Source organism: Gossypium arboreum, chromosome 13, assembly GCF_025698485.1.
Source record: "Gossypium arboreum isolate Shixiya-1 chromosome 13, ASM2569848v2, whole genome shotgun sequence".
NCBI classification, from domain to species: domain Eukaryota; kingdom Viridiplantae; phylum Streptophyta; class Magnoliopsida; order Malvales; family Malvaceae; genus Gossypium; species Gossypium arboreum.
In genome coordinates, this window is record NC_069082.1 from 100,713,567 (window position 1) to 100,785,655 (window position 72,089).

The following is a 72,089-nucleotide window of genomic DNA, read 5'->3' on the forward strand; positions in this document are numbered from 1 at the left end:
ATTTCCAACTTTATTTACAAAAATGGGCCAATTTTTTCATTATTTTCAAGAAAGGGCCGAAAAGTACAAAACGCGTCCACATAGGAGCATTTTTGGGAGAAATTTCAACAAATCGCGTCCCTGATAGAGCGCTTTTGCCATGTCAGCATAAAACATGCTAACATGGACGCGCTTTACCCTGTCAACAACAACACACTGATGTGGGCACGCTTTTGCCCGTTCTCGAATTAAATTTTCAAAAAAAATTATTTTTTAAAAAAATTATAAAAATAGACCAATTTTTTTAAAATTTTACAAGAATAAGCCTTTATAAAGACTCAAAGTGACAACACCATTTTTTTTTATTTTAAGGTTTCACCAATTAATATAAAAATAAAACTTACAAATCAGATCTTTATATAGACCCAAAGTCCCATTTCCTTTGTTTTCTTAAACAATATGGGATATGAGACATGTATATATATAGACTCATGAATAGGTTTGCAGGTTGTTCCTAAACAATATGGGATTTTTCATCTTTTAACTAACAACATAAGATTAAAGGCTACAATATATTTTATAATTTTTTACAAAATAATTTCTTTTTTTATATTTTGTTAAAATTTTCTCATATTATAAAATTATCTTTTGAGATCTTTAATCTTGTTGCATTTTAGAATTGTTAACATATACAAAAGGACTATTAAAAAAAGGAATAAATTGCACATATGAAATTTAAACATGCAATAATCTTATATTCAATTTTAAATGTTTGAAGTTAATATCCATGCAATTCCAATTTGAAAATAATTTTCCATTATTTAAATTTAGAAGTTATACTTTTAATTTTTTTATTATTTATTTTATTTTATATTATGAATGTTTGATTAATAAATAAATGGTGAGTATTTGGTACTCAAATAGTATATTTTTTGTAATTTTAATATTTTACTATACTCATTAATTTTTAATCCTAATTTTAATTTAATTTTCATCACCTAATGAATGTTGATAAATTTATTTCAGATGTATTTTGATTAGATAGATAATCTATTTAAGCACAGTATATAATTATCTTAAATAAGTTTTTTTATAGAAATATATAATACACATAAAATATAATAATTATTTTCATATTTTTATATCTAGATTAAATTATATTAGTAGTCACTTAACTATGATTTTTGGCTATCGAACTATAAAAACTTACAAAATGATCATTCAACTATTAGTAATTTTTGAATATTTATTTTTAATATTTTACCATACTCATTTTATATTTTATAATTTTTTACTTATAAAGTTTAAAAGTTTTATTTATAATGTAACAAATGTTAACTTTTGTAAAAAAATTTAAACTCTATAAGTAAAAAATATAAAATATAGTGTAGCCTTTAATCTCATGTTGTTAGTTAAAAGATGAATGAATCCCACATTGTTTAGGAGCAAGCTGCAAACCTATTCATAAATCTATATATACACATGTCTTATATCCCACATTGCTTAAGAAAATAAAGAAAATGATATTTTGGGTCTATATAAAGATTTGCTTTGTAAGTTTTATTTTCATATTAATTGGTGGCAACTTAAAATAAAAAAAATGGTGTTGCCACTTTGGGTCTTTATAAAGGCTTATTCTTGTAAATTTTCAAAAAAAAAGTCTATTTTTGTATTTTTTTTAAAAATGACATTTTTTGAAAATTTAACTTGAGAACGGACAAAAGCGTACTCACGTTAGCGTGTTTTTGTTGATAGGGTAAAGCGTGTCCACGTCAACGCGTTTTGTGCTGACATGGCCAAATCACTCCCTCAGGAACGTGATTTGCTGAAATTTCCCCCAAAAACGCTCCTACATGAACTCGTTTTATAGTTTTCGGCCTTTCCGATAAATAATAAAAAAATTTGCCTATTTCCGTAAATAAAGTTGGAAATGGGCCTCTATAGGTAAAATAGTCTTGTATTGTGATTTTAGTGTAAACATATTCTTATTTGTTTATTCCAAAAGAAAATTTTTTATTATTTTATATTTATTTGTACTACTATTTAAATTCTTGATTGAGTTGGTATAATAAGTCAATCGATATCAATTCGATTAGAAAAATTATTTTGAGGTCTTTTCATATTTAAAATCAGTTATATAATTTGAAGATATTTTAGTTTTTTATTTTAAAAAATAAAATATTCATATAATGCATTTTGAACCCATGTCAATTGCATTAGTAATACATTAAATTTATCACCAACTAAAGCTTTATTTTAATATTTTATAATTTTAATTTTAATTTTAGTCTTTTTATTTTGATTTTTTCACTTGAATATCGTACATATTTTATGAATTATTATTAATTAATTTCAAACCAAACATTTCATTATTTATTGTATGTTGTTTTTAAGCACACCTCTATATTTTAAATACGTGATTTTCACATATATATGTATATAATAGAATTTTCTAGTATTGATAATATATTGATCGAGTTAATGTCACAAGTTAACTTGAAATCAATTTAAGATTGATGACAATACCATAATAAATAATTGTAGTGCATTTAATATTTTTAATATGACGTATCTATGTGTTTAAATTTTGTTTTACTCACAATTTAATCTAATTTTTCATTTTAATATCATACCTTTTGCATGTGTTATTATTAATTAATTTCAAACCATACGTTTCATTATTTATTGGATTTTTTAAACATATCATTATGTTCTAAATGTGCAGTTTTTACGCATATGTATGTGATAAAATTTTAGTACCATTAATTAAAAAAAATAGTTAATATAAATTTTTGGGTACCGAAACTAGCACAATATAATAGTAACACGTTATCATGTAAACCAAAATTGAAAAAGTTGTCAAGTTCCAAAATTAATATGAGAATAATTACTAAATTCCAAGTTTAATGTGAAGAAAAAATTGAAGTACTAAGTTGAAAAAATTATCAAGTTGAAGAAGGATATATGATCGTTTAAGGGTTTTTTTCATTTATTATTGTTTTATCTTTCTTTTTTTCGCATTTAAGACATTTTCTATTCAATTCCTCAAAGAAGAACCCCCCAAATGAAAAAAAAATTCATTAGACCCTTAAACTTTTGATAAATTATACTATATGTTACCCAACTATGAATTCATTTTTATTTTTGGTTACCTAATTATGAATTTTAATTAATCTCTTTAATATTTTTGTTAATCCTTGTCAATGGAAAAGAACAAGAAAAAATTCAATTAGTTGGTTGATCAAATTTCTTTTTTAAATCATGGTTGGGTGATGAAAAAAGAGAGTATATAATTAGGTGACTTGTAGTATAATTTACCCTTTTTTTAAATTAGCTATCCCAAATTTGAAAATTCTTATTAAACTTTCCAAAATTTGTAATTAACCCTTTAACTTTTTGTTAATTCTCATCTAACTTTTAATTTTTTGAACATTTTAATTAGACCTATAATTTTTTTTTTAAAAATCTCATTAAATCTCTAAATTTTATTTGAAAATTTTATTTAACCCCAAATCTTAACCGCAAGTTTTGGCATTGCAATCCTCAACCTTGGGCAAAACCTCCTTCAAGTAAAAAAAGACTTGAAATCAATTTTATCACCATTTCTCTCACAGGGCTCGTCTTCATAAATCACTTGATGATTGTTGTTTTTTTCTCAAGCATACACCTCCTCTTATATTCATGGTTTCCTTGACGATGACTAAGCTTTCAAAGTACACTTTATCATAATTGTAGTTCTTTGTGTCACGATCGCGAATTAAAACTCGTGACAAATACACAAAAAAATATCTTATAGAAATCAATTAATTAAATTAGATTCATTTAATCTACTTAAATTAGTTCTATTCGTGAAATATCGTTACTTACTATGTATAAATAAATTTAATTTTCTTTTTCTGATTCAAAATTAAAAAAACTATTATTATTTATCTAACATTCATAAATATGTATATTTAATCATAAAAAAGCAGAATTAACTATTTAAGGTAAATATGGTTTAGTTTTACAATTTGTGAAGGAAAAAATTATGTGAGATATAACGATAAAGGAATAACTTTCATTAGGATGATCCTAAAACTAAGATTTTTAGGCACTAATAAACTTTTGCCACATCATCAAATTTTAAAGAAATTAAATTATTATTCTACACTCATCTAAAGATAAATTATTTTATGGATCCTTCCTACCATATTATTCATTGTCTCTTTTAACAATTTTTCATGTCATTGACATATAATTTTAATAATTTTTTACTTTGATCCCTGAATTTAAAATATTAAACCTTAAACCTCAAACTCCAAATTTATAATTCCAAATCTTTAAACCCTAAACACAAACCCCAAACCCTTGAACCTTGAACTTAAACCTTCAACCTTGAATCCTTAAACCCTCAACTTGAACCTTGTACCTTGAACCTCGAACCCAAAATCCAAACTCGAACCCTAAACCTCAGGGTTCGGAGTTCAAGGTTCAAGGCAAAATAATTACCAAAATTATGTGCCTAAGACATGAGAAAAATTGCACAAAGATTACTAATTTTTTTAAAAATTGGTTGCACCAAAAAAAATAACTTATGAAAAAATGATTACAATTTGTAAAAAAAGAAAAATGTTTGTTTATAATTTAAAATTAATTATTTTAAGTAATTTAATTTAATTTAATTTAAGTTGGAGAAGATATTCGATATACATGAGTGTATAATGGTACTTTATTATCTTTAAAATTTAATGACGTGACACTATTTTATTGATACCTAAAACTATACTTTTAAGATTATCTTAACATAATTTATTCCAAAAACAAAAATAATGGTTGAGATAATAAAATGTTATAAAATAACCGAAAGAGTGAGTTAAAGGAAGAATTTTAAGCAAAATCATCATTTGAGTAATTGTCAAATTAATATACATAACTTGATTTAATTCTAAGCAACAGAATATATTAATATCGAAATTATCATAATTGTTCTCAAGAGGTTGATTTCGCAACTGCTTAACCAATGTTGATTGCCACAATTAAGTGCAGATGACCTTCCCCTTCACACCCCCATTCTTCATATTTTTTTGGCGTTAGGGGAAATAATAAATTTGATCCTTTTAAAAAAAGTATATAAAATGTAATATAATAAAATCAAATAAAATCAAATAATAGTAATTTCATTAAAATAATATGTTTTATGATATTAAGCGAATAATATTTTTTTTAAGTGAGTATCCTTTTATCTTAAAATATCATCTTAGTGAACTTATTAGAAAATTTTGACAGAGTTAACAATTAAACCCAAATTTAAAACATAAAATATAAAAGGATTAAATTTCAAATATTGAAAAGTATAAGGATCTAAAAGCATATTTTAAGCTATTATATATATAGTATCTATGTTAGTTACACCTAGGTCACCGTTGTATAAATCTCAGAGATTAGATTTTTTTTTAGATTTTATATGAAAAACCAATTATAAGTGGATATAGCGTGATGATTATCACAATAAATCACAATTTTCGATTTTAATCCATCGAAAAATATAAATTATGTATTCAAGTAAGAAAAAGAAAATCTATTCTTACTATTATTATTTAAGAATTTTACTTAACTATATGATGAATTAATCCAACCTCAATATAATTGTGAATTTATTAAAAATATAATTATTTTATATATTATTATTGGAGTAAAAAATTCTCTCTAGATTGATGTCATTTGTTTTAGAGTATAATAAAATAATAATTAAAAGAATACTTGACATTAGTTTAGATATGTTTGGTGAGTTTTTACTCCATTAATATTGGACAGAATAATTGTCCTATTAAAATTTATTATTTATACCAAACAACAAATAATATTTAAGAATCTTTTAATCTGAAATAAATATTATTTTAAAGATATTTTTATCTTTTGAACCCCTTTTATCATTAATAAAATAAACATTTTTGGACCATTTTATTTTTGGGCCCTAGGCGGCTACACTTCAAAATAGCCCTCAGGGTTGGCCCTGGCCCTTCAAAACCTAAGATCATTCTTCTATACACTTCAAACAATGTCCTATGAGGATGAATATGAGACTTGTTAAATACCCATGAGGTAGTGTTTGGAAATTCAACTAATAAAGTGCTTGTAATTACATATGGGTGTCATGTTTGTATAACCATTGTAATTGGTGGGTCTCATTGAATTAGATGTAATTGGGGCACCTCAATTACACTAACTAATTATTAGGAAGAAGGTGAGATTTGAAGTAATTACACAGGTAATTACGCCCAAATCCAATTTTTAAAAAATATTTTTATAAAAATTATAATATAAGCATTAATACCTATTAACTATTTGGATGGTTATGTAAAAGATTTTTATATTCTAAACCCTAAAAAATATATTATATAAATCCTAAAAAATTTCAAATTTATGGCCAAAAAATTATTATAAAAAATTTATATGTTATAACAGTGTTATAATATATTTATTTATAAAAAGTAATGCTCAAGAAGTATGAACATTACTTGTTTACATGTCAATGTTATATATTGTAAAAATAATATACTTATTCATAAAAAAAATATTATAGATTTATAATCATAACTTATTTATTAAAATAACTTTCTAAAGTTATAACAAAATTTATATTATTTATAAGAAGTGTTGTTAAAGTTTTGGACAATTTATAAAACCTTTTAAATTTTATATTATTTTTACTTATTTTACATATTATAAAAATGATATAATTTTAGTATAAAATTTTCGCTAAATTAAGTTTATATAAGTTTTATAATTAAAGTTACATACTATTTGGATTGTGAATCCAAATATTATAAGTTCGATGCTAGACTTGATGGCCCTGCCCAAAAAATGAAATGACAAAAAAAATAATGCCTATTTTCTAAACAAGTTAATGTCTCATTTAAGCTTTTTTGGCCCGACCCAGCCTAAATTTGCAAAAAAAGAAAAATTGATGCTGTTTTGCCATTTCTTTTTCATTGTTTGGCTATCATTTTGTTATTATATTGCTACTATTTTGTTGTTATTGTTTAGGTATTATATAACTCTTGTTTTATTATTAATTTTACTACTATTGTAGAGGTATTTATTTGTTAAGTTGCATTTATCTCAGTATTATTTAAGTATATTTTCTTTTAATTTTTTATTCGTTGGGAAACATTTATTTTAATGTTTTAAGTGTACTTGATGTATTATATTTTTAAAAATTTATTTTTGTATAAAAAATTTAATATGGGCGTGCTGGGTCGGGCTCAGGTTTGGGCAAAATTTTAGGCTCTTTTTTTAGGCCGAGCTCGACCCAATTTTTTTACTTGACCTGGCCTGACCCATGGACAACTCTGGTCAATGCTAATTATACAAATAGAAAAGGTTTTCTTGCACCATATCGTGGGATATGATACCATTTAAAAGAATGGTGTCATATAAACACCATAGGCAGCTCTTGAACTCTTTAATTTGAGACATTCAATGCTTCGAAATGTGGTTGAGAAAATAATTGTTGTTCTAAAAAATATTTCTCATATTAACAACATTACCTTAGTTGTAATGTCCTAAAATTTTGAGAATTTAATTGTGAGAACCTGCAGTAATTAATTTCTGTATCTATGGCTCTGTGTTCTGCTATTGTGTTTAAGGTATGGAATTCGAATTGTATCATTAAAAGTTTATTTATTTTTAAAACAACCCCTATCCATGCGTTACATAGTTAAGTGTCATTCTGTGTAAATCTGTGTCAAGAATGAGCTTGCTAGTTCACTGATTAAACATTTGTATTTTTTCTGGTCCCGAGTTCAAGTCTCAGTGTATGCGTTAGGAAATATTTTGCTTGTTGTTAAAAATATGCTGATGGTTATGAAAAAGTATTTTTAAATTTTCTTTTTGTTTTCTTCCTCTTCTTCTTTCCTTTTTCTTTCTTTTTTTTTTCTTGTTTTCCCCTTTCGTTTTTGGTTTTTTTACATCGTTTGAGCGTACCTTTATCGATTGTTGAACTTCTCATTTTGATCTGCATCATGGGTTGGGTAAGTACGTCTTCTGTGCTGTTAATTGTGTTAATTTCTTAAAGTTCTATGAACAAACGGTGTGGTATTGCTGATAGTTGTGCTAATGGATGAATTCTCGTTATTAAGCGATGTTGGTTCCTTCTTTTAAGAATAGGAGTTGGAAGTAACGAGTCTTGGTAGGACAATTCGAGTAATTTCAATTGATCTTTTGGTAAGTGTTGATTCTGTTGAAGGTTTTATGTCGAAGTTTTCCACATAAATTTGGTTGATTGAATAATTGTATGGTTGTTTTAGGCTTCAGAGACTCTCCACACTCTTATCGCTTCAAAATCTCTACTATTGCGTATCGAAAACATTATTTTATGTGAATTTTGGTAGTAAAAAAACATTGCTATTGATGCCACACGGCTGTATGTGTGGCCGTGTAACTCACTGTTCATTGAATTGAAGCCACACGGGCAAGGCACAAGGCCGTGTATAGCCATTTTAATGTAGGGTTCACACGGGCAATATACACGGGCATGTGTCTAGGTCGTGTAACTCACTGTTTATGTTTTAGGACTACATAGCCAGGGACATGGGCATGCACCTAGGCTGTGTGAGCCACACAGGCATGGACATGAGCGTGTGTCCAGGCCGTGTAACTCAATGTTTACATTTTAAAATCACACGGGCAGAGGACATGGGCATGTATCCAGGCTGTGTGCCATATTGATAGGGTTTGAATCTTGTTTTTATGGCCATTACTGTTACTTCACACTAATATTGACCTCCCCAATGTATGAATGATCTACATTTGATTGCACAAGGACTCTCTGATGCTCTGTGACTGATAAATGAATAACATAATTGTGTGTACTATGATAGCTATTTATGACACTAAACCGTATTATCTAATTGTGAAATAAATTAGAATGACTAAACATATGTTGTTGGATATTTGTACTTTGCATTTTCATGAGTTGGAATATTATGAAGAAGGAAGTAATCTACTCTGAATTAGTGGCTAAGCCACGGTGCGCATAAATTTGAATCTGGCGCTTTATCGTATTCCGACTTAGCAGCTAAGCTGCTTCTCTGTAAATGTTTTAGACTGACACTCTATGATGTGTAGGGTTGGTTGAACATTAAACGCCCTTAACGGTGTGTAGGGATGGCCGAAGACAGTGTGTAGTGGATGGGGTAGGAATATTTGCATATGAATATGATATGTTCTGTATGTGAAATTGAAATTGCTTCTGCATATGTAACTGATCTGTTCTGTATTTGAACTAATATTACTTCTGTTACCTAACCGAATATTAGGATTTGGGAATTATCTTATAAATGAGTTCTAATTGAACAAATGTCTTTTACGCACTAAGTATTTTGTTATTGATTGGATTTCAGATGATTCTCAGACTTGAATGGATTGGCGCTGCAGAAGCTCAGTCAAGCTTTTATCCTTCCTTTAAATACTACTATTAGGAATTTTGGTGTTCTATGACATTATGATGTTTGGGAAGATTATGTACTTAGTTAATTTCTATGATTGCTATTATATGTTGAATGGTTCATTTTGACTGCGTTATAAATGTGATATTCTTAATATTGATGATGTAACTTTCTAAACTTGGTCTATATATCTAGGCCAAGTGATAAACCATAATTTATACATGTTTTTATCCCATACTTAGCACATTTATGGATTCTTTAATTTCATGTTTTATACTTAGGTGAGCATAGGAGAGTAAAAAGAGCAAGAAACGGGCCGAAAACGGAGAAAATAGACCCACATGGGAAATCAACACGGCCTGGACTTCCTCACACGGGCGTGCCACATGGCAGTGTCCCTTTGGCAGGATGGAAGCACGACTTACACGGGTAAACTACACGCCCGTGCCTATTCAATGGCTTTGACCACGGGCTGGAGTAATCGTACATGGGCGTGTCACACGGGCGTGTCCCTGCCGAGCCCAAGTATAACCCTATTAGGAAAAGGCCAATTTTGAGGGCTCTTAAGCATTCTAAAGCCTATTTAAATACCTGAGGAGGAATTTAGGAAGGAGACACAGAGTAGGAGGCAAGAAATTACTCAAGGGAAGCCGATTGGTCCATCTCAGAAGCCGGATTCATCATCAAGACTGAAGATCTCCCTTCAATTTCCATTCAAGAGTTTTGGATTTTCTTTATGTTTTGTATTCATTATTCTTCTGAGATTTTTTCTTCTATAATTATGTCTATAATTATGAACTAAGCCCCCTAAATACCTAAGGGGAATGAAACCTAAGACGGATCTTGTTATTATTATCTGAATTGTATGATAAATGTTTGACTTGTTTTTAATTATGTGCTCTTAATTCTTGTTTTAATATTCCAGGATATTGATTCGAGTTAATGCTATTTTTTAGAAGAGGAATAAACCCTGTCTAAGAGTAAATTTGTCATAATTAAGTGGAGTTGATTGCACGCCTAGAGATAGGGTGATAAGATTTTGCTGGATTAGGGTGATAGGATTTTGCCGGATTAGGGTGAAACCTAATAAGGGGATCTATAGATAGAGTTAATGCAACACTAGGTGTTAATTAGAAAGAGATTTCAATTAATCAACCTAGGGTTAGACGTTATTAGTCTCGAGAATGATAATAATATAACTTAGGGATTTCTACGGATCAAGTTAAATGAATAAATCGTTTGATTCAGAGTCAAATAACAAGTGAAGTCTAGGTGGATTTTTCCTTGGTTATTGTCTTAATCAATCGAATTTTCCCAAAAGCTTTTCCCCAATTTCTCTCTGTGCACTCTTAGTTTAGTTAATTAATTTAGATAAAAAAATCCCTTAATTTTTAGGCTAGATAATAAAAAGAAAGTAATTACTAGTACTCTTAGTCTCTTTGGGTTCGACAATCCGGTCTTGCTAAAGCTATACCACTGTTCGATAGGTACACTTGCCTTCATCGTGATAATAGTTAGTTTCAAGAATGATTAATTATAAATATTTAAAACCTGTCACGAATATCACGTACGAAGTTTTTGGCGCCATTGCCGGGGAACTAGGATATAAGGAACACTCGATTTTTATTACTTTAGCCATTTTACTTTTATTGCAATTTAAATTTTTATTTTCTTTTCTAATTCTTCATTTATTCTCTTCCGACAGGATTTTCTAGTTTATGACCAGAAGAAACCTGTCAGGACCATTACTGTTTGATAGTGAGATCAATCGCACAGTTCGCAGAAACTAAAGAGAAATAAGGCGAAGCTTAAGATACACAGAGGAAGAGCAAGAGGATGATATTTCAACCACAACCAAGAAGATGGCTGAAAACCAAGAAAATACGTTACCTCCTGTGATTGCTGCTAATCAGAATCCTGCTCCACGTACTATACATGATTATGCTAAACCTTCTTTAATAGGAACTGAATCGAGCATAGTTAGGCCTGCTGTTGCTGCCAATAATTTTGAACTGAAACCTAACACCATTCAAATGATCCAACAGTTTGTTCAGTTTAATGGTTTACAGGACGAGGATCCCAACGCTCACTTGGCAAATTTCTTAGAATTTTGCGACACTTTTAAAATCAATGGTGTTTCTGATGACGCCATTCGCTTTCTGTTGTTTCCCTTTTTGTTGAGGAATAAGGCTAAACAATGGTTGAACTCGTTACCACGAGGGTCAATCACTACTTGGGAACAAATGACCAAAAAGTTTTTATTAAAATATTTTCCGCCGGCTAAAACAGCCAAATTACGTAATGATATTTCGTCTTTTGTGCAGATGGATTTAGAAACACTCTACGATGCATTGGAGAGATATAAGGACCTTTTGAGAAGGTGCCTTCACCATGGGTTACCACTTTGGCTACAGGTTAAAATGTTTCATAATGGCCTGAATCGTTCGATTCGACAGATGATCGACGCAGCCGCTGGCAGAACCATCAATAATAAGACACTTGAAGATGCTTATAAATTTATAGAAGAGATGTCACTGAATAATTATCAGTGGCAAGTCATGAGGACAAAGCCAACAAAAGCAGTTGGCATTTTTAACATCGATTCGGTCACCATGCTCTCTAATCAGGTAGAACTTTTGAACAGAAAAATTAACGGTTTTCTTGGTTCTTCACAAGTTCACCCAATAATACAATGCGAAGCAAGTGGAGGTGGATCAAGCACTTCAAAATACCCACCTTATGGCTACAATATGGAGAACGAGCAGTTAAATTACACGGGTAATAATCCTCGATCTCAAAATAATTCGTATAGCAATAGTTATAATGCAGGTTGAAGGAATCACCCAAATTTTTCATGGGGTGGCCAAAGGAATCAGAGACCATCACCATCTCTAGGCTTTCAACAACCACCTTACCAGCAAGAGAAAAATTCGAACCTTGAGAAGAAACTAACAAAATTCATCTCAGTGTCAAAAACTCATTTTTAGAATACCGATACAGCACTTAAAAATCAACAAACGTCAATCCAAGGGCTCAAAACTCAGATAGGTCAGCTCGCTAAATTGATATCTGAATAACCATAAGGTAGCCTCGCGAGTAACACTGAATCTAACCCAAGGGAGCAAATCAATGCAATTACCATTCAAGATGAGGAAGGGTTAGTTGCACCTGAACCAGAACCGAGGCAATAAGTAAAGGTAAGGGTGAGGTGGACCACAATGACCAGAAACCGGTAAGTAAAGAATACAAACATCGTGTGCCATACCTAAACACGACAAGGAAAGATCGCACAAAAGAATAATTCGGTAAATTCCTTAAATTATTAAAGAAGTTACATATTAACTTACCGTTTATTGAAGCTCTTTCGCAGATGCCAAACGCAGTCAAATTCCGAAAGGAGCTTTTAACAAATAAGTGGAAGTTGGATGAGGCATCGCATGTGGAACTAAATGCAGTTTGCTCAGCCATACTACAGAATAAGCTGGCCAAAAAATTAAAAGATCTAGGGAGTTTTACAATTCCCTGTTTAATTGGTAGCCTAGATGCTAATAATACTTTGGCTGATTTGAGGGCTAGTATCAATGTCATACCTTACAAAATATTTAAACAACTAGGTCTTGGGAAACCCAAACAAACTAGGATGAGTATTCAATTAGCCGATAAAAAAATCAGATTTCCTAGTGGGATTATTGAAGATGTACTCGTTAAAATTGACAATTTTATATTCCCAGTTGATTTCGTTGTTCTAGACATAGAAGAGGATAGTAACGTTCCTTTAATTTTAGGGAGGCCCTTTTTAGCAACCGCTAGAACAATAATTGATGTTGGCACAGGTGAACTCACACTTCGTGTGGGAGACGAAACAATCACCCTTCAAGCTCATAATTCGAATAACACTTCGAAAATTGAATGTGGTTTTATACATCATACTATTAAAATTGACCATGTGGTGCAACCTACTTTTCAGGAAATAAGTTCGAAGAACCTACACGAGCCATGTTCAAGCAACAACAAAGGACCTATCTATGAAGAACGAAGGCTACAAATCGAGGAACTAGATGAATGGCAGATACAAAAATTGAGAACACTCGATAAACCGAAACCAAGCCAGAACGAGCTCAATACATCACAAAATCAACTTAAGGTTGGAGACAAAGTACTACTAGATGCAGCAGATCCTCGCATTACCACTTCTGATCCTAATGAAGAAATTCTTCTCACGGTACTTAGTATTTTCCCATATGGTACAGTCGAGGTAATTCACCCCAAATTTGAAACTTTTAAGGTAAATAATACTCGTCTTAAACCTTATATTGATAAAGTTAATAGCAGGGATGAGGAGTGTAAACTCTTCGAGCCACCATGATCACACACCAAAGAGGTAAGTCAAGCTTAGACTATAAATAAGCGCTTCTCGGGAGGTAACCCGAGCACTAATAGTAATGATTTATTTAAATTCTACCTTTTCACATCTAACCTACTAACTGAGCCTTGAAACACAAGGTTTTTCCCATCCACACGGCCAGGCACACGGGTGTGCTTTAGGCCATGCATACACTATAGGAGGAGACATGGTCGTACGATATGACCGTGTGAAAACAAGGCAAAATTTTTCCCCAACACGGGATGCGATAAGTCGCCACGGCGTGGGCTAAGGCCATGGGCAAAACTGCCAAAACAACACGGGCGTGTGACATGCTCGTGCCCAGCCCCCATTGTCGACACTGTCAAACTAACACGGGCATGGGCTATCATAAACGGGTGTGGGAGAAGCGAACAAAGAAAGCCACAATCGTGTGCACCTACACGCCCAATGAACACGAGCGTCGGCCGAACATTAGACGCACCCAAAATTTAAAAATTGCAAAATACATGGGCAAAAATTACGGCCGTAGGGCCCCAAAATCTATATAAACCCTTCACTATTCATCATCTCCCTCCCCAAAAATCCCTAACCCTAGCCACTGCAACTCCACACGCCCTACCTGCCACGCCCGTGCGCCGCCTACAACACTGTTTCCGACGATCCAAGCTTCTCCTTTTTGTGTTTGTTTACTCTTTTCTCTCTATTTTCTTTAAATATTTTGCCTATTTCATGATTTCTCTGATCCATTTGACTATCTTAAGTGAATATTCATAGTAGATAATAATACTCATGCTTGTCATTAAAGAATATTGCCATTTTTTATACTACATTCATCCATTTTTCTCGTTTCCATGGCACATGCATTCATACATTAGATATTCCTGTCGTATTATTCTCATAGTCCTATTTTAATAACTTGATATATTTGCTTTAGTTGTTTTAGTTTTGTTCTCTTCATCTAATACGCGAGTCTCATGAAATATTCCTATTTAGTTTTGTATTTCCATGCTATTTTTGGGACGTATTAGTTGAACTTCGACTTTTCAATGTAGGTATATAATATCATCCTCACGTGGTAAGAAAATCAATGTCTCCGCTTCGAAGAAAAGGAAAGGAGCAGTGTCATCCTCGGGTCCTATCACGGAGATTAGGCACCCTTTTCTCGAGTTCCCATTGAGACCTCAGGAGGAGCTATTTCAGATATTATGGGCCCAACCTCTAGGTGTGGGCCGCTGCATTGACTGGGCTGCACTTGAACAAATTCAAATGGCTGACGTGGTTTGAGCCCTTCTGACGATTGAACCGTGAGGGCTCTTTTTTGAGATCATCGAGCCGACATACCTCGAGCTCACGATGCAACTATGCTCGACCTTCCATCTCCAAGTCGTCATGACCAACTTCGACGATCCTGGAATGGTCCAGTTCCTCCTTAGTGGTATAGTGCGCCAGTTGAGTGTACCCGAGTTCAGGATTGCACTAGGGTTGTAAACGGAGGAGTTCATGAACGACAATGAACTCGACACCCTCCACCACCACATCCACTACTCTCCTTCAATGTGTTGGAAGGACCTCATCCCTGCCTCGGCCTCCTATGATCCTAGCCGCTCTAAGGCATCGTCCCTCACCCCATCCCTGTGATACCTACACGCCATCTTAGCCCACACTCTGACGGGACGACGAGAGATCACCGACGTCGTCAACACTCACGACACCTATTTCCTATGGAGTATAGAGAACGGGCACGTCTTCGACCTTGCTTACTTCATCGCCCTCGCCATCCGCCATCAGACGGAGCGACATAGGAGAGGGGTCATCTCTATCTGGCCCTATGTGACTCGATTGGCAAGACACTTTGGACTCCTCAACACAGCAGCACAATCATCCTCCCTCACTCTCATCGGTCAAATGTCCCCACAGAGCATCTCGAGCATGCTAAACATGAGGATGATCAAGAAACAACGTGGAACCTACCCTCCTCAGTACCGCCTCGTCCAGTCCACTGAGGAGGAGGACCTAGAGGACATTACTGATGATGTCCCTCCACGTCATGAGGACCCACCGTCTCAGCCACCATCCATCCATCGTCCAGTTCATGCGGCGGCTTCTTACTCTGACATCTCTGAGTGCCTTACACGATTTGAGCAACAATACTTTCAGCGCTTTGATCACATTGATGTGACTCTACATCAGATTTGTTAGCAGTTCCATATCTCATCGCCACCACCACATCGCGAACCATTCGGCGATGACGATGTTTAAAAACTTTTTATTTATTATTTTTATTTTCACTTTTATCTTTATTTATCTTATTTAAGTACTTTTTATTTCATTTTCCTTAATTATTATTTTAATTTTAATTTTCATATTTTTATTGAATAAATTATAGCTTCGGCTATTTCATTACGAGTAATTATGCTTCATTATATTTCCTAAAAAGTTTCTGATTCTATCATAGTTATAAAGAGCTCCAAAGCTCATCATTGCATAGGAACTAAAAACTCCACTGGTAAATGTTCTCCACACCTGCCATGTCCTGCTCGACCACGACCATAGCTACCACCAGATATAATATTCTTTTTGCGCAGGACTTATGGACTAATGAACCTCTACCACCACCGGAGTATCCTCCTCCACTCTCATTATTGCCTTGGCCGATTATTCTCTATAACTCCAAATCAATGAGTTCATTCATCATTCAGGAAGTTTCACTTCTCTCCCTATCTTATGATTATTTATCTATATTTTTCAATATATCTATCTTTGTACATTGAGGGAATTGTACATCTTAAGTGTGGGGGGTCTTTCATATCATCATTAGAAATCCCTGAATTTTGTCTTATTCTCACGTGAATCACTCATATCACTATTAGAATGAATTTTAATTAATTTATGATTTTTATTGATATGTCTTGAATTAAAACATAGGCATTTATTCATTGATTGTTTAAACTTTAAGACATTAGGGAATCAAGCATGATAAGTTGATTTTTGAAGAATTATAAACTTTTAGGTTGTTTCCTTAAGTTTAGGTATTATCGTGAGTTGAAATTCACAAGTTTAAACATAAAAAAGCCATAGTTTTTGTGAGATCTTGAGCCTTTAGAGCATATTTTATTTCTTTCATGCTCACTTTTATTATGAGTGTGTCAGTATTGATTTGTTATTCTAGAACTTGCTTGATTATGCATGTTAAGACCACACCATTTGATTTGATATATTAAGATGATAAAGGCACTTAGGTTTAACGCACTCACTCCACAAATGCCTACCTTCACAATTGACCATTAGTGTACCCATTTGAGCCTAACAAGCCATTAACTGATTTACTCTCAATATTAACCCATAACCCATTATTGTTGAAATCCCCTAATTTGATCCCTATTTTTGTCGAGATTTAATTTGAACTAATTGCTTAGCTATGTTTTTATCTTCTATGTATTTGACTTATTTATATACTTCAACACATATTAATAGTAATTCGTCATTTTTGAGCTTGAGTGTTAATTCCATATTCTGAGAAGAAGCTCACTTGTATTCAACTGATGACTGGTTATTTTCTAGCTAGGTAATTTTTTAATTCAATCTCGATTCTAACCTTTTCTTTCAGCTTGTGACCATGCCCCCTAACCAAAGCCACATTACAACCCTCTAGAAGACCTTTTTTATTGATGTATCAGCTTAATTTATAGTGGTGGAGATTTGATTTTCAAGCAAGCCTATGGCAATAGCTTTTCATATTGACTAATGAGTGCTTTAATTGATGTTCTTAAACACCTTAAGTGATTTGAGTGAATCTTTAATGAGGATGTTAAACTCTGTGATATTTTAATCAAAGGTAATCATTTAAATAAGGAGAGACAGCTATGTTTTCGTGATAAAATACCCAACTTGGAATGTTTGAAACTTTGATATACTTTTAGTTGAATTTTCAATCTATGAATACTTATGGATTATTTGAGATATTAATGATAGGGATTATAAATTGAGAAGAATTTATTTTGATTTTGAGTTGAGGATTTTGCTTGAGGACAAGCAAACGCTTAAGTGTGGGGGTATTTGATAAACCGTAATTTAAACATGTTTTTATCCCATGCTTAGCACATTTATGGATGGTTTCTCCTTAGATTTGGTGAATTCGATGCTTCTAATTCTTTAATTTCATGTTTTATACTTAGGTGAGCATAGGAGAGTAAAAAAAGCGAGAAACGGGCTAAAAACGGAGAAAATGGACCCACATGTGAAATCAACACGGCTTGGACTTCCTTACACGGGTGTGTCACACGGCCGTGTCCCATTGGCGGGATCGAAACACGACTTACACGGGTAGACTATACGCCCGTGCCTATTCAACAGCCTTGACCAGAGGTTGGAGTAATCGCACACGAGCGTGTCACATGGGCATGTCCTTGCCGAGCCCAAGTATAACCTTGTTCAGAAAACGCCAATTTTGAGGGCTCTTAGGCATTCTAAAGCCTATTTAAACATCTAAGGAGTCACTTAGGAAGGGAGACACAGAGTAGGAGGCAAGGAATTACTCAAGGGAAGCCGATTGGTCCATCTTAGAAGCCGGATTCATCATCAAGACTGAAGATCTCCCTTCAATTTCCATTTAGGGGTTTTTAGTTTTCTTTATATTTTGTATTCATTATTCTTCTTAGATGTTTTCTTCTATAATTATGAACTAAACCCTCTAAATACCTAAGGGGAATGAAACCGAAGACGAATCTTGTTATTATTATCTGAATTGTATGATAAATATTTGACTTGTTCTTAATTATGTGTTCTTAATTCTTGTTTTAATATTCCAGGGTATTGAATCGAGTTAATGCTCTTATTCAGAGGAGGAATAGACCCTGTTTAAGAGTAAATTTATCATAATTAAGCGGAGTTGATTGCACGCCTAAAGATAGGGTGATAAGATTTTACCGGATTACGATGAAACCTAATAACGGGATCCATAGATCGATAAATGTAACACTAGGTGTTAATTAGAAAGAGATTTCAATTAATCAACCTAGGGTTAGATGTTATTAGTCTCGAGAGTGATAATAATATAACTTAGGGATTTCTATGGATCAAGTCAAATGAATAAATCGTCTGATTCAGAGTCAAATAAAAAGTGAAGTCTAAGTGGATTTTTCATTGGGTATTGTCTTAATCAATCGAATTTTCCCAAAAGTTTTTCCCCAATTTCTCTCTGTGCACTTAGTTAATTAATTTAGATAAACAAATTCCTTAATTTTTAGGCTAGATAATAAAAAGAAAATAATTACCAGTACTCTTGGTTTCTTTGGGTTCGACAATCTGGCCTTGCTAAAGCTACACTACTGTTCGATAGGTACACTTGCCTTCATCGTGATAATAGTTAGTTTAAAGAACGATTAATTATAAATATTTAAAACCTTTCGCGAATATCACGTACTACCAAGTTTAGAGTGTTACATTTAGTGGTATCAGAGTCATATTTTTCAACACTTAGATTGTGTTTGGGCTCATAATGTACAATAAAATATAGTTAAATGAGAATACAATATCTAAGTTAATATGAAAATTGAACTACTGGTAAATGACTGAGCCTCCAATGTCGGACCTGTAAGTATTTCTGTTCTTTTGAAATGGTTAACTGAAATATTGTATTACATAAACTATTATGTGGGTAAATGCTCTGATGTGAACTAGTGGAATTATCCTGTTGGAAGTCTGAACAGATCTGTGCAGTCTAACATTATAGATAGATTGATACTATGAGTTCGCGCGTAGTCATTGATGTGGAACTCGTGAGCGTTGAGGACGCTGAGAAGGAGCTCGAGCAAAGTCATCCTTTATGGGTAGTATGCCCAACCTAGAGACCAGCAACATAGTTGGTAGTCCTACTACTGAGACGAGGTCCCAGACTCCGACGGTTGGGGACTACACACTGTCTCAAGCCATGATTCAAGTACTGGAGAGAGTTGTAGGGACCCATTCTGGATCAAGAGGCCGAGGGTCAGTTACTGAACGACTCCGATTGAATGGGGCTGAACTATTCAAGAGCATCATTAGATTCCCCTCTACTATTGCTGAGTACTGGCTCAAAGCTATCGAGCGTATTATGACCGACCTTGAGTGCACTCCCACTCAGAAATTAAGGGGTGTTGTGTCCCTACTTCGGGACGAGGCTTATTAGTGGTGGCTGACGGTTGAGCATGGTGCTCAGCTCAAACATATTAACTGGGAATATTTCAAGAACACCTTTTAGAGTAATTACATGGGGCGAGTTATGTCGAGGCTCACCGATGAAAGTTTATGAGCCTAGTTCAGGGCGATCGATTTATGGCTGAATATAAAGTCAAGTTTCTGTAATTGAATAGTTATGCACGAGCATTAGTGGCATCTGACTACAATAAGTGTGTGAGGTTTGAGGAAGGGTGGAGATATGATCTGCGAGTTCTGATTGCTTTTTATGGAGAGTGAGTTTTTGCGATTCTGGTTGATAAAGCAAAAATAGTGGAAGAGGTAAAGTGCAATGAGCACGAGCGGTATGTCCATGAGAGGGATTAGAGTAAGATTAAGATGGATTCAGGTTCTTCTAGTTCTAGACTGTGCCCTGAGAGACGGGTGAGAATTGATAGGCCCTCAAGGCCCGAGGCACTAGCTGTAGTGACCAAGATTCAGCTGTACAGTGATTGTGGAAGATGCCATCTGGGCAAGTGTTGGAGGAAGTTAGGAGTGCGCCTCTGTTGTAGGTCGATGGAGCATCGAGTTAAGGATTGCCCCCATCGACCAGATCAGGTGCCAGCTACGGCAAAGAGCCTCCGGGAGTGGTTTAGCAACCAACTAGAGCTCATGGTATTGGTAGAGGACAGAGGGTACCGGGTAGAGGTGCAGGTCAGACTAAGGCTCGACAATTGGCACTAGTTTATGCGGCGAGACGTTGCAAGGATAGCGATGATGCTGATGTTATTGCAAGTACATTCTTTATTCATTCTATTATGTGCTATGCACTCATTGATATTGGATCTAGTCACTCGTATATAGCTAGTGTTGTTTCTGTAAACCTGGGTTTAACTGCTAAAAATACTGCTAGAGAGTTATTTGTGATTAGTCCTTTGGGCCAGTCGGTTTAGGTTTATAGAGTATACAGACGGGTACCCCTAGAGATTTAGGGTACGGTGTTTCTAGCTGATCTAATAGAGTTACCCTTTAATAAGTTTGATTTGATTTTGGGAATGGATTGGCTTGTAAAATTTTGAGTCAGTCTAGATTATGTAACTAAGAGAGTTACTCTGAAAACGGATGAGAATGACGAGGTGGTTATGGTTGGTGAGCGTTGAGATTGCATCTCTAATGTAATCTCCACTCTTATAGTAGACAGTTTAATCTGAAAGAGGTGCAAGGCATACCTTGCTTACATATCTGATTCTGTTCCCGCAAGGCTTTTTGTGGGAGATATCCGCACTGTGAGGGAATTCTCAGATGTCTTTCTTGAGGAATTTTCTAGAGTACCTCCAGATAGGAAGGTAGAATTTGGTATTGATCTGTTACCAGGTACTACTCTGATGTCCATTGCACCTTACCGCATGGCACCGAAAGAGCTGACCGAGCTAAAAGCGTAACTCTAAGAACTGTTTGATAAGGGGTTTATCCGACCGAGTGTGTCTCCGTAGAGGGCACTGGTGTTATTTATTAAGAAAAAAGACGGATCGATGAGGATGTGCATAGATTATCGAGAGTTGAACAAGTTGACAATCAAGAATAAGTACCCGTTACCAAGGATTAAAGACTTGTTTGACCAATTTCGAGGGGCATCTGTTTTCTTTAAAATTGATCTGTGCTTTGGTTACCATCAACTCAAGGTCAAAGGGATTAATGTGTACAAAACCGTATTCAGGCCTCGTTAGGAACACTACTAATTTTAGGTGATGCCTTTTGGCTTAACGAATGCCATGGTGGCATTTATGGATTTAATGAATTGGGTGTTTCAACCGTACTTGGACCAATTTGTAGTAGTTTTTATCGATGACATCCTGATCTATTCTAAAACTAAGTCTGAGCATGATACTCACCTTTGCATTGTACTTTAAATACTCCAAGAAATACAGTTGTATGCTATAGAAAGTTGTTTTTTGGATCATATAGCAACCGTTGAGGGGATCCGAGTCAATCCCAAGAAAATAGAAGCTATAGTTGAGTGGAAGCAACTGAAAAATATATCTGAGCTTTGTAGTTTCCTAGGCTTAGCTGATTAGTACCGAAGGTTCGTCGAGGGATTTTCTCTGATTACATCACCTCTAATGTAGCTGCTATGTAAGAATGCTCCATTTGTGTGGTCTGAGGCGCAACAGTCTAGTTTCGATAAGCTCAAGTCCGTTCTGAAACAAGTTCTTATTTTAGTTCAATCAGAATCAGGTCGGGAGTTTTTGATATATAGTGATACGTCACACGTCGGGCTAGGATGTGTTCTGATGCAAGACAGTAAAGTGGTTGTTTATGTGTTGTGACAGCTTAAGACACACGAGGGTAACTACCCTATACATGATCTTAAACTAGCTGCGGTCGTGTTTGCTCTGAACTGGAGGTACTATCTGTATGGTGAAAGGTGTATTATTTACACTGACTATAAAAGCATCAAATATTTGTTAACTCAAAAGGAGTTAAACCTTCATTAGTGTAGGTGGGTTGAGTTAATTAAGGATTATGACTGCATGATAGAGTATCATTTGGGTAAGGCTAATATGGTAGCTAATGCCCTTAGCCGTAGAGCGATGACTGATTTGAGAATAATGTTAGCCCGTCTGGGCTTAGTTGAGGATGGAGGACTGTTAGCTGAATTACAAATTAAACCGACTTGGGTCAAGCAAATTCATACTAAACAATTAAGCAATGAGTCCTTAGTTCATCGACTACAACAAGTTGGTTCGAACAAAACTTCTAATTTCAACTTGAATAGTGAAAGTGTTGTGTTTTTGAGGTTGGATTTGTGTGCCTAATGATAAGGAATTGAGGCAATCGGTCTTACAAGATGTGCATAGTAGTCCCTATGTTATGTATCTTGGTAGGAACAAAATGTATCGGGACTTCCAAGAACTCTATTAGTGACCTAGACTAAAATGGGAGGTAGTTTCTTTTGTCTCACTGTTTGACGTGCCAAAAAGTTAAGGCTGAACATTAGTTGCCTTTCGATTTGCTTCAGCCAGTTAAGATTCTTCAATGGAAATGGGAGTGGGTAACAATGGATTTTGTTAGTGGGTTGCCTTTAACCCCCTCTAAAAAATATTCAGTTTGGGTATCGTTTATCAGTTAACCAAATCCGCTCACTGCATACCTATCTGAACATATTATTCCCTGCAAAAGTTAGCTAAACTGTATATTTATGAAATTGTAAGACTGCACGGGATTCCAGTCTCAATAATCTCTAATAGAGATCTGCGATTCACATCTCAGTTTTGGAAAAAGTTTCATGAGGCTTTAGGTACTCGACTTAATTTTAGTACAGCGTATCATCCTCAGACCGACAGACAATCTGAATGAGTCATTCATATTCTAGAGGACATGCTTCGAGGTTGTGTAATAGATTTTCGAGGTAGTTGGGAGGATAATCTATCATTGGATGAGTTTGCATACAATAACAGCTTCCATTCTAGTATTCAGATGGCACCCTATGAGGTGTTGTATGGTCGTAAATGTCGTACTCCTTTATGTTGGACAAAATTAAATGAACGTCGAGTTTTAGCTCCCGAGCTAGTTTCTGAAAATGAGAACACTGTGAAATTGATTCAAGATCATCTGAAAACCACCTTTAATCAGTAGAAGTCTTATGCTAATTTAAAAAGAAAATATATTGAATTTTCTGTAGGCGACCAAGTGTTTTTGAAGGTGTCATAGTGGAAAAAGGTTATCCGATTTGGACGCAAAAGCAAGTTGAGCCCGAGGTTCATTAGACCTTACCGCATTTTGAAATGTGTCGAACCTATTGCATATCAATTAGATTTACTGCTAGAGTTAGAGAAGATTCATGATGTATTTCATGTCTCTATGTTGAGATGGTACCGGTCTAATCTGTCGTATATTGTTCCTGTTGACGAGATCGAGTTACGACCAGATTTAACATTCGAAGAGGAACCTGTTCAGATCATAGAACGTGATGTTAAGGTACTAAGGAAGAAAAATGTTCCTCTAGTGAAGGTTCTGTGGCAGAACCATGGAACTAAAGAAGTCATGTGGGAACCTGAAGAATAGATCCGACAGCAGTACCCATATCTGTTTGAATCAGGTAATTTTAAGGCCGAAATTTCTTTTAGGGGAAAGAGTTGTTACGCTTAAAATTTTGAAAATTTAATTGTGAGAATCTGCAGTAATTAATGTTTATTTTTGTGGCTCTGTGTTCTACTATTATGTTTAAGGTCTGGAGTTCGAGTTGCATTGTTAAAAAATTATTTATTTTTAAAACAACCCCTATCCATACATTACATTGTTAAATGCCATTCTGTGTAAATCTGTGTCAAGAATGAGCCTGCTGGTTCACTGGTTAAGCATCTGTATTCTGTCTGGTCTTGAGTTCGAGTCCCATTGTATCTGTTAGGAAATGTTTTGCTTGTTGTCAGAAATAAGCTAGTGGCTATGACAAAGGATTTTTAAATGTTCTTTTTATTTTATTCCTCTTCTTCTTTCTATTTTCTTTATTTTTTCTGTTTCTTGTTTTCCCCTTTTGTTTTCATTTTTTTTACATAGTTTGAGCGTACCATTTTCGATTGTTGAACTTCTCATTCTGATCTACACAGGTCTGATAAGTACGTCTTCTGTGATGTTAATTGTATTAATCCGTTAAAGTTCTAAGAAAAAATGGTGTGGTATTATTGATAGTTGTGATAATGGATGAATTCTCGTTATTAAGCGATGTTGCTTCCTTATTTTAGGAATGGGAGTCAGAAGTAACGAGTCTCGGTAGGACAATTTGAGTAATTTTAGTTGATCTTTCAGTAAGTCTAGATTTTGTTGAAGGTTTTATATCGAATTTTTCGACATAAGTTTCTATGTGTAATTGTACTTCGTTGTCATTGAATTTGGTCGATTGAATGATTGTACGGTTGTTTTAGGCTTCGGAGATTATCTACCCTCTTATCGCTTCAAAATATCTTCTGTTGTGTACCGAAACCTCATTTTATGCGAATTTTGATCACTAGGAAATGTGGCTACCGATGCTATATGGCCATGTGGGTGGCCGTGTAACTCATTGTTCATTGAATTGGAGCCACATGGGTAAGGCACACGGGCATGCGTCTAGGCCGTGTATGGCCATGTTAGTCCATGATTCATACGGGCAATGGACACAGGCGTGTGTCTAGGCCGTGTAACTCACTGTTTATGTTTACATGGGCGTGTGCCCAAGCCATGTGAATCATACATGCAAGGACATAGGCATGTGCCTAAGCCGTGTAACTCATTGTTTACGCTTTAGGATCACACGGTTAGATGACATGGACATGTGTCTAGCTCGTGTGAGCTACACAGGCAAGGACATGGACATGTGTCCAGGCCATGTGACATATTGATAGGGTCCGAATCTTGTTTTTGTGGCTATGAATGTTACCTAACACTAATATTGACCTCCCCAATGTATGAATGATCTGAATTTGATTGTACGGGGACTCTCTAATGCTCTGTGATTGATATATGAATAACATAACTGTATGCATACTGTGATAGCTATTTATGACAATGAATTGTATTATTTAATTGTGAAATGAATTAGAATGACTAAACATATGTTGTGGATATTTGTACTCTTCATTTGTATAGGTTGGGATATTGTGAAGAAGGAAGTAATCTACTCTAAATTAGTGGCTAAGCCACGGTGTGCATAAATTTGAATCTGGCGCTTTGTCGCATTCCGACCTAACAGTTAAGCTGCTTCTTTATAAATGTGTCATGTAACGCCCCAAACCCGGCCTAGACGTTATGGCCGAATCTGGCGAAGTCACGTGAGGATGCATTTAAAATCGTGTTTACCCAAAAACTGTTCCAGTTACCACCTTTTACTAAACTCAGAAAACATATATTGATTAATTTGCTTGAAAACATTTCTTAGTTCGCGAAAGCTTAAGAACAAATAAAGTTGCAGTTCCAAAATCCGTAAATAGTATTTCAAAATTCTGAACCTAAACCAAACAGTCTGAAACAAGAAATTACATAATTACTCCGAACTATAGTAATTAAAATAATAAAACCTTTAAAAACCTCTAAAACCAAAATGTATGTAGCAGTGGTCACCGTCGAGCCCTTCCGTTGCACCGATCCACCTACTGTTAGGGATTACCTGACAGGCAAATAAAATAAGGGGTGAGTTTTCACAAACTCAGTGTGTATATCCCCACAGTAAAACATGCATGTAAACGGACAACAGTCAAACAGTCATAATCGAGTCTGAGCTTTTAACAGGAACAGTGTAGGCCTTAGCCCAATTAGAACAGTATCAGATACATTCGGGCCTTAGCCTATACAGACATACATGCATATCAATCAGAACAGTAATGCCCACCAACCCTGCACACCAACTCCGTCCAACCCAACACACCATGTGGGGATAAAATCGACCCACCCAACCCTACACACAAAGTATGGGGATAAAATCAACTCATCCAACCATACACACCAAATGGTACAGTATACGACACATATCAGATATATGCAGCATAGCTGCCAGATGACAGGCTAATAGCCTTTCAGTCTTCCTTCTCTTCAACAACATGCCCAACCCAATGCAATGCAACATAAATAATAAGGCATGCTCATGTGCAGATATTAAATCATAACATCATCATCAATTCAGAATAGATACACATGCTTTGATTATCATGCTTTTACATGCATCTTAGTATCAAATCAGAGTATAGAGGTCTAAGTAACTCTTACCAACCCTATAATCAGGTCACAGTCGACTTGGGCGACCCGTGCAACCTTGTAAAACATTTCAAACAAATCAGGCTCACACGCTCGTGTACCCTGCCTGTGTGGGCCCACACGCCCATGTGCTCATACAGCTCAGATTGGCCTTGCCCGTGTGGATCACACGGCCTGGCCCAAGATCCCACATGCCCGTGTGGTTCACCCGTATGGCCCACAAGACCCAATTAGTCAAGCCCGTGCCTCATACACAGCCTCTCTAGCCTCATACGCCCATGTCTGTTGTGCCCGTGTGGCACGCACACAGCCTCGCTCGTCGATCACACGGCTGTGAATCACCACACGGCCTCCATACGGGTAGTCTACACGCCCATTTGCCGTCTACAGTTTCAATTTCGGCTTCTATCGAAACCCATTTTCTGTGCAATCGAAGTACACATGTGATTCTGATTAAAGCCTAACGCAATCCTGAACACTCTAGAACCTTCAATGAATAACGGTGATCACTCGCTGTTCAAAACCCCGATTAGTGATCCGCAGAACTTTGATTGCCCCTTCGAACCGACGGAACCACCAGCAGCAAGTCAAAACTAATCGAAAGAAAGAAAAATGGAGGAGATGGGTAAAAGAAATGAAATTTCGGCAACAAGGGGTTTGGAAAAAGAAGAAAATGGCAGAGAGAGCAAAAAGAAAAAGGAAAACAGGTTAGGCAAACACTTGATAGACCCTACCTCCTCCTTTAGTGTTTTAGTCCAACTCAAACATCCGCACGGCTTATCAGTAAAATAATGCCACACTCACGACTCGAACTCGGGATCTCAGGCATAATTCCTTGCCACTTGACCACTAGACCAGCAGGCTCATTCTGTTAAATTCCTACCAATAAATTCGTATAAGCCCATCAACCAAAAGCCAGGCTTAATTCAAATAAAAACCAAAACTTAGCCCAAGTTAAGGCTCGAACTTGAGAGTTCCAAACACACCCTAGAGCACAGAACCTCTTAAACCACATATATTTTATGCCGAAATGATTCAAAACAAAAGTCTCGATATTTCCAAGCTCAACAATCCCAAAAGCCGAAATTACAGAAATTTGGGGCGTTACAACTCTACCCCCGTAAAGAAAATTTTTCCTCGAATTTTTACCTGATCAGAAAAGGTGAGGATACTGCTGTCACATCGAATCCTCTGGCTCCCAAGTAGTCTCCTCATTGCTATGATTCCGCCACAACATATTCACTAAAGGAATGGACTTCCTATGCAAAACCTTAACATCGTGGTCTACAATCTGAACTGGCTCCTCCTCGAACGTCAAATCTGGTCTAACCTCAACCTCCTCCACAGACACAATGTGCATGGAATCAGAGCGATAACGTCTCAACATCGAGACATGAAATACGTCATGTATGCGATCTAACTCCAGTGGCAGCTCTAACTAATACGCGACTGGCCCAACTCGCTTTAGAATCTAGTACTGCCCAATAAACCGGGGACTCAACTTACTTTTGCCACCGAATCTCAGAACCTTCTTCCATGGCGAGACCTTAAGAAAAGCCAAGTCCCCACAGAATACTCAATGTCCTTCCTGTTCAAATTGGCATAAGACTTCTGTCTATCAGAAGTCACTTTCAGATGCTCTCGAATCAACCGGACCTTATCCTTAGTCTCTGAAATCAACTTTGAACCCAGAACACGTCGCTCACCTAACTCAGTCCAACACAAAGAGGTGCGACACTTACGACCAAAAGTGCCTCATAAGGTGCTATCTGAATACTAGAGTGATAGTTGTTATTGTAAGCAAACTTTTCCAAAGGCAAGTACTCTTCCCAACTACCTCAGAAATCCATAACACAGCCCATCAACATATTCTCCAGTATCTGAATTACCCTCTCTGACTGACCATCTGTCTGAGGATGAAATGCACTACTGAAGTCAAGTTGTGAACCCAAAACCTCATGAAGCTTTTTCCACAATCGAGAAGTAAACCGAGGATCTATATCAGAGATAATCGACACTGGAACCCCATATAGTCTTACTATCTCTGAGATGTAAAGTTTAGCCAACTTCTGTAAAGAGAAGTCTGTCCTACCAAGAATGAAGTGTGCAGACTTGGTCAATCGATCCACGACGACCCAAACAGAATCCTTCTTAGTGGGTGTTAGGGGCAACGTACTAACGAAATACATCGTCACTCACTCTCATTTCCACGTTGGTATCTTAACCGGCTATAGCAACCCCAAAGGCAATTGGTGTTCAACCTTAACCTGCTAATAAGTCAGACAACGAAAAATGAAATTGGTCACCTCATGCTTCAACCCTGGCCACCTGTACAACTCTCGGAGATCTTTATACATCTTAATTCCATTAGGATGTATAGCGTACGGACTACTATGCACTTCCCTCAAAATCGACAGCCTCAAATCCCTATCATTAGGTACACAGATCCTACCTCGGAACCACAATGCTCCATCATTACTCAGCCCAAAATCTATAGTAGTTCTAGTCTCAACTTGATGAAATCGCATCTCGATAGTTTTATCCTTTAACTGCTTAGCTCTAATCTGCTCAATCTATGTCGGCTTCACTTGTAGCTATGCCAGAAGACTCCCATCGTCATAAAGACTCAGTTGAGTGAACAACGCTCTCAAATCAGCCACAGCCCTACGGCTTAATGCATCAGCCACCATATTGGCCTTTCTAGGGTGATACTCTATACTGCAGTCGTAATCCTTAAGCAGCTCAACCCATCATCGCTGCCTAAGATTCAACTCCTTCTGAGTGAGAAGATACTTGAGGCTCTTGTGATTAGTGTAGATAGTACACTTCTCACCGTACAGATAGTGCCTTCAAATCTTTAATGCAAAGACAACTGCTGCCAGCTCAAAATCATGCGTCGGATAATTAGCCTCGTGAGTTTTAAGCTATCGAGACGCATGGGAAACTACCTTACCATCTTGCATCAAGACGCAACCCAAACCCACATGTGATGCATCACTGTAAACCACGAAGTCCCTACCAGGCTCAGACTGTATCAGAATTGGAGCCTGAGTCAAAACTGTCTTGAGCTTTTCAAAGCTCTTCTGCTGTGCATCAGTCCAAACAAAAGGAACTTCTTTATGCAGTAACTTAGTCAACAGCGTTACGATTAACGAGAAACCTTCTATGAAGCGTTGGTAACATCCTGTCAGTCCCAGAAAACTGCAAATCTCTGACACATTCTTCGACTGTTTCTAATCCAACACAGCCTCAATCTTATGATGACCAATATGAATTCCCCCAGCAGACACCATATGTCCCAAAAAGATTACTTTCTAAAGCTAAAACTCACACTTAGAGAATTTCGCCTAAAGCTGTTTCTCACGAAGGATCTGCAGAACAACCCTAAGATGTTCATCGTGCTCATCCTCAGACTTAGAGTATATCAAGATGCCATCGATGAACACCACCATGAACTGGTCTAAGTAACACGGTTTATCAAGTCTATGAACGCTGCTGGTGCATTTGTCAACCCAAAGGGCATAACTAGGAACTCGTAATGCCCATAACGAGTCCTAAATGTCATCTTATGCATATCGGCCTCCTTGACCCTTAACTGATGATAACTTGATCGCAAATTGATCTTTGAGAACACTGACGCCCTTTGAACTAGTTGAACAAGTCGTCAATTCTCGGAAGTGGGCATTTATTCTTGATCGTCAACCTATTCAACTGACAGCAGTCGATACACATCCTCATCGTACCGTCCTTTTTCTTTACAAATAGAACCGGTACTCCCCATGAAAAAACACTAGGACGAATAAACCACGATCCAACAGCTCTTGAATTTGAGCCTTAAGTTCTGCTAGCTCCTTTGGCGCCATTCAATATGGGGCGTTAGACGCCGGAGCTGTACCAGGAATCAACTCGATACCAAATTCTACCTTGCGACTTGGAGGCAATCCTAGTAACTCCTCTGGAAAAACATTTGAAAAGTCCCTTATAGTACGAATGTTCTTAACCGAAGAGTCTACAGAATCAGAAACACTGATGTAAGCCAAAAATGCCTCACATCCTTTCCTCACCAGCTTCTTTGCCATTAACACAGATATCACATTAGACAAATAATTCCGTCGTTCCCCTATCACGCCTATCTCACTATCCTCCTCGGTCCTCAAGACAACCCTCTTTTCAGCACAATCCAGACTTACACGTTGCTTCGTCAACCAGTCCATGCCCAGAATTAGGTCGAACTCCCCAAACGAAAATTCTATCAAATCAGCTAAAAATATCGTCCCTTGGACTTCCAACGGAGCATCTCTAAATAATTTATTAACCCTAATAGACTGTCTCAACGGACTCACCACTAAAATTTCACTAGAAATGCTCTCATGCAGAATTCCCAAAGTCTCAGACACAGAACATGCAACATAAGAATGTGTAGGGCTTATGTCTATCAGTACAACATAAAATACATCAAGAATTAAAAACGTACCCGTGATGACGTCTGAAGCATCTCCATCCTCACGATGATGTGCAGCATAGACAAGTGCAGACTGCCTCGCTTCAGTCGGCCTAGCACCTCTGCTTGGTTCTCTCTGGCCTCGACCCATACTGTTAACACCCCTAGCCTGTCCTCAGCCCCTAGGTGGTTGCTGAACAACCCTCGGCAACTGTGCAGTCTCAGTAGCCGAAGCCTGCATCTGATTAGTCCTCAATAGAAAGTCTTTAACACGATGCTCAGAAGACCCACATCTAAGACAGGCTCCAATAGACCTCCAACACTTGCCCGGATGGTGTCTATTATAGAGCTGACAAATTGCTACCCCAGCAGGTTCAACAGTAGGCCCAACTCTTACGGGCCCATTAGATTTGGCCTTTTTCCTAGGCCTCACCCCAGTATTCGAAGGCTCTGTATCCATCTTAGCCTTCCTTCGGTCACGGTTCTGGCGCTCAGCGCACTTAACCTCTTCGGCTATCTTGGCCTTCTCAACCAAGGCGAAAAAATCTCACTCCCTCTGTGAAGCTATCAGAACTCGCAGATTATCATGGAGACCATCCTCAAATCGGACACAGCGCTCATACTCGATCGCCACTATGCCCCTCACATAACGACTCAATCTAATAACTCAGCCTCGTACTCAGCCACTGAACGGTCACACTGAGTGAGATTTAGGAACACACGTCGCCTAGCATCAGTGTAGCTAGCTCCCACATACTTACTCTGATAGGTGGTCTTAAACAAATCCCATGACAATCGGTCAAGCTGAGTGCCCTCATTAACAGTCAACTACCACTGGTACGCCTCATCGCGAGGCAGAGACACTACCCCATTCAGCTTCTACTCATCAGTGAAATCCAAATCATCCATCATGGCTCTGCAGCCTTTATCTAATACTCGACCACATTCAGAGTAACTCCAGTGATGCCCCTAAATATCTCAGCCCTATTCGACCTAAGTCATTCCGTAACCGACCCACGGCCTCCAGATCTAGTATTGGCACCAGCGACCCTCTCCAGAATTTGCAGTATGGCTTGGTACAGTTCGTCATCCCTAATCAGACGGTCCCGAGGCTCAAGACCGACCTCAAGAATGGTGACACCGGTGTCTCACTAGTGTCCAAATTAAGAATCGTATCAAATGCGAAGGACTCAGCTCTAATCCCTCTACGGCCTCTACCTCGACCTCTAGTACCCTGTCCACGAGTACCACGTATGCTAATCATAACTAACGAACTAACCTGTGTTTAGAAGTTTTATGCACATTAGTTTACAGTTTCGTTAATTATTAGCAAATATTTTATGCAATTATCTAGTACCCTGTCCACGAGTACCACGTATGCTAATCGTAACTAACGAATTAATCTGTATTTAGAAGTTTTATGCAGATTAGTTTACAGTTTCGATAAGTATTAGCAGATATTTTATGCAATTAGTAATAGAGTTTCAGAGTCAGTTATAGCGAGAAGCAGTCTCACTACAATTTCAGTCCACACTACCTATAGTGTTTCAGTAAAGTGCTACCTACAATAGTCTCATAACACACACAGTATTTCAGACAGATTCAGACAATATTTCAGGATGAACATGCTTTTAGATAGTACATATCAGAATTTTAGAGAACTTACAAGATCAGTGCTGAAGGCTCAGTGTACCACATACTTGTTATCAAAATTATTTCAATCATTTTACAAATCATTTTACAAAAACCAATTTTTTTTACACCCAAATTCATAGCCGAGTTTTACAACCTGGCTCTGATACCACTAAATGTAACACTCCAAACATGGCCTAGACATTATGACCGAATCTGGCGAAGTCACGTGAGAATGCATTTAAAACCGTGTTTACCCAAAAACCATTCCAGTTACCACCTTTTACTTAACTTAAAAAACACATATTGATTAATTTGCTTGAAAACATTTCTTAGTTCGCGGAAGTTTAAGAACAAATAAAGTTGCAGTTTTAAAATCCATAAACAGTATTTTAAAATTATAAACTTAAACCAGACAGTTTGAAACCAGAAATTACGTAATTACTCCCAACTATAGCAATTAAAATAATAAAACCTTTAAAACCAAAGTGTATGTAACAGTGGTCACCGTTGAGCCCTTCCGCTGCACCGATCCACCTACTATTGGAGATTACCTGACACACAAACAAAATAAAGGGTGAGTTTTCACAAACTCAGTATGTACATCCCCACAGTAAAGCATGCATGTAAACGAATAGCGGTTAAACAGTCATAATCGAGCCTGAGTTCTTAACAGGAACAGTGTAGGCCTTAGCTCACTCAGAATAGTATCAGATACATTCGGGCCTTAGCCCATACAAACATACATACATATCAATTAGAACAGTAATGCCCACCAACCCTGCACCGCATCTCCGTCCAACCCAACACACCATGTGGGGATAAAATCGACCCACCCAGACTTACACGCTAAGTATGGGGATAAAATCAACCCATCCAACCCTACACACCAAATGGTACTGTATACGGCACGTATCAGATATATGCAGCATAGTTGCTAGATGACAGGTTAATAGCCTTTCAATATTCCTTCTATTCAACAACATGCCCAACCCAATGCAATACAACATAAATAATAAGGCATGCTCATGTGCAGATATCAAATCATAACATCATCATCAATTCAGAACAGGTACACATGCTTTAATTATCATGATTTTACATACATCTTAGTATCAAATCAGAGTATAGGGGTCTAAATAACTCTTACCAACCTTACAATCAGGTCACATTCGGCTTGGGTGACCTGTGCAACCTTGCAAAACATTTCAAACAAATCGGGCTCACATGCCCGTGTACCCTGCCCATGTGGGCCCACACGCCCGTATGGCTCACACAGTCTAGATTGGCCTTGACCGTGTGGATCACACGGCCAATTGGTCAAGCCCGTGCCTCTTACACGGCCTCGCCAGCCTCACACATGGTTTCTGTCATACTCGTGTGGCACGCACATGGCTTGACTCATCGATCATACGGCCTGGCTCGTCGATCACAAAGCCGTGAATCACCATACAGCCGCCACACGGGCAGTCCACATGCCCGTGTGACGTTGACAGTTTCAGTTTCAGCTTCTACTGAAACCCATTTTCTGTGCAATCGAAGTACACACCTGATTTTGATTGAAGCCTAACGTAATCCTGAACACTCCAGAACCTTCAACGAATAACGGCGATTACTCATTATTTAGAACCCTAATTAGTGATCCACAGAACCTTGATTGCCCTCCCTAGCCGACGAAACCACCAGTAGCACGCCAAAACTAATCGAAAGAAAGAAAAACAGAGGAGAGGGGTAAAAGAAATAAAATTTCGGCAGTAAGGGGTTTGGGAAAAGAAGAGAATAGTAGAGAGAGCAAAAAGAAAAAAGGAAAACAGGTTAGGCAAACACATGATAAACCCTACCTCCCCCTTTAGTGTTTTAGTCCAATTCAAACGTCCGCACAACTTATCAGTAAAATAATACCACACTCACGACTCGAACTCAAGATCTCAAGCATAATCTCTTCCCACTTAACCACTAGACCAGCAGGCTGATTCTGTTAAATTCCTACCAATAAATTCTTATAAGCCCATCAACCAAAAGCCAGGCTTAATTCAAATAAAAACCAAAACTTAGCCCAAGTTAAGGCTTGAACTTGGGACCTCCCAAACACACCCTAGAGCACATAACCTCTTAAACCACATATATTTTATGCCAAAATGATTCAAAACAAAAGTCCCGATATTTCCAAGCTCAACAATCTCAAAAGCTGAAATTACAGAAATTTGGGGCGTTACATGTCAGGCTGACACTCTAAGGGGTGTAGGGTTTGTTGGGCATTAAATGCCCTTAACAGTGTGTAGGGATGGCCGGAGAAGGTGTGTAGCGGATAGGGTAGGAATATTTGTATCTAAATCTGATATGTTCTATATGTGAAACTGAAATTGGTTCTGCATATGTAACTGATCTATTCTGTATCTGAACTAATATTGCTTTTGTTACCTAACCAAATCTTAGGATTCAGGAATTATCTTATAAATGAGTTCTAATTGATCAAACGTCTTTTATGAACTAAGTTCACAACTCATTTTGTTATTGATTGAATTTCAAGTGATTCTCAAACTTGAATGGATCGGCGTTGTGGGAGCTCGGTCAAGTTTTTATCCTTCCTTTAAATACTACTATTAGGAATTTTGGTGTTTTATGACATTATGATGTTTGGGAAGATTATATACTTAGTTAATTGTTGTGGTTGCTATTATATGCTGAATGGTTCATTTTGACTTTGTTATAAATATGGTATTCTTAATATCGTAATGTAACTCTCTGGACTTGGTCTGGACATTTAGGCCGGGTTTAGGGTGTTACACTAGTATAGCATAAAAACAAGGTTGGATCATAATAGCATGCTGCATATTTCAAAACTTCAATCAAAGGTGAAATTGATATGATCCATACTTCGAAGAGTATATGAAAGAACAAGATCTTGATAATCTTAATGATGTATATTCAAATTTAGATGATAATAAACTCGATTAAGGATGATGATAAGGAACATATGTTAAATATTAAAAAAGGAATAACCCAACAAACATGCATTAGAACAACTAGACAAAATTCCATATGATGTTTTTTTCTTGTTATTTTATTAGTAATCATATTATCAACTACTTTTTAGACTAACATAATACATATGATGATTTGATTTTAATTTTTGTTTTTGTTTAAAAATTATTTTTACCATACTAATAGTTTTATTTTCGTAGTAATTAATATTTTAAAATATAAATTATATAACTGTATAATTTCAATTTGTATTACCAAATATAATGAAGAAATTGCAATGTAATTACACTCTATCATCAAATATGTCCTGAAAATTACAATTTTTGTAATTATAAGAGAGTGCCGTTACTACCTTAATAATTATATTTTCATTCAATTATTTTGTACTGTCTATATAGATTTGGATGTATATAAAACATATGTAATAGACTCTAATTTTAATGATACGAGGATGGGGATGAGTATTTTTAATGAAGGGCGACTTTAGAAGGGAGCAAACAGTAGCATTTGCCCCTTCCCAAATGAAAAAATTGCTATGCTAGTTTTTATAAAAAAAAGTTCTTTTAAAAAATTGCGATGCGGTAAGTAATCAATGCGGATGGATAATCCTAATTCAAAGCACATGCGATTCAGTTATTATAATCATAATCTTAATATAGTTGGTACGTGCAATTGTTTTTGAACAATGATATTTAGTCTATTTTAAATATAAAATTTAGAGTAAACTATTCAGTTGGTCTATTTTTATTTTAGTTATTTAAAATGAAATATTTATAATTTTATAATAAACTTTTAGAGTACTTTTATTTTAGTCATTAAGCGTTAAATCTCTAATATTTATAATTTAAACATATACGCATACATTATGTTTATACTTAAATTTTGGTCATCAAACTTCTAAGTCACTTTCATTTTGATCCCCAAAATAAATGTTCTTTTTATCTCATTGTTGAAAATTTGTCAAAATAATAAATTTAAAATTTGTCAAATTGTACTTTTTATCCCATTGCTAAAAATTCTAGAAATAAATTCAATATTGAAATTTTACATCAAAATAAATTAAAAATTTTCAACAAATCTTTTATCCCTTGATAATACCAATCGACTTATTACTATAATATTAGAATTAATTAAATTAATTAGTTTAATATCCATCTAAATTTTAAATTTTATTTTATGTTTCCAAAATATCCTTAATTAAATAAACTTAAATAATTCATATTTAATAATTGTCTCTGAAACTTAAATTTTTATTATGTAATCTTGAATCTTACATATTAAGTTAAAAACAAAGAAATAATCCTATTAATTGCTTGTTTTTTTTCGACATATTTAATTGCTTGTTTTTTTTGGCTAAATAAGCGATAAAAATTATGGATTTTATTTGGTATGGAATATAAAATTAATTAATTTAGGTTTAAGGGTTTAAAAGGCCTTAGAAATTAAAAAAAAAATTAACAAAAAAAAAAGCAATTAAGCTCTTCTTTTTTTTTTTTTGCACTCAATTGAGTAGTCGAGGTTTCAAAATGCATAAAAAAAGACCCTCAAACTTTTTTAGAAAAAGAAATTAAGCTCTTGCTTTTTTTTTTCACTCAACTGGGTACTTGAACTTTCAAAATGCATAAAAAAGACCCTTAAAATTTTTCAAAACAGCAATTAAGCGCCTACTCTTATTAAAAATTTAAAAATATAAATAATAAATAATAAATTTTAGAAAAAATATTAAATTTTAATAGAAATATAAAAATTTAAAATTTATTAAAATTAGAATTTTTATAAAATAGTAAAAATAAAATTGTAAAATTTTATAAAAATCATAAAAACAATTAACGACCCATATTTTTTCAATTAAAATCATTATGTGTCGCAACATAGCGTGACATGTGGCGGAAAATTATAAAATAAAATAAAAATCAATAAAATTTATAGAAAAATTATAACATACTTCTTTTGGTACAATAAATTTTATAAATTCTTTTACAAAATTTTTATTTCTTTACATTTTGTATAATTTTTTTATATTTCTATATATTTTATATTTTTTAACAAATTTTATAAAATTTTACACTTATATATATATTTGTAACGCCCCAAAATTTATATTTCTTATGTTGTTAGTATATGACACAACTGTGTATTTACTTCAGTGGTTAAGTGTTTTGGGTATGTGTGAGAGGTCTCAAGTTCAAGCCTTGCATTTGGTAAATTTTGATGTTTTTCTGAATAAAGCCTTAATCTGGTTCAATAGGCTTATGTTTAATTGTTGTAAAACCATATCAGAATGAGCCTGTTGGTTTGAATGGTAAGGGTGTTTGTATGATGGAGGTCAAGTATTTGAATCCTTGCGCGAGCAAGGGATTCATTTTGCTGCTTGTGCCGTGTGAGAGTATGAGATGGATTAAAATTATGATAGTGAAGAGGTTGATGGAGAAAATTAAGGAGACTGGGATAGGGAAGTTATCAGATTTTCAGTTTGTTTCCCTAAAATTTTTTACTAACGTTTCTTCTCTCCCATATCTCTCTCTGCTGAAATTCCTCTTCTAACCACCTTTGTTTTTCATTCTTCATCTTTTCTTTTCCTTTCCTTTCTTGTGCCATCACGTCTTGTTTCGTTAACTCCATTTTTCGTTGTACGATTTGGTAAGTAAAGTTGTACTTTTTGGTGTTTTATGTTATTCTAAGGATTGATTAGGATTGTTTTGTGGTTTGACGGCAACACATTGCAAGAGTTTGGGCTCTTTTTTCGATTTTGTCTCATAGCCAATCGATTCAAAGTTTCGGTAAGTGTTCAGCGCTTTAGGGATGAGTACTCTGGTTTCGATATTATTGATCAATCGTAAGTAGGACTGATCTTGGCGTTGATTGGTCTATATTTAGGTTCTGGAGTGCTCGAAGTGTGGTTTAGCTTCGATCGAAACCAGGCGTGTACCCATAACGCAGAAAATAAGATTCAGCAGAAAGCCGAATAAGCATTTTGTTGACGCTACATGGATGTGTGGTCGCCTATGTGGTAGACCATGTGGCAGTACACGGGCGTGTGGTCGACGAGCCAGGTCGTGCGCGCGCGACATGAGTGCGACAAACACGGCCATGTGATGGCTGGCGAGGCCGTGTGTGAGACACGAGCTGGGCTAATTGGGCCGTGTGGGCCATACGGGCGAACCACACAGGCGTGTGGGAATTCGGGTCAAGCCGTGCCAAATTAGGCCGTGTGGGCCACACGGGCAGGCCACATGGGCGTGTGAGCCCATTTTTTTAAAATGTACTGTAAGGTTGCACGGGTCGCCCAAGTCGACTGTGACATGTCATAGGGTCGATAAGGATATCTTAGACCCCTATTATTGTGATCTGATTATGTGATGTTTGCACTAACATGTTATAGTTAACATGTTTATCTGTTTTGTTCTGAATATAAATGTATGACTGTTAACCTGCTTTATAGCATGCCACATTGTATGATGCATTGCATTGGGGTGGGTTTGATGAAGTGAAGGAAGTATATGAAAGGCTTCTTAAGCCTGTTATCTGGCAGCTAAGCTGCATAGTTATGACATGTGCCGCATTACGATACTTTATGGTGTGTAGGGTTGGATGGATCGATTTTATCCCCATAATTGGTGTGTAGGGATGGGTTAGTCAATTTTATCCCCAGATGGTGTGTTAGGTTGGACAAAGTTGGTGTGCAGGGTTGGTGGGCATGTTTCTGTTATTCTGATCTGTATGCATGTTATATCGGATTCTGTTCTGAGTGGGCCATGGCCCACACCGCATCTGTTAAGGGCTCAGACCCGAATTATGACTTATTCTGTGATCTGTCTGTATGTATGCTGAACTGTGGGGATGTACACACTGAGTTTGCGAAAACTCACCCTTTATTTGTTTATCTATCCAGGTAATCCCCAGTAGTAGGCGGATTGGTGTAGTGGAGGACTCGATGGTGACCACGATCACATACGTTTTGGTTTATGAACTTTCTCCTTTTGCTTATCCTTTATTTGATTGGGAATTTTAATGTAATTTTGGACTTGGACTTCTGGGTTTTAATTTGGGTTTTTGAGCTATGAACATGGATTATAAACTGCAACGTCAAATTGTGGTTTTCCTTAAATAAGCTAAGAGTTTTCGAAAATAGAAACGGTTTCTTAAAATGATAACAATAAAAGGGTTTTAAAAGCTTCCGTGATAAAGAAATATTTTCAAAACAATTCGACTATTTCACGTTTTCTGACTAAGTAAGAGATAACAAATGGAACGGTTTTATGAATTGATACGGTTTGTTTAAAAACACTCTCATGGGACATCGTCGGATTCGGCCATAATATCCAGGCCGGGTTTGGGGTGTTATAATATTATTTTACAATTTTTAATAAATTTTTAATATTTGAATTTTTTATTAAAATTTAATAATATTTATGGCTTTTATTGATTTATTTTTTCTAATTTTTAATAAAAGTAAGGGCTTAATTTTTTTTTTTAAGTTTGAGGGTCTTTTGGATGCATTTTGAAAGTTCAAGTACCCAATTGAGTGCAAAAAAAAAAAGAAGGGGCATAATTGCTTTTTTTGAAAAGGTTTGAGGCCTTTTTTATGCATTTTTAAAGTTTAAGTACTGAAATGAGTGAAAAAAAAAAACAGAGACTTAATTGCTTTTTTTATTAAAAAAATTGAAGGCTTTTTTCACCCTTAAGCCATTAATTTAATTAATTCCACGGATTTTTATTTGCATTTAATTTAGCATGAAAGATTAAAAATCATATAATCAAAAGAAATTTGAGTTTTCTAAATAATTATTATAGATGACATTAAATAAAATTTGATAATTTAGAAGGAGATTAAATTACTTAATTTCAATATTATAGTAATTAATTAACTGACACTATCAAGGGATAAAATTTTTCAACAATTTATTTAATTAATTTTGATGTTTTGAAATTTTAATTTTCAATATTGAAAAGGAAAATAAATTTAGAACTTTAGACAAGTACAAATTGACAAATTTTTAATGGATTATTTTAGTTTCTACCGCTATTTCACTTTAATCCTTAATTTTATTTTTGCCCCGATCAATACTTTAAAAAGGATAATTTTTTGGGTGACCAAAATGAAAGTGTAAACATGATGTGGCATGTTCAGTTATCCATCATTAGAGATTTAACACTTGAGCAACTAAAATGAAAACACCCTAAAAGTTGGGCAAAGAAATTGCAAGGATTTCATTTTATGTCCTAAAAGTTAGGTGACCAACTTGATAATTTACCCTTTGATTTAATATCTACAAAGTGAAGCCAGAAATTTTTTTAGGTAAGACTGAGATTAAGTCATATATTTTTATGAAAGCTAAAATACAAATTTACCCCTGTATTGGCTTATATTTTTATGGTTTTTAAAAGGATTAGATCAAAATTTTAGAATTTGTAGAGAGGCCAAATTATAAATTTTATAAATTTTTAGGGTAGCCTCCCTGCCTCACTAATTTTTTTTAGTGTAAAAATATTGAAATCCAAGAAATTGTGTTGGTATAAAGTTGAAGAATTTGAAGGTCTTTGCAATTCATTTAGATGTTAGCTGGATTTGAGAAACATTGGAATATAGGTTGAAGAGACAGATTCAGCCAGCATTATTACATTTTATTCCAAATTTTACGACTATATACGTTTATTTGATACGAAAATCAAACACACAGTTTTAAGTCCAAAATGTAGATATAAATGTGATTATAGCATATGGATAGAATTGCCAATTTTGGAGATTGTGAAAGGGAAATTAGAAGAGTTTAATCATAATCGTCCTTATAAGTGGGTGCCAAAGGCCTTACTATCGATGGATTTAAGAGTTAATGGGCTCATCAATTTAACTTTTTAGAATAGCCATTAATGTTTTGGATCAATGTGGTTTCACTTTGGACCAAATGCATACGCCTTGAACTTTAATCAGGACTCTGACTACAGATGCCAACCGGTTTCATTTTTATATTTTCCAACTTGATTTTATTTAAAATTTTCAATACTCAAATTCAACTCTTTCCACCCACCAAACCCCAAACATTAAATAATTATTTATATTATATTTATACTTATTATAAAATCTTATAAATTTTAAAATTTCTAATTAAATTATATGAATTTAGTTATAAAATTAAAATAAAAATATTTTTGTTATGAATATCTTATTAAGTGGATGTCCATCAAGATTAAGATAAGTTTTGATATACTTTAAGTTCTAATAGTGATTAGAAGTAGATCTCTATTTCATTTATACTTCTTATGCCTATAAATAAAGACTTTGCAGAAGTTTTCTAAATTTCCCTATTGATCAATAAAATACACTTTCTCTTTGCTCTCTCATTCTCTTTGTTTTTTATTCACTATCTTTTATTTTATAACACGTTATCAGCACGATTTTTTTTTATAATACGACCACTCCAAATCTACTACTCAAGTTGTTGTCGATTGCCTTCTAGAGCTATTGCAATTTCAGTCTTCAATTGAGGCTTGCGCACTATGAGTACTCATTATCCAAAAAAAATTATATAATCTTTACGTGGTTGATGACAATGATGTTAAATATCTTCAAGTATATTTTACTATGATTTATTTATTATATCATGTTTATTGTAATTGAAGGCTAATCATGACAACATAAATAGATAAATTTTGATTTGAAATCTACGTATGTTTGCGATGGTGATTATGAAATAAAGAATTTTTTAGGACTTTTATAAGCTCGTCCTAATAAATCTATTGCATTCCCTGAAGTGAACGCAAAAGAGAATATAAACTAATATTATTTCAATATTTGGTAGTACAAAATTTGTTGAAATATTTGAAGATTTTAGCATATTCCCTGAAGCGAATATTGCATATAATTGTTTGGAAACTATATTTATTTTGTTGATTTAATGAAACTTTACATTGATTTAGACACTTCCAGTAGTAAATGTCATAATAGTACTTATATGTTGATACAAAGTAAAAGGAATAACAGTAAAATTATCAAATTGTCACAATTTATGTTGACATTATTATTATAATTGAAATGCATGTTAAAGTAAACTAGAAGTTTACTGATACAAATGTATTTACTATTTGGTGTGATTAGTTAGACCATCTTGGATCATATATGATGCAAAAATTAATTGAGAAATCATATGGACATTCATTAAACAACCAGAAGATTTTTTAATTTAAAGAATTCTTATTTGTTACTTATTCTCAATGAAAATTGATTATTAGAAACTCACTAGCTAAAGTTGAGATTTAATATCTTGTATTTTTGAAATGAATATGGGTTCATTCATCCACCATATGGATGTTTTGATATTATATGATTTTGGTAGATGCATTTACAAAATAATCACATATGTGTTATCAACTTGCAACCTATCGTTTGCAATATTGCTTGTTTAAATAATTAATTTCAGATCATGCTATTAAAACAATTCATTTTACTAATATTGATGAGTTTATATCTTAGTCTTTTATCGATTAAGTTTCAAATTTTTTTTGTAAAAGTTTGTTATTTATGCGCATGATGGTTTAAAAAAATTATTAATTAAACACCTCTAATTAATGTTTAAACTATTACTTATGAGAACTGAACTTCCTATTTCAACATTAGATTATGTTTATTTACATGTAGCATGCATCAAGCCAATAATTTATAAATATTCTTCATTACAATTGGTTTTTAGTCAAGAGCTAAATATTTATCATCTTTGAATTTTTGTTTGTATGTATATGTTCCAATTGCTCCACCACAACGCACAAAGATGAGTGAATCCTCAAAGAAAGTTGGAAATATATATTAATTACAAGTCTCCTTGTATTATTAGATGTTTTGAATGTTCTGGAGATTCAATTATGACATGATTTGTGATTACTATTTTGATTTGATAGTTTTTTCGACATTAAGGGGAGAGAAATAATAACTTGCAATAAGTTAGGGGGAGTGAATTGAACTAGAAACTCAACAATGATAACTCATTATAAGTTCCAAATATGAAAATTCTCATAAAAGAAAATAATGCATCAAAAAGTTCCAAATAATGCATTAGAATTTCAACTGGGTATTTGAACTTTCAAAATGTATCAAAAAGGCCCTCAAACTTTTTCAAAAAAAGTAATTAAGCCCCTACTTTTTTTTCACTCAATTAGATACTTGAATTGTCAAAATGCATCAAAAAGACCCTTAAAATTTTTCAAAAAAAAAAAGCAATTAAGCCATTGCTTTTTTTTTTTTTTTTGTATTCAATTGCCAAAATGCATTAAAGGCCCTTTAACTATAAACTTTAATAGTTGATCATTAAATTTAACTGCCTCTAATTTTTTTTAGTTAAAACCACCCCATGCAACAGCTACTGCATCACATGTGACAAAAAATTATAAATAATAAAAATCAATAAAATTTATAAAAATTATTAAACTTTGATAAAAATTAAAATTTACTAAAACTTAGAAAATATATAAATCGTAAAAGATATAAAAATTATAAGCCCTTTAACCATTGACTGTTAAAGTTAACGGTTCCAATTTTTTTTTCAATTAAAGCCATCATGTGTCATAACACAACATGACATGTGGCAAAAATGATAAAAATAAAAATCAATAAAATTATAGAAAAATTATAGAATGCTTCTTTTGGTATGATATTTTTTATAATTCTTTTATGAATTTTATATTTATTTACATTTTTTATTATTTTCTTACGACTTTATAAAATTATATATATATTTCTATATTTCTATTTATTTTATAAATTTTACGCTTTTTATAATCTTTTTCTAATTTTAATAAAAATAAATATTTCTTATATTTTTATTAAAATTTAATAATTTTATAACTTTTTTATTTTTACCACATGTCACATTGTGATTGTGACATGTGGTGACTTTAATTGAAAAAAATTAGGGGTGGTTAGTTTTAAAGGTCAATTGTTAAAGTTAAAGATCAAAAGGTCTTTTTGATACATTTTAGCAATTGAGTGCAAAAAAAAAAGAAAAAAGAAAAAAGGGGGTTTAATTGTTTTTTGATGCATTTTGAAAATTTAAGTATCTAGTTGAGTGTAAAAAAAAGCATATTTTTTTTTTGAAAAAATTTAAGCTTTTTATACCCTTAAAGCTAAAAAAAAATAGAGAGGATAGTAATGTAACCTTAAATATAAGAAAAAATGGTAAGAACAGTTTTACACTATGTTTGAATTGCATTAAAATTAGGAAAAGTAAAGGAAAGTTTTTCCCTTCTTTGGATAATTCCTTTTATTTAATCAAGGGAAAATAAAGGGAGTTGAATTTTCCATGCTTTTCCTTGAGTTAATTTTTAATTATCTCATTTTGAAGGGAAAGCTAGTGAAAAGAAAGTGAGGTTATTTTTTTACATAGTTATTTTACAAAAGGACATAATTGTAAAAATTATTATAATCAATTATTTCCTTTCCTCAATTTAACCAAACAAAGGTGGTAAATGTTTTTTTTTTCAATAAAAGTGCTTATATTAAAGTTGAAAGTATAGCAATAGATGGGCATTCCAATCCCATCAGCTGCAACGAGGGAAGCCATAAAATTGGGCGTGTTTGAATACATACTAAGCTCGTTTGCCACATTATAATCATCCTAAAATGAATCAATATAAAAGCTACTAACCTTCCTAGCAAAGGCATCGGCACAATGATTTCCTTCTCGAAACATAAAGAGAATTCAGACTTGTTGAAAGTCAGTCACATAGTCCTGCAATCAGTCTCCATTTTTGAATTCTTAATGCAACTAATAACAGAAGTAGCATCAACTTCAATAACTTATTATATATATATAAGCATTAGTTTGAAGGAACTTTTAAATTAAGAAAATGTCATTTAATGTTTATTTAGTTACAAAACCGACATTAAATAAATATTTTCAATAATACTATGATAGATTTTAATCTGTTAAACAATAATAGATAAAATCTCCTATAAAAATAGTAAATAAAATCATATCAATAATATTATTTTGTATAATAAAATTTTTATTGGTTTGAACTACATAATATGCATTGTGTAACGGACTAGGATCGATTTTTAAGTTGTTGAACCAGTCAAATTAACAAAAGATTAAAAATTGATAAAAGAAACAAGGAAAGAAAGAATAAAAAATGAACAGAATTGAAAAGAAAGATTGATGGAAAGATTGTTCCCGTTGAAGAATAAAGCTTCAATACAAACAACTAATGGTGAATAATGAAAATTGACTCTCCAAGTACAAATTGAGAAGCTCGAACGTTGAAGAATTTTCCACCAGAAATTCAAGAGATTGAAATTAATTTTTTTTTCCCGAAAATCACAAAAAAACACGAGTTGTTCATAAAAAGCTAATCAAAGTATGTTTCAAACAATTATAATAATAAAAAGAGTGTACCCAATGAAAGAGACTAACGTATTTATAGCTCATACACGTCTTAGGACTAGTTTAATAATGCATTTGAAAATTGCTTTTAAAAGGTGCTATGGAAAAGTACTTTTGAGAAATAAAATATTCATTTTAGACATGTTATTATCAAGTAACAAATATGTATTTAAATAATGTTCAAACTAGTTAATATTATTATATTTTAGTAAGAATATAAAAAATTTATTATAACTTGTTGTTAATGTTTTAATATATGAAATATAAATTTTAAATATTTTAAGCAATAAATATTAATTATTTATAAAATTTAATTAGAATATATAAATTATATTTTAAATATTTAAATATAACCATTAAATATTTGTAATTAGATATTAACACATTTGTATTATTTTAAAAATATTTTTTACTTTTAGTTAATGATTTAAACACATTTGTAATTAAGCGCCAAGAAAAAAAAGAAGGGAAAGTATTATGTTATTGGAGGAGTGAAAAATAATTAAGCATCAAAAATATTTTTGAAAGAGGAAAAGCTAAAAAATTTAATTTTTGCTTTTCAGAAATGCTTCTGAAAAGCCAAAAATTTCAACCAAAGAAACTTGTTTGGTGCAACTTTTCTTTCAAAAGTACTTTTGAAGCCAAAAGTGTGTTTTTTTTAAGCAAACCCTTAGAGCACTCAAAGAACTAAACTTTTGGTGGATAAGATCAACACATATCCAAAGAAGTTTTAAACTATCTCAAAACTCCTATATGTTAAGGCTTATAGAATAAATGAAAGACTTTTCAACTAAAGGCATAAAAATTTTGTTTGTGGCTTAATTCATAAGAGTAATGGGTTGAATTACATTAACACTTTAAAAACAAAACAAAACTATTAAACTGGGCCAAACACAAGAAAGGCCGAAATATCAACTAGGTAAATCTAAATAAGCTGAATACTCTAAAAGGGCCTAGATCATAAAAAGAAATGTTCTTTTGGGTTGCTCTCTTCACAAACTAAACCCTTCTAGGCTTATTAGAACCTTCCATTTAGATTCCTCTATTTGGTTTGCTTTATTAATCTCCATAAAGCCTGTGTTGGATTTGGTGTACTAAATATAGTATTTTCGTTAATATACACTTGTAATTTTTTGAATAGATTAGTTAATAAAAAATTATTGATTACAATTAATATACTTTGTATTATTTTCCTCAAATTATTTTTGCACGCAAAGCAAAATAGAATAAAATATTGCTCATTGATTGTCTAATGTTTAACTAATACTAAGCGGTGTTACGTGGTCGGGTCGTAATACGAAAAGACAACTTGCATTAGTAGACGAACCTAAACATGTTCTTAGTCTAATCAGAAATGAGCAAAAAATTGAAAGACTAATATATTGCCTATCAAGTCTAATTGAGGAGATGTCTTGTATTGGGTATTGAAGCGGATGACTCCTAGAAAATAGAGACATAGATATGACTGATAGTACATTAGACAAGACCTAAACAAAATAGATCTTGAATTCGTTTATGGATTTATTTAATTGTGACGTTCATACTGTAACATACCTAAATCCTGAGTGGCAGACTATGTATGCGTGACTCGTACACTTTGATGTTAGTAAAAGTCTGACTTCAAATAGATAAGGAACCAAAAGTTAGTGCATTGGGTGTACGACTTTTGTAATATGTAGCGTCATTCACAACAGTGGAATTCATAGCCCAAAACATGGGTAAATGATATCCTCTCATTGGCATTACATGGTTGATGAAAAGTAAACGTGGTCACGGGTTGTTTGTCTTTGTGATGGATGACTTGATCACTATTTAATAGTGATTAACTTTTCATGAAGAAAGATACAGTGGTTACCATAAGATAAAATAAGATTATATTGGGAGAATGGATATTATCCTAAAGAGATCAAGCATATCCTATGAGGGTAACACATTAATGACAAGGTCATTGGACAAGCACTGAGTCGTTGCTTTCGTAATGGTATGCTGTTGTGGAGAGCTCAGTCACGGTATTATAGTGGAATGACTTCGTGACTAAATGAGTTTATAATTAATAGGCAAAAAGCTAGAACTTAATTATAAATCATTTGAGCCTCAACTACATATGCCTAATCGATCCTTCCGCTAGCTCATTGAAACCAAAAATGAATTGCTTGTTTGAATAAAAAAGAATGGAATGAATAGAAATGAGAAATGAGAAACATTGATGAATGATTTTGGTTTTATCCAAAATGGAGAAATGGAATCATTTGGAAATGAATGTAGGTTCCAAAAAATGGAAATTAAAATGAAAATGGAAAATGGAAAATGGAAAATTGCAATCCTATATAAAATTCTTAAAAAACGATGGAAGAATAGGTTTATATTTTTGGACTATTTTGAAGCCCGAAAATGAAAATAAATCATTCAGTTATAGTGAAAATGTTGAGTTGTGACATATTTAACGAAATTTCTCGAAATTTTATCTGAGGAAAAATGGTCAAAAGTTTAACAATGGTAAAATTTTTAAAATTTTATTGGGGTAAAATTGGGGTGAGAAAATTATTTAATACACTACAAGAAATTAAGCATTTAGCAACATTTTTAATGGCGTTTGGATTGAAAATGCTGTAAATATTTACAATTAGTGGCGCTAACTAGAAAACGCCACCATAAGTTGTTCTATAGTGGCGTTTTCCCCCATAAACACCACTAACTTATTTAATTGTTATTGAAACGACACCGTTTTCACAAAGAAATGAAAGGCCCTTTTCTTCTCCAATATCGTCTCCCACGATTTACTTTCTCCCACGATTTACTTTCTCTGTTTCTTAGTCTGAAATTTTATTCCCTAAAATCCTGTTTCTCAGTCTCCAATATTGTGCCCCCCTTTCCACATTATTTGTTTCTTTCTCATTTTTTTCTTTGCTTGACTAAAAAAAAAATTATCTTCCCCCTCCACATTATTTGATTTCTCGAAACCCTAAACATCCACCGTGCTCCCTTTCCTCAGAAGCTGTTTTCGAGCAATCGATCGGCTTCTAGCCACTTTACCTAGCAACCAACTCACTTCACCATATCACCCTTGATAAAAAGGTAATTTCTTCCTGGAAAAGATAATGATTTTGATTGTATAACTGTTGTATATTTTATTTTGTACATGGCATTTTTATGCATTATCTTTGATTGAAGTTTACTTAAAATCATAATTTCTACCATAATCCCGTTATCTATTTCAACAAGTGTCTCTGTTTGCAACTTATTGTGCTTTACTTCTCATTCTAATGATATGATGTAATTCAATCGATGCTCAAGATCTGGTTGATTATTGTTTTTGCTTGTAAAGGCAAGTACGGAAAGAGTACAAACAACAATTTTAGGCAGTAAGCATTTTAAAAATTTACTTTCGTGGATAAACATTTGTATTTATTCAAATTCTTTGAAACAATTATTTTTAAGTTTTTCTAAATTTTTAGTCAATATGTTCCTTCTATTTCAAATTAAATTTAGATTTCAGCATTTTAGCATGTTTCTAATTACTGTTTGCTTTCTTGAAATAGGAAACATTATCCATACTGTATAATAAAATTACTGACCAATTCATCAACTAATGTTGATTTACAAACAAAACAATATTTTATGTGGGCCATTCTCTAGCTTTTTTATGGAACTTGAACGTTATGGTTGTAAAATAATTGATGAAATTTCTAATGTGTAAAAAATATTGTGGCATTTCGTAGTGCAGAATCAGTTTAAATGGGAGGGCTTTTTTATTGCTTCTGCTTTAGATAACTTTTGATCAAGTGAAAGTTTAGTTGTAAAATTGTTTTCTTTGCAGTTAAAGATTCTATATATACTTAAAATGAGCCTTGTCTATTAATAATGTATACTTCCATTATATGATTGAGTTTGGTTTGATATGAAGAGGCTGGCCAATATCAAACTGATTTCTTGGATGATCATGGAACAAAATTTTGCAGTTTCTTTTCTATTACTCTTGTGGCACTCACTGAATTTGCTCTTAACAAAGGATGAAGTATTCAAGAGACTGCATATGAAAATAAACTATTTTTCTATTTGTTTTCATTGATATACTATTGTTTTCTATGTTATATTTCTCAGAATGTAAAGGCATATTTACGAAGAGGCATTGCTAGAGAGATGCTTGGTTACTATAAGGAGGCAATTGATGGTAAGTTCTTACATTTCATCTTCTAGGTATTTTGTATTGTTATTTTTATATACAAGCTGTTCCATTTGCTTGATCAGTCAGAAATGAAAACAAAGGACTTTGAATGCTCATGTCCGGTTTGGATTTGTATGCTTTTTGAGAATTTTGTTAAATAAAAACACTCTGATATTCTGTCATGGCTGTTGCAATTTAACATACATATAATGAGCTCTAGAATGACAGCATAGTGCTTATATCCAAGTTGTTTCTATACGAAAATTTCAAACCTTTATGTTGTGGCAATTAATTTGCTAAATACTATTTAAAATTAGTTAATGTTTACATGAGAATATGGAGAAATTATATCGCTTTTAAAATTAGTTTATGTTGTGGCAATAAATTTTAATCAAATTATATCACTTTTAATTTCGTTAACCTTTTATGAAATTAAATAATAACCTACTATTATTTTATTATTATATATATAATGTCGATGTTGAGGTGTCTTAGAACCATCTGGGTAGTGGAGAAGACTTATATAGCCAATGAGTTTAACGTGGGTCTCTTGAACATATATATTTAAATGTGATCGGAGATTTCTTATTTTATTATGGTGCCTTAAGGGAGTCTTGATATAACTTGTTAATTTCTTCCTCAGTAGTAGCAATGTCCATCATAAGTCCTTCAACCTTCACATTGGTTAAGTCAGCATTAAATGTCCATAAAGAAGCATAAATGCAACTTAGATCAGTTCTTCTAACACTTAAAATTAACCTAAAAATATGGTAACTCTACTCTAAGAAAATGGGAACAAACATTAAGTTAGTTTATTGTAAAAATTAAAGAGAGAGAGAGATGTTACTTACACTTTCATTGGCTACTCTCTCATTCTCTTCAAGCTCCTCTATATGATGCATTATTTGGTTGAGCTCCTTGGCTTGAGCCTTCACATATTCTTTAAGTACATTCAACTTTGCCCTTAATAAATTAGAACAGTATGTAGTTCAATTCAGTTCATTCTTTAGTTGGTTTTTGTTCGGGATCATGTCTGTTTCTTGTGAAGCTCTCCCTCTCCTTTTAATATATGCTTTTAAATCTACCCTGTTATTGATTTTTGTCTGGGAGGTCTTGTTTAACAACATTCATGTATGCAGGAGTGCTCATCTTGTACACTTATTGCTGAAAACTTTGCAACGACATTGCCATAGATTTTAGTAGGAAGGATTCAGCTGACTTTTGGTACTTATTGCAGTTCCTTTTGAATATTCAACTATTTGCTTCCTTTCTATCTTTATGATTTTATATATTCTAGCAGTTTCTTTTTGTACTTGTATAGTTGAATGGTAGAGGGACATCATTTTGCATATGATATATGAACATTTTAAGTCTTGGAAATGGAAGTTAGCTAAATTTGTGGTTAATTATCTTGTGGTTTTCTTGGTTGGCCAATTAGTATATATATTACTGATAGGTTGTGGAAATGTGCCTTATGGGACATTAAAATAGTAGTATATTACTGATTAGAGACGTAAAAGAGTAGTGGAAAAGATGAGTAGGGAGATGGTGGTACATTGTGTACTGGTTCTGGATTCAGAATTAGGGATTAGGGTAGCTTTATGAGGTTTCAACTCAAAACTTACTACGAATATGTTCATTCTTTTTCTACCCAGACAGAATAGGAAAATGTAAACCATTCAATGTTCTGCATATAAAGTATAATACTACTTCCATACATAAAAAAAAAAAAAACATTTTTTTTTCATCTTCAACTTCCTTTCTACCTCTCTTGTTTTTTATTTTTTTTGGGATTTTTGTGTTGCATTCGATTTTAGAAAAATATATTTAGCTTCACTCTGTTTTGTTGTTTTCGTTCCACTGCCATTCCCTCTTTCTCTTCTTCACACAACTCCCACTGCCTCACAAAATACAACCCTTAATCATCTTTCATTTTTGACGATTTTAAGGTCTGTTATAAAAAAAAAAAAGTAAATATTGACTATTTTAATTATATTTTTTAGGCAAAATTCCATTAGTTTGGGTTTGGAGATACGTAGTTATCAACATTAGGCAGATAACATTGTCCTAGTACATGTTGCAGTTTGTTACGAAGGTGCGCTATCCTTTTTAATACCTGGTACCGACTAGAATTAATGGTTGTTTTTCATTACTGTTTTCTTTAGTCTTCTACCATTATCACATAAGGAGCTTGATATTGAAAAACAGAAGCATAATGCTTGGTGATGTGAATGCATTTTAATTTTAATATTTTGAATTTCTATGAACTTTTATATTTTTAATTTTAATTTTAATTTTGATTTTATTTTTATTTTTATAATTTTAAATTATTTGTTAATGTAACATATAATACTATGTTAAATTATATTTTTATAATTATTTTTATTTTTATTTTTATAATTTTAAATTTAGCTAAAATAATAAGGATTAAATTGACCAAAAATATAAATATTAATATCTAGTTTTACTATTATATATTATTATTTCTTCGCGTTGAGGAACAAAAGTTTACTCATTTGAGATAAATTAATTACTAAGTAAAATGACTTAAATTAATATCATATTTCGGAATTAAAATTAATTTTAATTTTTCTTCCAATAAAGTTACTCATTTCAAGGATATTAAAATTTTAAAGTAATTTTTTCTAAAATATTTTATATTAATTATTATCTCATGATAATAGCTAAATAAAAGTTACAAATTAGAAGACTAAGATGATAACTTGAGTTCTAATTTTTGGATTTTAATTGAGTTATTAATTCATTATTTTAAAATTTAAATTTAAATTCATTAATTTTTATATTTAATTTTAAAGTTAAAATTTTCATAGAAAATTTAATTTAAATAATATTTTTTATTTATCCTTAAAAGTATATAGTTTAAAGTTCAAATTTCAAAATAAAACATAATATAATATTTATCATAGAAATAAATATTATTTAATTAAAATAATTTTTAAAGGAAAATAATATTTATCTTAATTTAAAAATTATTTTAATATTTTTCATAAATATTATCATAAAAATAAATTGATCGGCTTTAATATGTAGTATAAAGTTAAAAGTTCATGGAAATTTAATTTAAATATTAACTCAAAATAGATGAAAAATTAATAGATATTAACTTTATTAATATATAATTATTAATTTGTTAATTTTTTTCTTTTTAAGTATAGTAAACATAAAGGTGATAAAAAACACAAAATTAAAAATTAAAAGAGTATAATTTAAAGTTAAAATTTAAAGATGATAATCATAACTTACATAAACATTTAAAGAATAAAAAAAACTTTGGACCATAACTTACATTACTTACATAAATAAACTGTAACGCCCCAAAATCTCGTATACTTATTTTTGTTTGTCATGACTCAAATCTGTATCTGCTGCAGTGGTTAAGGGTGTGTGTGAGAGGTTCCAAGTTCAAGCTTTTCATTTGACAAATTCTGGTATTTTTATGAATAAGGCCTTACTCTGGTTCAGTAGACTTAAGTTTAAATGTAAGTGAGATTATATCAGAATGGGCTTACTGGTCTGATGGTTAAGTGGAGTGTTAATATGTTGGAGGTCTGGAGTTTGAGTACCTGCGTGGGTAGGGGAGTTTATATTTTTGCTCAGTTCTGCAAAGGAATTTTAGTGATTTTCAAATACTGAAGAAGTTGAGTTTGAGTAGGTAGTGGGTAGTTGGGGGGAAATCTGATAGAATCCTATTCTTCTTTTTCTCCCTTTTCCTGAAAGTTTTCTTTTTTTTTTCTTTTCTCTGTCGTTTCCTCTTCCCTAACTTGTTGCCGTCTTTGTTCTTTTTTTTTCTTCGATCCTTCTTCAACTTCTTCCTGCGCATCGTGTTCGACAGGTTTTCGGTAAGTACGTTATGACCGTTTTAAGTTATATTTTGATTAAGCGAATAATGAAAGGTTTCATTTTTACTCTCGGTTAGGTACTGTTCGAAAGTTTTAATCGGGTTTCCTGTGTGTGATTGCTGGTTGTCGTTTTATTCACAATAAGTTTCTCTAATCGTTGTTGGCTTAACTCAGGTTTACGGTTGGGAGTCTTGATTGGATGTTGAAGTAAGGGAATTAACTGAGTGATATATTGGTCTAATATAGGTTCTGGAGTGTTCGGGGATCATTTAAGCATCGAATCGTAACAGGTGTGTACTCCGATTGCACAGAAAATGAGTTTCAACGAAAGCCAAAAAGCACTCTGTCGAAGCCACATGGGCGTGTGGTCGCCCGTGTGGTAGGCCATATGTCAGTACACGGGAGTGTGGTCGACGACCAAGCTGTGCGCATGCAAGACGGGCGCGATAAACACAGCCATGTGAAGGCTGGTAGGCCGTGTGCAAGACACAGGCTCGGACAATTGGGCCGTGTAGGCCATACAGACGTGTGAGCCTACACGGGTGAACCACACAAGCGTGTGGAAATTTGGGCCAGGCCGTGTGGATCACACGGCCAATGTCAATTTGGGTCGGGTGGGCCACACGGGTAGGCAACATGGGCGTGTGAGCCCGTTCTTCTGAAATATACTATAAGGTTGCACGGGTCGCCCAAGATGACTTTGACTTGTCGTAGGGTCGGTAAGCATTACTTAGACCCCTATTCTAAGATATGTACTGTGATGCATGTATATGTATATGTTCTGATCTGATTACAAATATATGATTGTTAATCTGCACAATAGCATGCCAGTCTTGTATGATACATTGCATTGGGGTGGGTTTGATAAAGTGAAGGAAGAACTGAAGGGCTTCATAAGCCCGTTATCTGGCAGCTAAGCTGCGTATTTATTTTATGTGCCGCATTAGGGTACACTATGGTGTGTAGGGTTTGATGGGTTGATTTTATCTCCATATTTGGTGTGTAGGGATGGGTGGGTCGATCTTATCCCCACATGGTGTGTTGGGTTGGACAGGGTTGGTGGGCATGTTTTTGATATTCTGATCAGTTATACATGTTATATCTGTGATGGGCTAAAGCCTTACGTCTGGATCTAATTCTATTTCTGGATGGGCTAAAATCCTCATCGATTCTGTAAAGGGCTCAAGCCTAGATTATGATTGTATTCTGCTATTTGATTATGCATGCTGAACTATGGGGATGTACGTATTGAGTTTTCGAAAACTCACCCTTTTTTTGTTTATCTGTTCAGGTAATCCTCAACAGTAGGCGGATTGGCGCAGTGGAGGACTCGATGGTGACCACGACCACACATGTTTTGGTTTATGAACTTTCGACTATAGCTTATTCATTATTTCTGAGAATTTTGATGTAATTTTGGACTTGGACTTTTGGTTTTAATTTGGGTTTTTAAACTGTGATTTTGAAATACGAATTGCAACGCCAAAGCATGTTTTTTAAACTTAACTAAGGTTTTCGTAAGTAAAACGGTAACAAGAAGAATTTGGATATTAAAGCTTCCACGAGCTAAGAAATGTTTTCAAGCCAATTAATAAACTTATGGCTTCTTTCGAAATGAGTAGCAGATAATATTTGGAATGATTTTTATGTGTTGAAAGGTTTGCCAAAACACTCTCATGTGACATTGCCGGATTCAGCCATAACGTCTAGGCCGGGTTTGGGGTGTTACATAAACAACTTACCTAAATTAGTTTACACCAATTAGATACTTGAAATATGTTATCTATTTTTGTACAATGACATGATTTAAATCAATTTAGAACACTTAAGTAATTGTAATTTATTGTCAACTTTAGACTTCAAGAACTACAACATGGATAAGAGTTGGATGAATTTGTCAAAGGGTAAGAAACGACTATTGCAATAGAGTACAAACTTTTTTAAATTTTGCATTTCAAAGTGTAAGCCAAGAGAATATGATTCTTTTCCTAAGTAAGAAGTGTGGCAACATCAATTGACATAATTGTGAAGTTGTCTACGGACATCTAATTGTTAATGGCTTTATTTGGGGGTATAAAAAATAGATTTTCCATGGAAAGTGTACACCTCGTAGAACCTCTTCAACGATTAATTCAACTTATCCTTATAATGGTTTCCATTAGTTTATTAGAGAAGATGACATGGAAAGTGTGTTGTGGGATGCATTTAATATGCACAGTCATGGTTTGCAATCGTTTTCACCTGAAATTATTGCATTCGATGATTGTGACATTGGTGGAAATGCTTTTATCGAAACGGGAAGAAGTGTACCTAATGAAAAGCTAAATGGAGAAGTGGCGAAGTTCTTCAAGTTACTTAATGAAATGAATGAAGAACTTTATGAGGGATCAAAATTTTCAAAGCTATCCTTCTGTATTCGTCTTTTTTACTTAAAATGTTTGGGAGGATAGATCGAAAACTCTTTGACACTGCTGTTAAAGTTTTGAGAGATATGTTTCTGTTTGCAAAAATCCCACATTCATGCAAGGATATGAAGAAACTAATAAAATATTTAGGCATTGGGTACGGCAAAATTCATAGTTGCTTAAATGACTGCATGTTGTATTGGGGTGATCGAAAAAACCAACAGTCTTGTCATGTTTTCGGTAAATCTCGTTGGATGAATAGAAATATAGAAGATAAGAATGAGGATGAAGGTGAGGCACAGTCAAGAAAGAATCCAATAAAGATTTTACAATATTTTCCACTAATACTAAGGCTTCAAAGGCTTTTCATGTCGTCAAAGACAGTAGAGTCTATGAGGTGGAATCATGATCAACGAACCGATAATGGATTATTAAGGCATCCTGTGGATTCTTTAGCTTGTAAATCATTTGATAGTAAATTTCCAATCTTTGCAAATGATCCTTGGAATGTAAGGCTTGGGCTAGCAGCTGATGGATTTAATCTTTTTAAAATTATGAGTACTTCGTACAATACTTGGCCTGTAGTATTTGTTCCTTACAATTTGCCTCAATGGATTTACATGAAGCAATCTTCTTTTATCTTATCTATGATTATCCCTGGAGAGAAAGGTCCTGTGAATGATATTGACATTTATATGCAACCACTTTTTGAAGAGTTGAAACAGTTATGGGCAGATGTTGAAACATATGATATATTGAGAAAAGAGAACTTTTATTTACGTGCAGCTTTGTTGTGGACTATTAATGATTTCCCAACTTATTCCAATTTATCTGGTTGGAGTACCAAAGGACATTATGCTTGTCCTTGTTGTGCAGCGCAAACATGTTCGAAGTAGTTATATAATGGGAAGAAGTTCTCTTATATGGGGTGTCGTCAGTGGTTAGATAGAAATCATAGATTTAGATTTCGGAAGACTCTATTTGATAGTTCTGAAGAGTTCAGATAAGCTCTTGAGCAGACTATTGGATCTGAAATCTTCCTCATGTTAAAATATATCAATTTCAGTTATGGAAAGATGAATCAACAACCCAACACGCAAACAAAGAGAGGATCGAATGAGGCAAATTGATGATGAATCTGATAAAGAGAATGATCTTAATGAGGCGGACTTGTGGAAAAAAGGAAGTATTTTTTTGAGTTGCCTTATTGGGAGCATCAAAATTTGCGACACAATCTTGATGTCATGCATATTGAAAAGAATGTTTACGAGAACATCATTGGGACAATTCTGAATGTTGATAGAAAATCAAAAGACAATCTTTAGAGTCAAGTTAATCTAGTTGACATGGGAATTAGGCATGATCTTCATTCCCAATTACTTCTGAATGGAAAATCTCGGTTGCAACCTTCTATTTTTGCAATTTCGAAGAAAGAAAAAGAAGTGTTCTGTATGGTGTTGAAGGATATAAAGGTCTTAGATGTGTATGCATCAAATATATCTCAATGTGTGAGTCTTAAAGATCACATGATTATCATATCTTGATGCAAGAGTTACTGCTAGTTGCTTTACGGTGTTGTATGTCAAAAAAGGTGACGTCTTGTATAATTTAACTATCCAATATAATGAAAGTTATTTGTGGCAAAGTTTTGATTATTGAAGAACTTGAGAAAGTACAAGATCAAGTCGCCTTGACTTTATGCAATTTGGAGAAGATCTTTGCACCTTTGTTCTTCACTATTATGGTGCACTTGTTAATCTATCTCCCTCATGAAACAAAACTTGGTGGACTAGTTTTCTATCGATGGATGTTTCCTATAGAGAGGTGCTAATTTATTTATAATGTTTTCAATCATTCATGAATATACCTTTAGTTACAACTTTTGATAATGTTGTATATCATGTTTATGTTCCTATGCAAATTGAAGTCTTACTGTTGTAATAAGCGTTATCTAGAAGGATCAATTGCTAAAGGTTACTTGGCAGAGGAGTGTATGACTTTCTACTCTAGATATTCAGAAGATGTTGAAACAAGACTAAATAGACCAAGTAGAAATGATGGGCTCACTAATCATAACTTAGTCGAAACTTATCTATTTCGAAGTTATGGAGAACCAATCGGTAAAGTTGAAATTGCATATTTAGATGATAGATGTAACACCCCAAACCCGGCTTAGACATTATGGTCGAATCTGACCATGTCACATGGAATGAATTTCACAACTGAAATAGTCGAGTTAAAACCGTTCCAATTAATTTATCTTTGTCTTAATTTAGAGAAAAGGACAAACCCTTTATTAGGTCAAAAATTGTGTCTTTTTAGCAAAAGCTTTGAAAAAGTTCTTCTTTGGAAAACCATTCGTATTTAAGACTACTGTCATTTTGATTAAAACCCGGGTTTAGACCAAAATTCCATAAAGAATTTTTAAAAAAAATCCAAATAAATTCCAACAGTTCATAAAGTCCCCAAGTTACATCAAAAGCAACCCAGAAATTAATTAAGAAGTAAATATCGAAACTGGGTTTAAAACAGTTTAAATATGTGTGGCCACCGTCGAGTCTCCGCTGCACTGAACCATCAAGTCTGGGGATTACCTGAACAGATCAAACAGAAAAGGGTAAGTTTTCACAAACACAGTGTGTAATCCCCACAGAATACATGCACACAGCATAATATCATAAATCAATCATGTATATACAGGTTGGGCCTGAGCCCATTACAGAATTAGTGTAGGCCTTAGCCCACTCTGATATAGAATCAGATATAAATTAAGGCCTTAGCCCAGCTCAGATATAGAGTCAGGAATATATTAGGGCCTCGGCCTAATCAGATACCGAATGTAGATCAGAATATTAGAATCCTACCCACCAGCCTCTACGCACCATCTCCGTCCAGCCCTACACACCATGTGGGGTTATAATCAACTCACCTATCCCTACACACCATACTGTACCAAAGTGCGGCACATAAACAAAATAATGCAGCTGAGCTGCCAGATAACAGGCTTAAAGCCTTTCAGACACTTAACATGTAACATGCAAATAACCGATCATCAACCCTCCCCGATGCAATGCAACATAACAAATATGACATGTAACATGCAAATAACCGATCATACATTCAGTTCAGTACACATATCATGCTCAGTCAGATACCATATAATCAGATCACATAAATAGGGGTCTGAATAATGTTTACCGACCCCACAGTAGGTCCACAGTCGACTTGGGCGACCCGTGCAACCTTACAGATCATTTCAGAAAAATGGGCTCACATGCCCGTGTGGCCCACACGACCCAAATTGGCCTTCGCCGTGTGGATCACATGGTCTGGCCCAAAAATTCTACACGCCCGTGTAGTTTACCTATGTGGGCCCGCATGACCTAATTAGTCGAGCCCGTGTCTCACACATGGCTGTGTCATACACCGTGTCATGCACGCACGGCCTGGCTCGTCATTCACACACCCGTTTTAGTCACACGGCCTGCCACAAGGGCTACCACACGCCGGTGTGTCACCGACAGTAGGCTTTTTCGACTTTTTGTCGAGACTCATTTTCAATGTTTCGGATACGCACCTAGTTTCGTTTGAAGCTAAGCTAAACTCTGAGCACTCCCGAACCTAAATATTGACCAATCCAACACCACAATCAGTTTTACCTTGCGTTTAAACAAAATCCCGAAACCAAAATACTCATCCCCAAAGTGACAAACACTTACCGCAACGCTTCGAATCGATTTGCTACGGAACAAAACAAAGAGAGACTAATCCTCGCGACATGCTGCTGCCAACAACATCAACATAACTCCAGTCAAAATTTTAACATCCCAACTCTACAAAGTATCAAAAATTCACTTACCAAAACGAGTGAGTTCAATCTTTGAACACAGTGGGCATAAAAGAATCAAAAGAAAAAAAAAGGGAAACAATGAGAATTCAACAGCCAAAAGGGAATGGGAAATCGACAGGGAAAACTTTTTGGGAATGAAAGGATACCCCAAATTCTTGATAACCATCCCATCCCCCAAATCACTCAATTAACCCACTACATCCAACTACTCAGAATTTTTGTTTGACCGAAACTCTTTCGGTCAACCGAGCAAAAATAAATTCCATCGCTTACACAGAGACTCGAACACAAGACCTCCATTACACCAATACTCCACTTAACCACCAAACCAGCCGGCCCATTCTGATATGAAATTACAAATAGTTTAATATAAGCCTGTTGGTTAGAAGTTAAGGCTTAATTCAGAAAAAAAAAAGCCAAAATTTTCCAAAGACATGGCTTGAACTTGTGACCTCACACACACACCCAGAACACTTAACCACTGAAGTAGATACTCAATTGTGTCAATATTTACAAAAACAAATCTATCAAATTTTTGCGGCATTACAACTTTACCCCGTAAAAGGAAATTTTGGCCTCGAAATTTTACTTGATCAGAACAAATAAGGATACTGCTGTCGCATCGCATCCTCCGATTCCCATGTAGCTTCCTTAGTGCTATGGTTACGCCATAAAACCTTAACTAGTGGGAATAGACTTCCTCCATAAAACCTTTACATTGCGATCCAATATCTTCACTAGCTCCTCCTCAAAAGTCAGATCTGGCCTAACCTCGATCTCTTCAACTGGAACAACATTCATGGGATTAGAGCGGTAGTGCCTCAACATCGAGACGTGGAACACATCATGAATGCGGTCTAGCTCTGGAGGTAACTCCAACTGATAAGCTACCGGTCTCACTCGTTTCAGAATCCGGTACGACCTAATAAACCTAAGAATCATCTTGCCCTTGCGACCGAACCTCAAAACCCTCTTCCATGGCGAGACCTTTAGAAACACGAAATCCCCTACAGAATACTCAATCTCGCGTCTCTTCAGATTCGCATAAGACTTCTGCTTGTCAGAAGCTGCTTTCAGATGATCCCTGATCAATCTAACCTTACCCTCTGTCTCGGAGACTAATTCAGGACCCAGAACACGTCGCTTGCCCAACTCAGTCCAATATAAAGGAGTACGACACTTACGACCATACAGTGCCTCGTATGGTGTCATCTGGATGCTAGACTAGAAGCTGTTATTATAAGCAAACTCGGCTAACGGTAGATAGTCCTCCCAACTGCCTCGAAATTCAATCACACAGCTCCTCAACATATCCTCTGATATCTAAATCACCCTCTCCGATTGACCATCTGTCTGAGGATGGAAAGCAATACTGAAGTCTAATCTTGAACCCAGAGCCTCATGCAATTTCTTCCAAAATCGAGATGTGAAACAAGGATCCCTATTAGAGATGATCGAGACAGGTACCCCATGAAGTCTCACTATTTCAGAAATGTAGAGTTTAGCCAACTTTTGCAAAGAAAAGTCTGCCTTAACTGGGATGAAGTGAGCAGATTGGTCAATTGATCCATGATGACCCAGACAGAATCCTTCTTAGTGGGTGTTGGAGGCAACCCACTAACGAAGTCCATCGTTACTCGCTCCCATTTCCATAACGGTATCTTTATCGGCTGTAGCAAACCCGAAGGTAACTGATGCTCAGCCTTAACCTGCTGACAAGTCAAACAACGACCAATGAAGTCAGCACGCTTCAACCCTGGCCACCAGTACAACTCTCACATATCTCGGTACATTTTATTCTCCCTGGGATGCATAACATAAGGGCTACTATGCGCCTCCCTCAAAATCGATAGTCTCAAATCCTCATAATTCGGTACACAAATTTGACTGCGGAAACACAATACCCCATCCTTATTAATCTCAAATTCCGTAGTAATACCACTTTCAACCTGAAAGAAACGCAACTCAAGAGACTTATCCCCAAATTGTTTATCTCTAATCTGATCAATCCATGTCGGTTTCACTTGAAGTTCTGCCAATAAACTCCCATCGTCAAATAAACTAAGTCGAGCAAAAATCACTCTCAAATCGGTCATAGTTCTACGGTTTAACGCATCGGCCACCACATTGGCCTTCCTATGATGATACTCAATGGTGCAGTCATAATCCTTAAACAACTCAACCTATCTACGCTACGTAAGATTCAACTCCTTCTGGGTGAAGAGATATTTGATGCCCTTACGATCAGTGTAGATAGTACACTTCTCACCGTACAGATAGTGCCTCCAAAATTTCAGAACGAAGACTACCACTGCCAACTCCAAATCTTGCGTAAAAAAATAAGCCTCATGCGTCTTGAGTTGATGAGACGCATAAGTAACCACCTTACTGTCTTGCATCAGAATGCAACCCAAATCCACATAGGACGTATCACTGTATACCACGAAGTCTTTACCTGGCTCAAGCTGTACCAAAATAGGAGCCTGAGTTAAAACAGTCTTAAGCTTATCAAAGCTCTCCTGCTGTGCATCAGTCCAAATGAAATGAGCTCTTTTACGTAGAAGCTTAGTCAACGGAGTCGCAATCAAGGAGAACCCCTCTACGAATCATCGAAAATATCCTGTCAGCCCTAGAAACCTGTGGATTTTGGACACAGTCTTCAGCTGTTTCCAACTCAACACAGCCTCAATCTTAAGAAGATCAATAGGAATCCCCTTAGCCAAAACCACATGTCCCAAAAAGGTCACTTCTTAGAGCCAGAATTCACACTTACTGAACTTCGAAAATTATTGTTTCTCACGGAGAGTCTGTAGAACCATTCTAAGATGTTCATCATACTCATCTTCAAACTTAGAATACACCAAGATATCATCGATGAACAGCACTACAAGCTGATAGAGGTAGGGCTGAAATACTCAGTTCATCAAGTCCATAAAAGCCGCCGGTGCATTAGTCAAACCAAAGGGCATAACTAAGAACTCGTAGTGTCTATATCGAGTCCTAAATGTCGTCTTATGCATGTCAGCCTTCTTTACTCTCAACTGATGATATCCCGATCCTAGATCAATCTTAGAAAACACAGAAGCCCTTATGAATTAATCAAATAAGTCGTCTATTCTCGGAAGTGGGTATTCATTCTTGATCGTTAGCTTTTTCAGCTGTTGATAATCGATGCACATCCTTATTGTCCCATCTTTCTTCTTTAAAAATAGAATAGGTGCTCCCCATGGAGACACACTGGGACGAAATAACCCACGATCTAACAGTTCCTGAATCTGAGCCTTAAGCTCTGTAAGCTCCTTCGGTGTCATTTGGTAAGGGGCGATAGACACCAGAGCTATACCAAGAATTAACTCAATCCACAAATCTACCTCACGGCTCAGAGGCAGCCCCGGTAGTTCCTCAGGAAATACATCTGGAATGTAATACCCCGAACCCGGCCTAGAAGTTATAGCCGAATCTGGCGATGTCACATAAGAGTGTTTTTGAAAATGCATCGTTAAAATCGTTCAGTTAAAATCTTTTACTTAGTCCAAAAAAATGTGTTTTTATTGATTTTATTTTAAACATATCTCTTTTATGAGGAAGCTTTAGAAAATTTTCTATTTTAGGAAAACTGTTTGCTTTTAGAGAAAACCAGATTTTAATTGTGCTTATCAGTAGTAAAATCATTAAAAGTTCAGAAGCCGAAATTAAAAACCAAAAGTCCAAAGTCCAAAAATTATAGCAAAAACCCCAAATAAATAAGTAATTCAAAATCGAAAAAGCCAATGGAGATAGTCTAAAATTATTACGTGTGGCCACCATCGAGTCCTCCGCTACACCAATCTGCCTAAGGCTAGGGTTACCTGAACAAATTAAACAGAAAAGGGTGAGTTTCGTTACTCAGTATGTAATCCCCACAGATATCAAACATACAGAATAATCATCAAAAGTCAGAAATAGACAGTCTGAGGCCGGAGCCCATTAAAGAATTAGTTTGGGCTTTAGCTCATTCAGATGCAGAATCAAATATAAGTTAGGGCTTTAACCCAATCAGATACAGATGCAGAACAGAATATCAAAATCCTACCCACGAGCCTCTACATACCATCTCCATCCAACCCTATACACCATATGGGGATAATATCGACCCACCTATCCCTACACACCATGCTGTACCAAAACGCAACACAAATAGATTTTTGTAGCTGAGCTGCCAGATAACAGGCTTAAGAGCCTTTCAGACACTTCCTCCATTAAATCATAAACCCACCCTGATGCAATGCAACATACAATGAATGGCATGCTAATATGTAATAATCAATCACACAATCAGTATAGTATTATTAGGCTCAGTACAAATATCATACAATAGATCACACGTTTAGGGGATCTAGACAATGCTTACCAACCCTGCAGTAGGCCACAATCGATTTGGGCGACCCGTGCAACCTTACAGAATTCTTTCAGAAAAATGGCTCACATGCCCATTTGGCCTACCCTTGTGGGCTTACACACCTGTGTGGCCCACATGACCCAAATTGGCCTTGGCCGTGTGGATCACACGACCTGGCTCAGAATTTCACACGCTCGTGTTGTTCACCCGTATGGGCCCACAAGCCTGTGTAGCCCACACAGCCCAATTGGTTGAGCCCGTGTCTCGCACAAGGCCTCTTTGGTCCTCACACGGCCATGTCATGGGCCTGTGTCATGCGCACACAGCCTGGTTTATTGATTACACGCTCGTATTCAGTCACACGGCCCACCACACACTCGTGTGGCGTTGATAGATTGCTTTTCAGGTTTTACGATTCTCATTTTTTATGTTTTCTGGTTCACACCTGGTTCCGATTGATGCTAAAATGATCCCCCAGCACTCCAGATTCTATAATCGACAAATTTCACTACATTAATCACTTAATCATTGAACTAGAAACTGAACCCGATTGGGATACCCATGCTTAAAGTATGAAACTTACCTCTAACACCTCGATTCAATCAATTAAAAATTAGTATGAAAAAAATATCGATCCTCGTAATATGCTGCTGTCAAAATGTCAATAACCCCTAATTAACACTTAGTATTTACAACTACAAAGCATAAAACTTACTTACTAAAATGTGTAACCCACGATGCATAAGAGAGCGAAAGGAAAAGAACGAAAGATAAGGGAAGAGTAGAGTTTCGACAGAATGGGGGAAAGGGAAAAACGACAGAGAGAAAAAAGAAATTTTGCTTAACATCAGAACTTTTGGAAAAAGAGAATAGAGAAGAAAATTTGAAAAACCAATAGGAGATGTGTTACACATCCCTAATTTCTCTCCCACTAACACCACAACTCAAAATTCAACTTCCACCCAAACAATCTCAGAACCATGCCCAAAATAAAACTCCCTTGCTCACGTAGGGATTCGAACTCAAGACCACCAACATATTAACACTCTACTTAACGACCAGACCAGCAGGCCCATTCTAATATGAACTTACATACAATTAAACTTAAGCCTACTAAACAAGGTTAAGACTTTATTCAGAAAAATACCAAAATTTGCCCAAGACAGGGCTTGAACTTGTGACCTCACACACACACACCTAGAACACTTAACCATTGAAGTAGATACTCAGTTGTGTCACAATTCACAAAACTAAAATATAACATTTTTGGTGCGTTACATGGAAAATCCCTCACGGTTCTGATGTCCTTATCCGAAGAGTTCCCAGAATCAGAAACACCGTTGTAGGCTAAGAATGCCTTACATCCTTTCTGAACCAACTTTTTTACTACCAAAGATGATATCATATTAGTCAGGTAGTCACGTCGTTCCCCAATCACCACTACCTCACTGTCCTCCTCGGTCCTCAAGACAATCCTTTTCGTCATATAATCCAGACTCACCCGATGTTTAACCAGGCAGTCTATTCCCAAAATCAAATTGAATTCCCCAAATAGAAGCTCCATTAGATCAGCAAAAAATACTGCTCCTTGGACCTCTAGTGGAACGTCTCTAAACAGTTTACTCACTCGGATGGACTGCCCCAGTGGACTCACCACAATTACCTTACTAGAAGTATTTTTAACCGGAATCCCTAAGGTTTTAGACACGGTACTAGCTACATATGAGTGTGTAGAGCCTGTGTCTATTAATGTCAAATAAGGTACATCAAATTTTAAAAACGTACCTGTAATGACGTCCAGAGTATCTTGGTCTTCACGGCGACGAGCAGTATAAACCAGTGCAGGTTGCCTCGCCTCTACATGCCCAACACCTCTGCCCAGTTCTCTCTAACCTCGGCCCATGTTGCTACCACCCTTGGCCTGACCTTGACCCCTAGGTGGTTGCTGAACTACCCTTGGTGGCTGCGTAGTACTAGTACCTATAACTTACATCTGATTGGTCATCAATGGACAATCCCGAACATGGTGCTCAGTTGACCCATATCTCAAACACTCCCCAGTAGTCCTTCAACACTTGCTCGGATGGCGTCTGCCAAAGTGTCCACAAAGCGCCACCCCAATAGGTGTAGAAGGAGGACCAACTCTCACTGGCCCATCAGATCTGTCCTTTTTCTTAGGCCTTATCCCAGAATTTGAGGGCTCTGAATCCCTCTTAGTCTTTCCTCTGTCCCGATTTTGACGTTCAGTGCCCTTTACTTCTTTGACGATCTTCGTCTTCTCAACTAAAGCAGGAAAATCATGCTCCCTCTCGGAGCTATCAGAACTCGCAAACTATTCCTGAGACCATCCTCAAACCGGACACAGTACTCATACTCGGCCGCCAGCATGCCTCGCCCATAACAGCTCAACCTTAGGAACTCGGCCACTGAACGATCTCCTAGAGTGAGATTAAGGAACTCTCGTCTCCTAGCGTCTATATAACTGGCCCTCACGTACTTGTCTTGGAAGGCTGTCTTAAAGAGATCTCATGTTAGTCGGTCAGGCTGGGTGCCCTCCTTAACCGTCAACCACCACTAGTACGCCTCATCACGAAGCACAACTCCCTTAAGCTTCTGCCCAGCAGTAAAATTCATGTCGTCCATAATTTTCTCTGTGGCCTCCATCCAATAATCGGCCACGTTAGGGGCGACTCTAGCGACACCCTTGAATAACTTAGCCCCATTGGACCGGAGTCGTTCTGTAACCGACCCTAGGCCCCCAGTTCCAGTGTTGGGCCAAGCGACCCTCTCCAAAATCTGTAGCATAGGTTAGAACAGTGTGTCGTCCTTAGCCACACGATCATGAGACCCAGACCTAGTCTTTGTAACAGACGACACCGGTGTCTCGCTAGTGTCCAAATTCAAAATAGTATTAGATGCTAAAGACTCAGCTCGAGCCCCTCTACAGCCTCTACCTTGGACTTTAATGCCCCGTCCACGAGTACCACGTGTGCTCATTGTAAATTTTAGAATTTATTTGTATTAACAGTTTTATGCATTAGTTACAGTTCTGATATTTATTAAAAGATATCTTATGCAGAACAGTATCAAAAGTTTAGAGTCTGTTGTCACGAATCGTAGTCTCACTACAGTTTTCAGCATACACTATCTAAAGTGTTATCAGTGCAATATACTACCTATAGTGGTCTCAAACATACTAGTAGTATTTTTAGATGAAATTTTTAGAGTTTTCAGAACACTTACAGGATCGGCGCTGAAAACTCAGCGTACCATATACTTAGTCCAAAAATATTTCAAATCATTTAAAAATAATTTCTTTAAAATTAATCCTTAAAACCAAAATCCATAACCAAGTTTTGACCTAACTCTAATACCACTAAATGTAACACCCCAAATCCGGCCTAGACATTATAGCCGAATTTGACCATGTCACATGGAATGGATTTCACAATCGAAATAGTCAAGTTAAAACCGTTCTAGTTAATTCATCTTTGTCTCAATTCGGAGAAAAGGGCAAGCCCTTTGTTAGGTCAAAAATCGTGTCTTTTTAGCGGAAGCTTTGAAAAAGTTCGTCTTTGAAAAACCGTTCGTATTTAAGACTACTGTCATTTTGATTAAAACCTGGGTTTAGACCAAAACCCCATAAATAGTTTTAAAAAAAAATCCAAATAAAGTCCAACAGTTCATAAAGTCCTCAAGTTACATCAAAAGCAACCCAGAAATTAATTAAGAAGTAAACATTGAAACTAGGTTTAAAACAGTCTAAATATGTGTGGCTACCGTCGAGTCCCCCGCTGCACTAAACCATCAAGTCTGGGGATTACCTGAACAGATCAAACAGAAAAAGGGTGAGTTTTTGCAAACGCAGTGTGTAATCCCCAAAGAATACGTGCACACAGCATAATATCAAAAATCAATCATGTATATACAGCTTGGGCCTGAGTCCATTACAAAATCAGTGTGGGCCTTAGCCCACTCAGATACAAAATTAGATATAAATTAGGGCCTTAGCCCAGCTCAGCTATAGAACCAAGAATATATTAGGGTCTTGGCCCAATCAGATATCGAATGCAGCTCAGAATATTCGAATCCTACCCACCAGCCTTTAGACACCATCTCCGTCCAGCCCTACACACCATGTGGGGATATAATCAACCCACTCATCCCTACACACCATACTGTACTGAAGTGCGGCACATAAATAAAATAATGCAGCTGAGCTGCCAGATAATAGGCTTAAAGCCTTTTCCTTCGAAATATCATCAACCCTCCCCGAAGCAATGCAACATACCAAATATGACATACAACATGCAAATAACCAATCATACATTCAGTTCAGTACACATATCATACTCAGTTAGACACTATCTAATTAGATCACATAAATAGGGGTCTAAGTAATGCTTATCGACCATACAGTAGGTCCACAGTTGACTTGGGCGACCCGTGCAACTTTATAGATCATTTCAGAAAAATGGGCTCACACCTGCCCGTGTGGGCCCACACGTCCATGTGGTCCATATGGCCCAAATTGGCCTTGGCCATGTGGATTACACGGCCTAGCCTAAAAATCCCACACGCCCGTGTAGTTCACCATTGTGGCCTTACACGCTCGTGTGGCCCATACGGCCCAATTGGTCGAACCCGTGTCTCTCACACAGCCTCGTCGACAATCACACGGCCGTGTCATGCGCCTGTATCATGAGCGCACTGCCTGACTTGTCTTTATACGCCCGTGTTCAGTCACACGGCCTACCACATAGGCTACCACACGCCTTTGTGGCGCCGACAGTAGGCTTTTTTAACTTTTTATCAAGACTCGTTTCAGTGTTTCGGGTACACACCTGGTTTCGTTGAAAGCTAAATCGAACTCCGAGTACTCCCGAACCTAAATATTGACCAATCCAACACCACAATCAGTCTTTACGATTAAAGAAAATCCCGAAACCAAAATACTCATCCCTAAAGCGATGAACACTTACCACAATGCTTCGATAGCACAATGCTTCGAATCGATCTGCTACGGAACAGAACGAAGAGACCCTTAATCCTCGCGGTGTGCTGCTGCCAACAACATCAACATAACCCCAGTCAAAATTTTATCATCCCAACTCTACAAAGTATCAAAGCTTCACTTACCGAAATGAGCGAGTTCAATCTTCAAACACAATGGGAATAAATGAATCAAAAGAAAAGAATAGGGAAACAATGAAAATTTGGCAGCCAAAAGGGAATGGAAAATCGGTAGGGAAAACTTTTTGGGAATAAGAGGATACTCTAAATTTTTGATAACCATCCTATCCCCCAAATCACTCTACTAACCCACTACATCCAACTATTCAGAATTATTTTTGACCGAAACTCTTTCAGTTAACCAAGCAAAAATAAATTCCATCGCTTACATTGAGACTCGAACTCGAACACAAGACCTCCATCACACCAACACTCCACTTAACCACCAGACTAACAGACCCATTCTGCTATGAAATTACAAATAGTTTAATATAAGCCAGCTAGTTAGAAGTTAAGGCTTAATTCAGAAAAAAAAGCCAAAATTTACCAAAGACATGGCTTGAACTTGGGACCTATCACACACACCCAGAACACTTAACCACTGAAGAAGATACTCAATTGTGTCAATATTTACAGAAACAAATCTATCCATTTTTTGGGGCGTTACAATAGATCTTGGGTACAAGCACATCGATATGTTCTTTTTCACCACGATTCAATTGAACCATTACGCAAGTAAGTTTTAGCATTTGATAAATATTCATCTTTTTAATTTGTTTATCTTCTAACCAAGTAATCCACTTTTTAACATAGTGAGTACAAACAAGCCTTGAGATCTCGTTCACGCTACCGAAGATTACAACACCGAAAGATTTATAAGTTATTTAACGACGTTTATGAGGAAAGCGCCGCTAGAGGTCATGTCCTTTAGCGGTGTTTGTAGGAAAAGTGCCACTAAAGGTCATGTTCTATGTGGCGTTTTTTCACATAAATGCCACACAATTTAGCGGTGTTATCTATAGCGGCATTTTTTGCGATGCTTATCAAAACACCGCAAATTGTTTTAGCAGCGCATATAGGAAAAAAAATGCCGCTAAAAACCTATTTTCCTATAGTGATATGTAGATATTAAAGTTTATTTTGGGAAATAGAAAAACTGAACTAGGTTGGATCATATTATAGAGTACTAGGTCAAAAAGTCCCAAGAAGTACTCGTAATTGGACCTTATGTGAGAGAGACCTAAAACCTCTCATATAACATGAAGGGGTCGACAACCCTAATAGAAATATAAGGGTGGGTCGTGTAGGAAAACCAGGTTAAAAAAATGCAATGAAAAATAAATTTAGGAAAAAATTGAAGTTTTAATTTTTTTTCCAAAACAAGAACTTGATTGTGATATCTAAAGTAATAAACACTTAATCAAAATTGTATCTTTTCAATTCATTTGGGATGAAAGCTTCAACCAAATAGTCTCCTCCACTATCCTCAAGCTCATATCTACCAAATGTGGGCTCACTTCGAATAAGAAAATATTTCATAAAAAATTACCAGTAGGATAATTTTGTAATTTCTCTAAACTTTTGGGCCACGTCGTAAATAAAAAATATCTCTAAAAATTTTCTAAAATAATTTCTTCAGAGAATTTTCTCTCTATAACTTTCTTTTAAATTCTAGTGTGTGTAAAATAATAACCCAAGACTCTCTTTATATAGGAGAGTTTAGAGAGTTCCATTACTATTAAACTTAATCACTTTAATATTAAATTTAATATAATATTTATCAAGATGATAAATATTATATTAAATTTAATATTAAATCTTATTGAATTAATAGAATATTTATTTACAAGGTAAACATTAAATTAAATTAAATATAAGATAAGATAATCACTTTAATATTAAATTTAATATTAAATCTATTAAAATAATATTATTTTTAGAACTATTAATTAGAAATCAAATTCTTTGGTAGAGTCCCAGTAAGAGTGTAATTCTTCCACTATTCAACCACTAAACACCCACCGCCGTCGACCATTTGCCGACTACCAAAATGTTGCCATCATCACCCCGAGATGATTCGGTTGCTGCTGGTTTGGTCCAGGCCAATGACGGCCCGACCGGTTGGACTATCAATCTTATTTCACATACCAGGCTCAGTTTGACTAATTTTTGAGCCCTGGTCTCGATTTTGAGCTCTCGGACCAATTAACGATCTCAGGTTCAACTTTCAAATGCAATTACTCATTGAACCAATTGTCTGACTTGAAAATTAATTTTCAAAAATAACATATTAATTTAATTAATTTGATTGATTTAATTTTACTTGATCAAAATT

At 35.0% G+C, this 72,089-nt stretch overlaps 2 protein-coding genes, 1 long non-coding RNA gene and 1 other non-coding gene across 4 annotated transcripts; 1 reads left to right on the forward strand and 3 right to left on the reverse strand.

The window, feature by feature from the left end:
- Positions 1 to 11,698: 11,698 nt before the first annotated feature.
- Positions 11,699 to 11,805, reverse strand: LOC128287203 (small nucleolar RNA R71). The gene has a single exon (XR_008277899.1). It is a non-coding gene; the product is annotated as a small nucleolar RNA R71 (small nucleolar RNA).
- Positions 11,806 to 28,173: 16,368 nt separating this feature from the next.
- LOC108462545 (uncharacterized) lies at positions 28,174 to 29,180 on the reverse strand. The gene is made up of 3 exons (XM_017762480.1): positions 28,959 to 29,180; positions 28,556 to 28,721; positions 28,174 to 28,358 (listed from the first exon to the last, which is right to left on the reverse strand). The coding sequence occupies exons 1-3, from the start codon at positions 29,178 to 29,180 to the stop codon at positions 28,174 to 28,176; spliced, it is 573 nt and encodes a 190-aa protein (XP_017617969.1).
- Positions 29,181 to 30,515: 1,335 nt separating this feature from the next.
- On the reverse strand, positions 30,516 to 31,244 carry LOC108462544 (uncharacterized). Its single transcript, XM_017762479.1, has one exon. It carries the CDS (start codon positions 31,242 to 31,244, stop codon positions 30,516 to 30,518), a length of 729 nt encoding a protein of 242 aa, XP_017617968.1.
- A 17,585-nt stretch (positions 31,245 to 48,829) lies between these two features.
- Positions 48,830 to 55,614, forward strand: LOC108461697 (uncharacterized). Its single transcript, XR_008277127.1, has 5 exons — positions 48,830 to 49,158; positions 50,185 to 50,254; positions 51,388 to 51,472; positions 54,355 to 54,827; positions 55,400 to 55,614. It is a non-coding gene; the product is annotated as an uncharacterized LOC108461697 (long non-coding RNA).
- The last annotated feature ends 16,475 nt before the right edge of the window (positions 55,615 to 72,089 follow it).

Bases quoted from the DNA above. Each gene is read 5' to 3' on its own strand.
- LOC108462545 (XM_017762480.1), bottom strand. From the start codon at position 29,180: ATGCGATTTCATCAAGTTGAGACTAGAACTACTATAGATTTTGGGCTG. The intron at 28,722-28,958 runs GTGACCAATTTC...TTCTCTTTACAG, and splicing joins GGCCAGGGTTGAAGCATGAG to AAGTTGGCTAAACTTTACAT. The intron at 28,359-28,555 runs GTCAGTCAGAGA...GGACTGAGTTAG, and splicing joins ATTTCATCCTCAGACAGATG to GTGAGCGACGTGTTCTGGGT.
- LOC108462544 (XM_017762479.1), bottom strand. From the start codon at position 31,244: ATGGGTCGAGGCCAGAGAGAACCAAGCAGAGGTGCTAGGCCGACTGAA.